This window comes from Papio anubis, chromosome 16, assembly GCF_008728515.1.
Source record: "Papio anubis isolate 15944 chromosome 16, Panubis1.0, whole genome shotgun sequence".
NCBI lineage: Eukaryota > Metazoa > Chordata > Mammalia > Primates > Cercopithecidae > Papio > Papio anubis.
The window spans coordinates 72660061-72728382 of record NC_044991.1 but is presented as its reverse complement, the minus strand read 5'-3'; the positions used below and the strand labels follow the sequence as shown (position 1 = coordinate 72728382).

Genomic DNA, 68322 nt, shown 5'->3' with positions numbered 1-68322 from the left:
ATAAATAAAGCTCTCAAGGTAATTCTTTTTTTTTTTTTTGAGACGGAGTCTTGCTCTGTTGCCCAGGCTGGAGTGCAGTGGCCAGATCTCAGCTCACTGCAAGCTCCGCCTCCCGGGTTCAGGCCATTCTCCTGCCTCAGCCTCCCGAGTAGCTGGGACTACAGGCGCCAGCCACCTCGCCCGGCTACTTTTTTTGTATTTTTTTTAGTAGAGACGGGGTTTCACCGTGTTAGCCAGGATGGTCTTGATCTCCCGACCTCGTGATCCGCCCGTCTCGGCCTCCCAAAGTGCTGGGATTACAGGCTTGAGCCACCGCGCCCGGCCTGGTAATTCTTTTTTGTAAATTCTATATAATGTTCCTTTTAAAAAAATTTTTTTACTGTGTATATTTAAAGTATACAACATGATTTTTTAAGATTCAAGGTAATTCTGATGCCCTGTAAGTTTGGGAACTACTAGTCTAATACTCCTGATTTAATATCACATTCCTGAAAAGTATTATTGAATGTAGGTCACATCACTTCTGATTCATCACACTTTTGTACATTCTTGCTTCCTTCTGCTATTAACTTTATTAAAGACCCATCCTTCTTAATTTGCTATTTCTGCTAAGTATTGTCCAGTAGAGAGTGCATCATTCATGATTCATCATTGCTGTCCTTTTGCTCAGTTTTCTTTCCCTGCTATTGATTTCCTCTTTACTGCCTACTTTAGCATATTAATTCATCAAGCAAAATGAGCACATCTTTGGTGGTGTTTCAACTCAGCAGTAAAGTAAAAGGAGGACATGGAGATGCCAAAGGTATATTTAGCTCCAATGTACTTTATTTTTTATGTCTAAGGAGTCTCCTCTTTTTCCCACAACTCCCTTCCCAAAGCTAATTCACTGAGAAACCTTGTCAAGTCAAGCTTCTCTCCCCCATCTACTGTGTCAGCTTTGCTGGTCTTATTTCAGTTTCTTAAATGCACTGAGCTCCTTACTGCCCCCAAAGCACTCACATGTGCTGGTCCTCATGTGTGGATTCCCTTCACCTCAAATCTTCATCACAGATCTTGTGCTTCTCTGTCATAGCTTTTATCATAATTTGTAGGTATATATTTAATTGTGACATTATTCAATGTTTTTCTCCCCTCTAGACTTTAGACTATAAGGAAAAAGCATTGTGCCTTTTCTTACTAGTGTCTGACACAGGAGAGATCTTCAATGGATATTTGTTGAATGAATGGAAATGCATCATATAATAAAACACACCTTAACGTGAAGGGCCAAGGGGGAAGGGCTGGTTACTGGAACAGAGATCTATATGGAAGGGGTATCCTGAAAAGAGCAAGTTGAGGCATCCATGCAGACTGTGGAGACACAACCAGAGGAAGCCGGGGAATAAATACCCAAACCTTAGTCCCAGTCTTTCCTCTAATCTCCTTCTGTGCCTCATGGGCTGGTTCCAAGCAGAAGCCAGAGAGCAAGATAACTGTTGATGCAACCCATACATTTGGTTTTCTGAGGTATAAAGCAGGGCACAGAAGAGGGGGTAAATGGGTCCAAAAGAGGAAAGAAAGAAATTCACATCCATCTCTCAACATTCACTCTTGGGTTCTGTCCACATGAAAAGTCCATGTCCCATCATGGGGTTGCATGAGTCTCCCTGGTCACCAAATCATTGTGGGAGGTATCAGATGGTCACATACCTAAAAGCTAAAATGCTAGCCATCACCAATATTCCTCATATTCAATTGTGGAAGAAGGGAGGAAAGAAACAACTAACATAAAACAGCGACTACAGACCCCACCTGTGTGTCTGGTCATGAAGTTCAAGATGATAACAATAACTGCCTTCTCCCAGCATCCTTTCTATGTTTCCATTACCTTCTGCCAGTTAGATGGAGTGCTTCACCTGATGAGGTGATCCAAACTTTCATTCCTGTGCAGTCTGAGCCCTTCATGATCTTTCCTTTATGGGGTCCCCACAGTTTTTCATTGATCAAGACTATTGTACAAAAGAGTTCTAAGAGGTGCCAATGAATATCTTGGGTTCTAGGTTGTGATGGTTAATCTTATGCATCAACTTGACTGGGCCACAAAATATCCAGATTAAACATTATGTCTGGGTTTGTCTGTGAGGGTGTTTCTGGATGAGATGAGCATTCGAATTGGTGGACTCAGTAAAGCAGACGGCCCTCCTGAATGTAGGTAGGCATCATCCAATCCATTGAGGCCTGAATAGAGCAAAAGATAGAAGAAAGAAAAATTTGTCCCATCTTTCTGCCTCATTTCTTGAACGGGGACATCTCATGTCATCTTCTCCTGCCCTTGAACAAAGATTCACACCATCGACTCCCCTGGTCTCAGATCTTTAGACTCAGACTAAATTATACCATCAACTTCCAACTTTCCTGGGGCTCCAGTTTGCAGATGACAGATCATGGGAGTTTTTGACCTCCAGCCTCTATAACTGCAAGAGCCAGTTACACGCACACACACACACACACACACACACACACAGAGTCTTATATTGGCTCTGTTGCTCAGGAGAACTAGTATACAGACAAGTTTCCTTACCTCCACTGTACAGCAGCAACCCAATTTCCCCTTGGTTATCAGGATTAACCACCCATCTGGTGCAGGGACACCCTCCCCTTTCTTTTGATTAAGTGGTATGAAAAGCCAAAAATATCCAAGGAGCAGTGTTTGCTCTTAATTCTGCAAAATCCCAACAGTGTTTTCCTGTGGAAGCATTCCTCCCTTGAGCACTAAGACCACCAATCCCACTAAGCCCAGGACCGGGAGGATGAGAGACAAAAGTTCCTCTAGTGGGTTATTATTAGATGTGAAAGTCAGAGAAGAATCCCTCTTAATCCTGGGCTAAAATTACAATCATTTCGGGAGCTTTTAGAAAATATTGATAGGCAGGGTGTGGGCATGGGAAAGGGGGTGGGGAGGGAGGGAAAGAGGAAGGTAAGACAACAGATAAGGACCACTTCCATCAGGGACGGGTCAGTGTTTTGTTCTTACTAGAGTAGATACTTACTCTGAACACTAATCTGCCCTCCCTGCATGGAACGCTTCTGCCAGAACTACCATCTGTAGACTTATGGAATACCTTATCCACTGTCATAGTATTTCACACAGTGTTGTTTCTTATCAAGGAACTCACGTCACAGTAAAAGAAATTACAGCAATAGGCCCGTGCTCGTGATATTCACTGATCTTATTGTATTTCCCAGCATCCTGAAGCAGCTGGTTTGATAGTACCTTGCAGGACGGGGGGCAAAGGTTCTGCAGGCTGTATATGCTCTGAATCAGCCTCCAATATATGGTACCCTTTCTCCCATAGTCAGGATTCATGTGCCCAGGAATAAAAGGGTGGAAATGGGAGTGGGCATTACTCACTATTATCCCTGGTGACCCAGTAGCAAAATTTTTGCTTCCTATTCCCATGATCATATAGTATGCTTCCCTAGAAGTCTTAGTTCCAAAAGGAGGCATGCTTTCACAAAGAAAACCAACAATGATTCCCTTGAACTGAAAGTTAAGACTGTCATCTGGCTACTTTGGGCTCCTCCTGCCTCTGAATCAATAGGCAAGGAAAGACATTACTATGTTGGCTGGGGTTATTGATCCAGACTACCAAGGGGGAAATTGAAGTACTGCACAATAGAGGTAAAGGAAGAGTGTGTCCGGAATACAGAAGATTCTTTGGGGGCAACTCTTAATATTACCATGCCCTTTGATTAAGGCCAATGGAAAACTACAACCGAACGCAGGCAGGACCATTAGCAAATGGCCCAAACCCTTCAGGAATGAAGGTTTCGGTTACTTCCCCAGGTAAAGAACAATGACCAGCTGAGGTGCTTGCTGAAGGCAAAGGCAATACAGAATGGGTAGCGGGGAAAAGTAGTTATAAATACCAGCTATGACCACATGACCATTACAGAAACAAAAACTGCAATTATCATGAGTATTCCTCTATATTTTGTTATGAATATGGGTGTGTATTAAGCAAATATCTTTGTTTTCTTCCCTCTCCTATTTCCTTATTATGCAACATAAGATGCATTGACTTTATTCCGTAGTACTTAAGTATTGTTCATTTTACATCATAGAATTTTAAGCTATGAAATATCTAGAGGAGTAAATGTCACTCAAAAACTATGTTCTCTTTGGGGAAGGGGTTGGTGTATTTCCATTGTCTGCAGGATAATTGTATCATGTTAGGTGGGATTATAACCTTGTAATAGTTTTTATTTTAAGATTAAGTATAGCCTAAGGAGATATGTATGGGTGCCAGGTTGGCAAGTAATGGACTTGTGATTGCTCATTTTATGTATCATCTTGACTGGGCCATGGGGTGCCCAGATATATGGTTAAACATTATCTCTGCATGTGTCTGTAAGGGTGTTTCCGGATGACATTGACATTTGAATTGGTAGACTGAGTAAAGCAGATTGCTCTCCCCAGTGTGGATGGGCCTTAACCAGTCTGTTGCAGGCCTGAATGAAATAAAAGTCGGAGTAAGAAATATATATTTTTTCTGCCTACCTGCCTTCAAGTTGAAACACCGGTTTTCTCCACACTCAGACTTGAACTGGAACGTATGCTATTGGCTCTCCTGGTTCTCAGGCCCTCAGACTCAGACTGGAGCTTGCATAATTGGCTCTCCCAGTTCTTAATTCCATGGACTTGTACTGGTGCTGTGCCATTGGTTTTCCTAGGTCTCCACCTTTCTGACTGCAGATCTTAGACTTATCATCCTCCATAATCATGTGAGCCAATTCCTTACAGTAAAAAGAATTTATATATATGTGTGTGTATATGTGTGTGTGTGTGTGTGTGTGTGTGTGTATCCCATTTTCAATATGTTACCATTAGGGAAACTAGGGAAACATTTAAAAATGTTAACATTAGGGGAAACCATATTATTTCTTGCACCTGTATGTGAATTTATAATTATCTCAATAAAAATTTGGATTAAAGAAAATATAGGCAAAATAAAGACTTTCCCATATAAACAAAAACTGAGAGGAGGTGATACTTCTCTCGAACTAAACTTTATCCTTAAGGCTGAAAGAATATGAGACCAGATGGTAATTTGGATCCACAGGAAGGAATGAAAAACACCAGAAATGGTAAGTATGTGGGTAAATATAAAGTGTGTATATGTGTGTATAAGGGTGTGTGTGTGTGTGTGTGTGTGTGTGTGTGGTCTTCTCTTGATTATAACACTGCTGTAATAGACATAAATGTAATATATATGACAACAAAAGCACAAAGAAGGGGCAGGAACTAGAGCTATACTGGTGCAAAGTTACTATATTTTCCCAGAATTAAATTAATTGCCTGACATATGGTGCTCATAAGATGTTAGTCCCCTTCTTCCGTCTAGAAAAGAGAAAGGTCATTTGGAGGTTAGAACCTGAAGGGTGAAACTTTATTCTTTCAAAATCCCACCCTTATTTACTTCCTCCTTCCTTAAACCAGTCAAATTAATGGGTCTCAATCAAAAGTAAGTTAATTGGGGCCAGGCCCAGTGGCACGTGCCTGTAATCCCAGCACTTTGGGAGGCCGAGCTGGGCGGATCACTTGAGATCAGCCTGGCCAACTTGGTGAAACCCCGTCTCTACTAAAATTACAAAAATTAGCCAGGTGTGGTGGCGCATGTCTGTAATCCCAGCTACTGAGGAGGCTGAGGCAGGAGAATCTCTTGAACCCAGGAGACGGAAGTTGCAGTGAGCCAAGATCACACCACTGAACTCCAGACTTCCAGACTGGACGACAGAGCAAGATTCCATCTCAAAAAAAAAAAAAAAAAAAAAAAAAAAAGGAAGTAAGTGAATCGGAAGCGGAGCAGAGTTGAAATATTACCTATGGTATACAGTGTTCACTCTTCGGGCCCACGCTTTGCCACTATGCAATATGTCCATGTAACAAACCTGCACATGTAGCTCCTGAATTTATTAATTTTTTAAAAAAATAGTGTAATGATTTTTCACATACATGCACACACATATGGTTGACATAGGGTTAGTAAGATTCCTGTAATGAATATAAGTGCTAGATAACTAGCTAGGGCTGCCTTCTAGCTGCTCTAACATGTTTTTAATAAACCTTACACTTGCCCTCCCCTTTCTGGAATTACAATAACACTGCCACCCAGATCTCCTGAGAAAGAGCCAATTCACTGAGTCATGACCAAAGATCCCCAGGGCAACCTGAGTACAGAATGAGCTTTTCAAGGGCCAGGTCTTGTTGTACCTACCCACAAGGCCTGTTTGGTCAAACGAGTACAGACGCACCTCATCAGGCACTGCCCCTCGCTGCACTGGATCCTTATCATGCTGTTAATGTTGGAAATATTATTATTATTTTTTCAAAAAGTGTTTCTATCTATTGCTCTTCTGCAGGGTTTCCTAACCTTGGCATGATTAACATTTGATGCCAAATGTGAGGGCTGTCCTAAGCAGTATAGGATGTTTAGCAATATCTCTGCCTTAACATACTAGAAGCCAGTAGGTGCCCCCAATCAAAAATGTCTCTAGACATTGCCAAGTGTCCTTGGGGGCAGTATCACTCCCTCCCCTGCTCTCCTGATTACTATGTTTAAAGGAAGCTTCTCACTTCCTGATCCATTGCCCCAGAGGAGGCAACACTGTAGGAAGCTCTCAGCCAAAGAGCATCAATAGGCACTCCCGCCTTTCCTCTGCCTGCACAAGTGACAGTCTATTCCTTTCTTCCTTCTATCATTGTTTTGTTTTCTGATGAACAGATTTGATCACCCAAGAGGGCTAAGAAAGGAGATATCAAGGATAATGCTGGTGGACCCCTCAAGATGCAAAAGAAGTTGGACCACAGAGATGTTGCAATGTAGGCTTCAGAGGTGCCTTCAAGGAAATAAATGTGGGGTAAACAGTAAAGATCAACAGATAATGAGAGGGTTGACCAACAATTGTATAAGCTATAGTTAGAGAAAGCAATGGCCAAGGAATGAGTATCATGGCCAGGGAATTTAAAGAAAAGGAAGAGCTATAACTAACATGCAAAGGTGGGGAAAACATTTCTGTAGGAACTAAGTATGCTGCTGATTCAGTTGGCACCCTCATTTTCAAAAAGGCACCATTGCCCCCCCCCACACACACACACCCCTTGCAAAAGACATGTACCTGTGTGTGCATTCACAATGTGTAAGGCATTTGAACATTTATTGAACACTTGCACCAATTCTGGGAACTATGCTAAAGCCACATAATTAACCCCAATTTATAGATGAGAAAACTGAGGCTGGAAGAGGTTAAATGACTTGCCCAGGTCAAGAGCAGCTGGACTTAAATCAACCCAAGTGTCCATTACTGGATGGATAAAGAAAATGTGGTACGTATACACAATGGAATACTACTCAGCCCTTAGAAAGAAGGAAATCCTGCCATTTGTGACAACGTGGATGAACCTGCAGGTTACGTGAAATAAACCAGGCACAGAAAGACAAATACCAGGTGATCTCACTTACATGTAGAATCTAAAAAGTTGAAGTCACAGAAGCAGAAAGTAGAATGGTGGATACCAGGGGCTGGGGGGTGGGAAGTATTGGGAAGATGCTGGTCAACAAAGGGTACAAAATTTCAGTTAGACAAAAGGAATAGGTTGTGAAGACCTATTGCACAGCATGGTGACTATAGTTAATAACATAATGTACACTTGAAAATTGCTAAGAGGGAAAATTGCTCTCTCTCTCTATATATATACACACACACATATTTCAAAACATCATATTGTACATCATAAATATATAATGTTCCTCAACTTATGATGAGATTATAGTCTAATAAACCTATCCTAAGTTGAAGATATCAGAAGTTGAAATGCATTTAATATACTTAACTTACCAAACATCATAGCTTAGTCTTACCTACCTTAAACTTGCTCAGAACACTTACACTAGCCTACAGTTGGGCAAAATCATCTAACACAAACCTCTTTTTATAACGAAGTGTTGAATATCTCATGTAATTTATTGAATACTGTACTAAAAGTGAACACAGAATGGTTGTATGGGTATTCAAAGTACTGTTTTTACTGACTGTGCATTGTGTTTGCACCATCATAAAGTCAAACATTGTAAGTCAAACCATTGTAAATTGGGGACTGCCATTATACAATTTTTATTTCTCAATTAAAAATAAATAACAATAAATATATGATAGAATGCTTCTTGAAAAAGAATAGCTGGACCCATCACAGCCTCAGAATTTAAATCTGAGGCTCACTAAATTTCAGTAAAGCATGCTGGCTTTGTCTTTCAAAAGAAATTGGATCTCTAGAGAATCAAGGAAAGGAGACAGGTGGAATGTTCTGGATTCTGGGGTGTGTCTCTAGGGAGCATGACCCTCTGAACCAAACAAAGCTGAGCCCTCCTTCTACATGGTGCTTTTGATATTTCTATTAAAATATACTGAGTCTGCTCCAAGTAGGTGACTGTTTCTGACTTCCAATGTGTTTGTGTGTGTTGTTCCCATAATTTCCTGGGAGCACCCAGATGGGATGGAGGCAGCATCTAATACTTTGCCTGGTGCCGTGTGGGTACTTGATGAATGTTTGCTGAATGAATGAGTGATACGAGAGCACTGAAGCAGACAGACCCGGGTCTCAGTCCTGTCTCTGAAACTTGCTGTAAATGTAACAGTGGTCAAAGTAGCATAACCTCCTCTTATCTACAAAATGGGAGTTTTAAGTGTTGTGGGATTCTTGTAGAGACTTAAGGGAAGCAATGTGTGAAAACTATTTTTGCATGGTGCCTAGAAAATAAAAGGTACTAAAAAATGGCTGCTGTCTTTTTAGTATTGTGAAAAGGGCTTCCACACTGAAGTGGTACTAAAGTAGCCTGGTTGGCCAGATCAGATAAGGCCAGGAGGAGATAGGCGAAGCTGTGCTTTGGATGAACACTCTGTTCCTGAGGCAGCCCAGCCCCATGAAAAGCCTGAGTTAAGGGTGAATGAGCTGGATGTGGGGCCAGGCTCCTCCCCTTGGTCCCTTTTCTCCCTAAAATGGCAACCCCAGGCTGAGCCACTGGCTGAGTGGCACCATGCAGCTTCAGGCCTCTCTCTCGTTTCTCCTGATTCTCACTCTCTGCCTAGAGCTTCGATCAGAACTATCACAAGGTTGGTATAAAATGTGGGATCTCAAAGAGTAGACTGGGAATCAGGCTGAGGGTGGGTAGTGGTGGGGGAGGTGGTGCAGCACCAACAGAACCCATTTCTTACCTTACTGGATTGAGAGTCAATTCAGTTCAAGTCACTTCATCAGATATATGTTGGGCACATAGTATGTGCCAGGCACTGTCCTAGGTGCTGGGGTTAAAGCAAGGAGCCTAAGACCCTGCCTTTGTGAAATTAAGATGCTAATGGGAGAGAGACATACAATACCTAATACACATGATAGATGATCAAAGTGCTATAGAAAATAAAATAAGTAAAGCAGGAAAAGGGGCCTTCAACATCTGGGGTGGGGCTGGTGGCAGGCAAGGAGAGGTTGGGAAAAGGAGATCAGAGCCAGAATTTGAGAGTGAGGAACTTAGCCAAGTTAGATGCACTTGTCAGAAACGGCTCCTTCCTGGACCACTTTCTCTGTGGAAGCTTGGAATCTGCAAATGGAAGTGGGGAGATGAAGTGCAGTTATAGCTAAGATAGTCTGCTGGAAATGGGGATGGTAGGCAGCAGTTTCCAAGATTTTTAAGCAGCCAGTAGGATTCCCTGTATAAAAATGCATATTAGAATACACAAAAGGGTAAGAAAGAAAGCAAAAAATTATCGAAATCTTACCTTCTGGAGATTATCACTGTCAATGTGCCAGTGAACATCCTTGCACATGCAAGCATAGTTCTCTGCATGTATGTACATGGAGCTATTAATGATAGATTCTTAGATATAAATGGAACCCTAAACCTCCCAATAACCCTATAGATGAGTGGTTCTCGAGTTTGTCCCCTAGTCCAACAGCAGTAGCAGCAGCAGCATCAACTAGAAACACACTAGTTCCCAGTCCCACCTGATCAGAAACTGTGGAGGTACGTCTCTCTAACGAGCCTTCCAGATGATTCTGAGGCATACTCGAGTTTGAAAACGTCTGCCTTAAGTAAGAAGAATATAGTGGTTTACAGGATGAGCATACCTGGAGTCAGACACACCTGGGTTCTGGTCCTGGCTCCTCTACTTACAAACTCTGTGCCTCAGGAACATCATTTATAGCCTTTCTGAGCATCAGTTTCTTCTTCTAAAAAAAAGGTTAACCACCTTTTCTGATGTATGTCAAATAGTCTGATGTATGTCAAGCTCTCAGTATAACTTAGCTCTTAATAGGTTCTTGGAAAGCACTTAGAACAGCTTCTGTCACACTCAAAACACACACACACGGTGTCATTATCTACTTTACACAAAAAAGAAACAAGTCAAGTGATTTTCCTTTGGTTTAATGGAATGGAAGAGCAGAGAAGCAAGACTGAGAAAATTAAGAGCAGATGGGACTCCAGCCCCTAGAGAGTCACCTGTAAGGGTCTAAAAGCCAATGCTGCTGCAACTAGGATGTCTTAAGAACATGCCCCTCCACCTCCCACCTTGATTGGATAAGCTATTCTGTCTCCTTCCCATTCTCCTTCACCCTTAGCGTTAGCCTTGCAGGTAGGAGGATGAGACAGAGCCTGAACCTTTCCAAGTCCTAGGTTGCTGCCTGAAGTTCCACCATAGGTGTGATCATTCATCCGTCCATTCACTCATTTTACAACAACCAAGATGGATGGAGAACCTGCAAGCCTTTGCAGTCGAACCATGCTGGGTTTGATTCTTGGTCCTACTGCTTCCTAGCCTGACATTAGGACAGGTACTTCATTTCTCTGGCCTTAGTTTCCTCACGTAATGTTGGAAGTTCTACTAGCTACCACGAAGAGTAAAACTGCCCACATGGTGACAGAAACATACAAGGCGGGCACAAAGAAACTTCTAATCCTGCCCCAGAGGAGCTCAGTGGTGGTGGTGGTGGTGGTGGTAGTGGTGGTGGTGGCGGTCATGGTGGTGGTGGTCTATTAACAAATATTTGTTAAGAACTGAGAACTAGGCCTGTGTTAGGCACTAAGGCTGCAGAAATGAGTACAATGAGGTCCCTTTTCCCAAGAGTCTTATTGGTTAAGCAATAGAATGATTAAGAGCAGCTACTATTTACTGATTTATTTTCTATTTATCAATGCTTTTCACTGGTAATCTCTAACCCTTCAATAAACCAAAAATGTGGATATTATACTAGCATTTTTGCAATGAAGGATATTGAATGTCAATGAGATAAGTCATTTGTCCAAGATCACATAGCTAGAAGATAATTGAGACAAGTTTGAACCCTCTGAGATTCAATCTTGCTGTCAGATTCAAAGTCTGTTTTCCTTCTGTCACGGGATATCGATTCTAGAATTGATTAGGAGACAGGAGGTAAGAACCTGAGGATCTTTATTATCAAATCCTATAAAATCAGATCTGGAAGGGCACTCAGAGATGATGGGGTTCGACTCCTTGATTTTACAAATGAAGAAATGGAGACATGAAGAAGTTAGGTTTATACAACATCACACAGCAGCAAGTGGTTTGACTACAATCTCAATCCACTTGAATTGGGTTCTCAAGCCTGTGATTCTCACCATATCAGGCTACTCTCAGAAGTGAAAATGTCAACTTCTGTGTAAACAGATCAGACCACGGCTGGGCAGAAAGAGGTACAGAGCACAGCCATTGTGGATGACCTCACAATTGTGCCCAGGGCTGTCACAGCCCCTGGCATATGAGGCAAACAAGGGGAAGGTGATGGGTTTGGTCTCCTTCAATCACTTTCTCTCTTCAGACACTATCACGGATCTCCTCCCAAATGTATGCTCTTTTCCTATGGAAAAGGGCCCTTGTCAAGCCTACATGATTCGATGGTTTTTCAACTCTGAAACTGGTGAATGTGAATTATTTGCTTACGGAGGCTGCAGAGGCAACAGCAACAACTTTTCGAGGAAAGAAGAATGTGAGAAAATGTGCAAGTTCACCTGATTTTCTAACAAGAACACAGCCCTCCATGGATTTGGGATTGATCTGAGGGCCATAGAAGGTATTTTTTTTTTTTTTTTTGTGAACAAGAGATTCATTCCTCTACCCCTACATTTATTCTCCCTGATGTGCTCCTAAAAATGCTTCATCTCTGTGCCCGAAATTCTATAAATGTTGCAATCAAGTTGAAAATCTCAAGACCTCCTTTTTAAAACATACACGTACTTACAAATACACTGGGGAAATTTAGAGCAGTCATTCACACCTTAGTATGAAGTACTGCTTAACCCACTGGGAGATAAAGGTTTTGAAGGAGAAAGGGGTGGATTTGGAAATTTGGGTAAGATATTGGAAGGGCCTATATTGGACAAGGAGGGGATTTCTAGTCTTGTGAAATAAGACACAAGGAAACAACAGAAACCAGGGAAGAAAGGGGAATTGGGGAGAAACTGAGGATGTTAAGGACATTTTAATTAAAAAAAAAAAAAGTAGTGGGCCGGGCATGGTGGCTCACACCTGTAATCCTAGCACTTTGAGAAGCTGAGTGAGGCGGGTGGATCATGAGGTCAAGAGATCAAGACCATCCTGGCCAACATGGTAAAACCCCATCTCTACTAAAAGTACAAAAATTAGCTGGGTGTGGTGGCTCACGCTACTACACTACATAGTCCCAGCTACTCGGGAGGCTGAGGCAGGAGAATGCTTGAACCCAGGAGGCAGAGATTGCAGTGAGCCGAGATCATGCCATTGCACTCCAGCTTGGTGACAGAGTGAGACTTGGTTTAAAAAAAAATGAATTTTTATGAAAGTTATTATCTACTAAGGCTAAACTACATCTTTCTGCCAAGGATTACACGGGGAGAGGAGTGAAGAGCCCTGGTTCTAGAGTTTTTTGGTTTGCCTTAAGCAACACCAATTACAACAACTTGGAGGGAGAGGAGAAAAACACAGGAATCATCTCATTCATTTATTTCAAGAGGGCCCACAGATGGGGAGGGACTTCTTTAAGATCACAGGGTGGGAATGAAACAGAGGCATCCTTGGTCTCGCCAAAAGGTCTCTTCCATTGCATTGTAATCCCCCCAATCCATAATTTTTCCAGACTTCCTCCGGGATGGAGGGCAGAATTGAAGAGGGAGCATTCATGTGGGCACTGTCCCTTATTTACCACTCTGATTCAGGGTCCTCCCCCAAAGTCCAAGTCAGCTCCTTCCCATTGCCCAAGGAACAATAACTCGAAGCCATTATGCCAGGCCCCATGCTAAGCTCTTCATAAATAATACACATAAACCTCAGGGTAACCCTAAAAATCAGTTTACTACTCAAAGCATGCTCCAGGAACAGGTAGCTTCCAGGTCACCTGAGAACTTGTTAGAAATGCGGAATCTCATGACCAGCCTCGTAACAAGATTCCTGGGTGATTTGTGGGCACACTCAAGTTTAGGAAGCAGTGGTAGATGAGGAAACAAGGATAAAACAGAGCAGTAATGTTTCCAGGGCCACACAGCTGGAAAGTGGCAGAGCTGGTCATTGAACTCTTGTCAGTACATTTGCAAAGTCCCTGGTATAATGGCTATGCTTCACTCTGTCATGGATCTCAGAATTTCCCCCATGGGGCTGATTTCCAGTTAAAGGTTTTATCAGAAAAATTTTAAAACACCAAGTTATGCTGCCAAGGCAACAAACACATCTCCCTTTTGTGGAGGACACCAGGAAGCAGGATTCCTGGATCATCTCTGGGAAGAGTCTGAGACAAAATCCTAAATGTCTCCCATGGCCGCTGTCTTCTTTTTCCAGGTTGGAGAGCAGCAGTCACACAACCTACTGAGGACTTCCACAAAAGAGAGATTGCCTCATTCCTAGCCCCTGGGCTCCATTCCACCCATCCCCACTCCCTCTTCCCTTCTCAACATTTCACAAGAGGGAGCATTCTCGATGGCTAACACCAATCAGATATTTTGTCTTACCAAAATGTTCTAGAAATTCCTGAATTGCTCAACACCTAAATCACTGGCTTTAAGCTCTGTTTCCTACTCATGAAACACCAGAACTATCTGGCCTTGAGATTCAGAAAATGTGATCATTGTCTCTATAATTCAATTGTGTCTGCATTAACCACCCCATCTTGTCATAGAACCTTAACTTCAGGCTCGTGTACCCAATGTACAGCTGATGCCAACACTGACACACAGGTGCTTGGAAATAGAGAAACATTTATCTAATTTGGTCAAAGCAAGAAGGCAGGAGGGCAAGATCTCTCCGATTTACCTTAAGAAAAAGAAGCAGAGAGTTATGTGGCTACAGAGTAGGAGACGGGGAGTTTCAGGGAACCAAGGGGGAAAAGTCTGTGTTTCTTCACTCTCAGATAACACCTGAAACAACCAGACTTCTAGGAGTCAGCAGCTTGTTGCAACATCCTTGAAGACATTTATTTCTTCTTAGATACTTTCTTTGTGACCCTGAAGTTAACTCCCCCTACTTGACAGAGAAACAGTACATCAGCAGTTTATAATTATGTTGTGGGAACAAGGAATATTGGGCAAAAAGCAAGTGCAAGCAAACACAAGGGCCTGATCAGAATTTTCATTATTTCAGTCACTAAAAATGCTGGGATGCTGAGAGCTCAAGGGGCCCTGTTACAAATCCCCACTGCCTTTTTCCAGTCCTCATTTACGTAGGAAAAGTGGTGTCATTCTTTTCTGGCTACTTCCTGCTGAAAAGGTGCAAAGGTGTGGAAACTGAAGAGCGGCACCTATCCACCTGAAGTTGAAAGTATTTCCAGGGGCCGGGCCCATATCCTGCATACTGCAATTCCATTATCTGGGTGCCGTTACCTATTATAGTCTTGAAACAGCATCTTAATCTATATTTGATGATGACATTAGTGAAAACATGAGTTACAATAACGATAAGATAGATGGATGAGCCAAAAGTAATGATACCAGAAAATATAGATCGGATTCCTTGTGAGATCCAAGAAAACAATCCAGAATACCAATCACCTAATCCTAGTTAATCTTCTTTTATCTGTTGCCACCATGAAGTTTGCTCTCGTCTTGTATTTACATGCATTTCAACTTCAGCTGAGGTGTTAATATAAGTGAAACAGGAGGAGTTGGCCTTGTTCAGCCAGCAGGTAATCTAATGCGATCCCATTATCTAAACAACTTACAACTTTAGCTAGAGAATCCAAAGACTTGCTGTGCTGTGATAGCAGCACATTTCATTAGCTCTAACCCTTAAAGTAACGGACACATTTCTAAGCACGTGGTGCTGAGCAGCCACTCCTCACCATGAAAGCAAAGTATATCTGAAGAAGTACCCTGTGTCATCAGGAATCCTGGCAAATCTGCTTCAGAGACCACCCTGTCCCCAACAGACAGACTCTCCTTCCAGAATTCCTTGGGAGACCCTGGGCAACAGTTTTAGGGAATTTGTCCAGTATTTGGTAACACTTTCATTGTGTATCAAGAAAGATGTCACTGAGTATCCTAACAAACATTGTCCATGATCTCCTCTCCTAAAGCACCTACAGGCCCAGGGTTGGTTTTCCTGACTGCAGATAGAAACATATCCCTCAGGAGCAGGCCGGGTATGGTGGCTCACATCTGTAATTCCAGCACTTTGGGAGGCCAAGGTGAGTGGGTCACTTGAGGTCAGGAGTTCAAGACCAGCCTGGCCAACACAGCAAAACCATGGCTCTACTAAAAATACAAAAATTAGCTGGCTATGGTGGTGAATGCCTGTAATCCCAGCTACTCAGGAGGCTGAGGCATGAGAGTTGCTTGAACCAAGGAGGGGGAGGTTGCAGTGAACTGAGATAGTGCCACTGCACTCCAGCCTGGTTAAGAGGGAAACTCTGTCTCAAAAAGAAAGGAAAGGAAAGGAAAGGAGAGGAGAGGAGAGAAGAGGAGAGGAGAGGAGAGGGGAGGAGAGGGGAGGAGAGGGGAGGAGAGGGGAGGGGAGGGGAAGGGAGGGGAGGGGAAGGGAAGGGAAGGGAAGGGAAGGGAAGGGAAGGGAAGGGAAGGGAAAAGAAACATATTCCTCAGGAACACAAGGCACAGTGTCAGTAGTTGAGGCAGTCATTAAAGCCACATTCCCTGCCCCTGGATCTGTTAGACAGTTGCCATACTCAGGTAAGGCTGGGCCTATCTGTTGTCCTTCCTGTGCAATGAAACTAGGGTCAAGTGGGGTGCTATCCAGATCACTATCCAGTGAGAATTGTCACAAAGGTCATGGTGACTCACCCAGGAAATGCAAATCCAAAAGTACACCAAAGTCAGGTACATGTCTTCACTCCAAGTGATCATTGTACCAAAAGTGGTCACTACTGGCAGGAAAGGAACCAGTGAGGGGTGTACCCCAGGCAAGGCGCCTGGGCAGCTTTGGGGACTCCCTGTGCATGCAGATCCTGGCTGGGACTGCCCGGCCATGGGCACAAGGTTCTTCCATGGTCGCCAGAATTGTCATAGAACCCCAGATTCAGGCTTGTGTACCCAATGGGCAGCTGATGCCAACATTGATGCACGGGTGTTTGGAGATGGAGAAAGGTTTATTCAGTGTAACCAAAGCAAGAAGGCAGAACGTAGGAACTCTCAACTCCACCTTAACAACAACAACAACAAAGTGGGCTTTTAATGTGGCTGGGGAGTAGAGGAGGGGAAGTTTCAGGGAACCAAGGGGGAAGGCCTGTGTTTCTTCCGTCTCAGGTAACACCTGGAACAACTAGACCTCTGGGAGTCAACAGCTAGTAACAATATCCTTAAAGGCCTTCATTTCTTCTTGCAAACCTTTTCGTGACCCTGAAGTTATCTCCCCGTTTAACAAAGAAACAGGACATCAGCAACTGTTTGTTTGCAACAAATAATTTTGTTGTGGGAACAAGGAATATTGGGCAAAAAGCAAGTGCAAAACATTTTCATTATTTTAGTCACTAAAAATGCTGGGGTGCTGAAATCTCAAGGGACCACAGTCTCATGACTAAAATTGCATCATTCTATCAATACTCAACAACTCCAGACAAGACACACTTTCAGCACAGGCAGAGATAGACAAGTTAGTCCATACGCTCATACAACACTTATCTGCTGTTCACCCACCCTTTAGTGGTCCATCTATCATCCATTTTTTAAAACGGAAATAGCCTCCCAACTGGTCTCAGGGCTTCAGTCCTTGCTGTCTACAGTTTATTCTTGAAAGAACAGCCAGAAAGATTCTTTATGTCCTGATACTCCGCTACTAACAATCCTTCATTGACTTTTCATCTAACTCAGAGCAAAAGCCAAAATCCCTATGAGTACAGTAGTTCCCCCATATTTGTAGTTTCACTGTCTGTGGTTTCAGTTACCCTAGGCCCAAAAATATTAAATGGAAAATTCCAGGAATAAACAATTCATAAGTTTTAAATTGCACATTGTTATTGGGGTGAAATCTTGTGCCATCCTGCTCACAATGTGAATCATCCCTTTGTCCAGTGTATCCACCCTGCACACATTACCTGCCCATTAGTCATTTAGAAACCAACTCAGTTGTCACATCGGCTGTCACAGTATTGTAGTGTTTGTATTCAAGTAACCCTTATTTTACTTAACGCCCACAAAATGCAAGATAAGTGATGCTAGAGTATTGTTATAATTGTTCTGTTTTGTTATTATTGTTGTTAATCTCTTACTATGCCTAATTTATAAATTAAACTTTATTATAACTATATATGTATAGGAGAACAACATAGTGTATATAGGGTTCAATACTATTCGTGGTTTCAGGCATCCATTGAGGGTCTCAGAACACATGCCCCATGGATAAGGGCAGACTACTGAACTTGCCTCAGGTTCCTTCCCAAAGATTTCTGGCAGGTGCTGTGGACAGCACCCCTATTTCCCTTCAGGAATGAAGTGCCTATTACCCCACCTGGGAGTTTGGTAGCTGATGGTTCTCAGCTGAGTTCCTCTCCTCTATGGAAACCAAAAAGTCCAGATACTACTTCTCTCTTTTGACTAGCTGCTTGAGTGTGACTGTGTGACATGAACTTAGCCAGTCAGTTGCTCCTACCCTGGACTTTGGATCTGGAGGGAGTGATGCAAAAACCCAACAACTGTTGAGAAAATTTTAATAATTGTGATGGAGGTGGTGAAAGTCTGGAGGTCAAAGAGCATTGAGTACCTGGCAGTGAAGTGCAATTTGTAGCAAGAATGAAACTCTACTACAAACTCAGATATGCTCAAAACGTCTTTTAAAAAATTGTAATTGGTCCCTGTTTGCAGATGACATAGAGGACATGATTGTATATTTAGAAAACCCCATCATCTCAGCCCAAAATCTCCTTAAGTTGATAAGCAACTTTAGCAAAGTCTCAGGATACAAAGTCAACGTGCAAAAATCACAAGCATTCTTATACACCAATAACAGATAAACACAGAGCCAAATCATGAGTGAACTCCCATTCACAATTGCTTCAAAGAGAATAAAATACCTAGGAATCCAACTAACAAGGGATGTGAAGGACCTCTTCAAGGAGAACTACAAACCACTGCTCAACAAAATAAAAGAGGACACAAACAAATGGAAGAACATTCCATGCTGGATATGAAGAATCAATATCGTGAAAATGGCCATACCACCCAAGGTAATTTATATATTCAATGCCATCCCCATCAAGCTACCAATGACTTTCTTCACAGAATTGGAAAAAATACTTTAAAGTTCATATGGAACAAAAGAGCCCACATTGCCAAGACAATCCTAATCCAAAAGAAGAAAGCTGGAGGCATCATGCTGACTTCAAACTATACTACAAGGCTACAGTAACCAAAACAGCATGGTACTGGTACCAAAACAGAGATATAGACCAATGGAACAGAACAGAGCCCTCAGAAATAATACCACACATCTACAAACATCTGATCTTTGACAAAGCTGACAAAAACAAGAAATGGGGAAAGGATTTCCTATTTAATAAATGGTGCTGGGAAAACTGGCTAGCCATATGTAGAAAGTTGAAACTGGATCCCTTCCTTATACCTTATACAAAAATTAATTCAAGATGGATTAGAGACTTAAATGTTAGACCTAAAATCATACAAACCCTAGAAGAAAACCTAGGCAATACCATTCAGGACATAGGCATAGGCAAGGACTTCATGTCTAAAATACCAAAAGCAATGGCAACAAAAGCCAAAATTGACAAATGGGATCTAATTAAACTAAAGAGCTTCTGCACGCAAAAGAAACTACCATCAGAGTGAACAGGCAACCTACAGAATGGGAAAAAATTTTTGCAATCTACTCATCTGACAAAAGGCTAATATCCAGAATCTACAAAGAACTCAAACAAATTTACAAGAAAAAAGCAAACAACCCCATCAAAAAGTGGGCAAAGGGTATGAACAGACACTTCTCAAAAGAAGACATTTATGCAGCCAACAGACACATGAAAAAATGCTCATCATCACTGGCCATCAGAGAAATGCAAATCAAAACCACAATGAGATACCATCTCATGCCACTTAGAATGGCGAGCATTAAGAAGTCGGGAAACAGGTGCTGGAGAGGATGTAGAGAAATAGGAACACTTTTACACTGTTGGTGGGACTGTAAACTAGTTCAAGCATTGTGGAAGACAGTGTGGTGATTCCTCAAGGATCTAGAGCTAGAAATACCACTGGATCCAGTGATCCCGTTACTGGGTATATACCCAAAGGATTATAAATCACGCTGCTATAAAGACACATGCACATGTATGTTTACTGTGGCACTATTCACAATAGCAAAGACTTGGAACCAACCCAAATGTCCATCAATGATAGACTGGGTTAAGAAAATGTGGCACATATACACCATGGAATACTATGCAGCCATAAAAAAGGATGAATTAATGTCCTTTGTAGGGACATGGATGAAGCTGGAAACCATCATTCTCAGCAAACTATCACAAGGACAAAAAAATCAAACACCGCATTTCTCACTCATAGGTGGGAATTGAACAATGAGAACACTTGGACACAGAAAGGGGAACATCACACGCTCGGGCCTGTCATGGGGTTGGGGGAGGGGGGATGGATAGCATAGGAGATATACTTAATGTAAACGACGAGTTAATGGGTGCAGCACACCAACATGGCACACGTACACGTAACAAACCTGCATGTTGAGCACATGTACCCTAGAGCGAAAGGAAAATTAAAAAATAAAAAATTGTAATTGGCGGCCAGGCACCATGGCTCATGCCTGTGATCCCAGCACCTTGGGAGGCCGAGGTGGGCGCATCACCTGAGGTAGGGAGTTCGAGACCAGCCTGACCAACATGGAGAAACCCCGTCTCTACTAAAAATACAAAATTAGCAGGGCATGGTGGCACATGCCAGTAATTCCAGCTACTCGGGAGGCTGAGGCAGGAGAATCACTTGAACCTGGGAGGTGGAGGTTGAGTGGAGATCACGCTGTTGCACTCCAGCCTGGGAAACAAGAGCGAAACTCTGTCTCAAAAAAAAAAAAAAAAAAAAAAAAAAATTGTAATTGGCCTGAATTTTCATTTTGATCTTCCATTTAACCAGATAATGGAAATTAATTTTTGTGATTTCATTAGTTTGACCGCCACATACCCCTAAGGGTTGCTTCTACATTCCAGTGCACTGGCTTAATTCCAAGGCATCCAATGGGAAGTGTGCTTGATTCTTGGTCACTATCATATATACACACTGTTTTATTCCTGCCGGATACTTTTCTGGCAGGTAACTGTTGCATCCTCCTCATTTGATGAGAGCTCACTCAGTGACTTATATGCCCCATAGAGCTCAAAAAATACCTCACTGCTCTATACCATCTAGGGCTATCGGAAACTCAAAGGGACTCTCTAAAAACCCTATACATAGACCTCCCATGTTCCAGTTTCTGATCTACCCTGCAAGGTTCTCAGTTCTAACTAGTAGTTTTCCTCAATTCATACTTCCTAGTTGTGGAAGTATACCCTGGCTGTGGTCATTTCTCTTGATTCCCAAATATACCTGGTACCCTATCAGCCTAAGGGACTTGGCCTAAGAACCCCCTTCTCAGGATCCCAAACCACCATCCATTTCCTTAAGTTAAGTTCCCTTCTAACTCTCTTCCTTAAACCTCCAATGGGGAGAATTTTATACATCTACTGGGGCGGGGACGGGGGCGGGGAACAGAAAGAAAGCAGGGGTTGTTAAAACCTGATTCTGGTTTTTCATACATTCTTTCATCTCGTGATCTGCATTCACTCTGATGTAATTAAAACACTTTCTTCCCAAAATTAAGGTTCTAGCTCCGATGGTCTAATGATCTCTAAGATCCCTGATACCCTTAATTGCTCAGTTGTCTCCAAACAAGCCCTTTGTCTTATATCTGAACCTTCTGTTTTGAACTCTACAAGCCAAGAATTTAAATATTCTGTCAGCTGTGTAATGCTGTCCTGTCTCCTCCCCAGGCATGAAGTAGAATGCCCAAGTGCCAGGAGTGAGGGAAAGACCAAAGAGAAGTAGATCTACAGGAATAAAGCTCCAATTAGCATCTCAAAGTAATATTCCTCTCCATATGCCTTTAATTACTTTATATATGTATATAAAGTACATATACTTTATATATAGTAAATAATACTATATATTTTTGTGTAAATTTATGTTATTTATAAATTTATATATATGAAAATAGTGAAAATAGTACTCATATACAATAGAGTATATACTCTATATATAGTGTGTATATATGTGTGTGTGTGTATATATATAAATGTAGAGAGAGAGAGAGAAGGAGGGAGAGAGAGTGTGTACTATTTTCACTATTTTCTACCAGGGTTTTTTTTTCTACCAAGAGTTTTACTTAGCATTACATTATAAACATTTTCCCAGGTAGGTGAATATCCTCTGGTATCATTTTTAATGGCTACATAATATCCTGATCTACCAAGCATTGTAATTTACTTAGTTTACTTGGTTTCCAGTGGTTCATTATTACAAAATAGCACAAGGTTAAACACAAGCACAGACACCCTTTGAAAATAACATCCTGTGATTCTGTGAAGAGACAAACTCCCAAAGAGAAAGCAGTTCTGTTCCAGTGGGGGCAGACTGGACACACCATTCTGTACCACCAGGGCAGGAATTCAGGGGAACTCTCACGGTGGGTGAGGGAAGAGGCAGGACACAAGGACTACAGAGCTAGTCCTGTGGATCAGGGTCTTCTACAAGGATGAAGTCTAATTGTTGGCTGGCTGGGGCTCAACTAGGGAAGGATGCACTTCCAAGCCCACTTACATGGTTGCTGGCAGGATTCAGTTGCTTGCAGGTCACTTCCAGTTCATTGGTCAGTGGGTCCTTTCAGAGAGCAGCTTATAACCTATAGATTGCTTTATCAGAGTGAGCAAGCAAGAAGCTCCAGAGAGAGTGAATAGAAGGTAGAAGTCATAGTCTTTTGTTTTTAGATGGAGTCTCACTCACTCTGTCACCCAGGCTAAAGTGCAGTGGTGTAATCTCAGTTCCCTGCAACCTCCACCTTCCAGATTCAAGCAATTCTCCTGCCTCAGCCTCCCAAGTACCTGGGATTACAGGCGTGTGCCACCAAGCCTGGCTAATTTTTGTATTTTTAGTAGAGGTGGGGTTTCACCATGCTAATCAGGCTCATCTCGAACTCCTGACCTCAGGTGATCCGCCCACCTCAGTGTCCCAAAGTGCTGGGATTACAGGTGTAAGCCACCAAGCCCAGCCAGCCTTTTTTATTGATACATAACTGTTATACATATTTATGGGGGGCATGTAATATTTTGATACATGCACACGATGTATAATAATCAAATCAGAATAATTGGTATATCCATCACCCAAGGCAGTTATCATTTCTTTGTGTTGGGAACATTCCAAAGTTTCTCTTCTAGCTATTTTCAAATATACAATAAGTTATTGTAGTCATAGTCTTTTGTAACCTAATCTCACAAGGGACATCACAACACTTTCCATGACATCACTGCTCATTAGAATCAAATCACTAGGTTCAGTCCACACTCAAGGAGGAGAACACACAAAGGTATGAAAACCAGGAAGTGGAGGTCATTGAAGTCATCTTAGAAGTCTGACTACCATCAGGAGCAACTTGCCCAGAGTCAAATGCAGTGAGAGCTTAAAGTCTCAATTCTTGGCTGAGAGTGGTGGCTCACACCTGTAATCTCAGCACTTTGGGAGGCAAAGGTGGGCCGTTCACTTGAGGCCAAGAGTTCAAGGCCAGCCTGGCCAACATAGTGAAACCTACTAAAAATACAAAAAAGTTAGCCAGGTGTGGTGGTGCACACCTGTAATGCTAGCTACTTGGGTGGTTGAGGCATGAGAGTCACTTGAAGCCAGAAGCAGAGGTTGCAGTGAGCCAAATTCGCGCCACTGCACTCTAGCCTGAGAGACAAAGTGAGACTCTGTCTCCCAAAAAAAAAAAAAAAAAAAAAAAGTCTCAGTTTGTTTAGAGAAACAGGGTGGACAGCTTTACCATCATCTGGTTATGATGGATTGTAAGCTTGGACAGAGGTAGTGGCATTGAGAATTCAAAGCAAAAAAATAAGAACTAATAAAAACACACTGCTTTGTTTCAAAAAAGTTTTACAGTTTCATATCTCTTCTCTTTAAATCAATAAGAAGGCCACACTGTGGGGAGAAAATCTCAATTCTTGGGTCTCTTCCCTCTCCTCTCTTTCTTCCCTGAGATTTATTCACAGGTGAAGCTCAAGGCTCATAGTGCCTGGTCCCTATCAGTACAAATACCCAGTAGTTCTACATCACCATGTCTGGATTCTGAGAGCTGTTGTGATGTAAAAGTTGCTGGCATGCAAAGACAAACAGATAAACCTAACTCTCTCAAAGTGTACCAGAGGCTAGTGTGTGCCAGATATGCTATGTGGGCACTGGGAATAACCCTCCTGACACAATATTGAGGTCCCATTAAATTTTTAAAATCACACTTGCTAGAGAAGAATCTTCCAAATGCCCCTTGGGGCAGTGGCAAGCTTCTAAAGTCCTTTAAAAATGTTTCTGGGAAGAATGAAAGAAATATATGGGATAGAGAACAGTTTAAGACCATATATTAATGCAGATTTATAGCCTCTTTTTACCAGTTGACAATATTAGGTAAAGATTTTCTTCTATCATTAAATATTCTGTAACATAATTGCTAATGTGCGTAGAGGTTTACTTGCACGAAGAGATCATCATTTATTTAAACAAGCTTCAATGGTTACATGTTAATGTTAAATGTTAAAGGTTGTTGAATTTTTCTCGATATAGTAAGTAATCACTATGGGCATTTCTGGTTGTTTACTCATGATAGATTCTAAGTGGAATTTCTGGGTCAACAGTGGACATGCATTCGAAAAGCTTTTGATACAAAATACTTAAAATACTTTAAGATTTTAATACCTACTGTTTATGAAACACTTAGGATATGTCAGGAACCAACTTAAGTGTTCTGCATACATTATCTCATTTAATATTCCCAACAGCCCTGAGAGGAAGATTCTATTAATAACTGTATCTTACAAATGAAAAAGTTGAGGGTCAGAAAGATAAATTACTTGCCCAGAATAACGAATTAGGAAGGAATGAGGATGGTGTTTGAATCAAAGTCTAATTCTAGAGCCAATACTTTTAATCAGTTTGCTATCATTAAAGTTCAGCTCTGCCATGACCTATTTACCTCCCCATCCCATAAAATCCCCTGGACCTCTCTCCATGTAGACTACACAGAGATATTCCAGGCCTGCCTGCTTCTACTCTTCATGTTTACAGCTTGTGGGTTCTTGAAAGCAGTGACTTTGCCGTACACATTTCTTCTCTACAGTAAGCCAAGCAAACTGGCCTGCACAGAATAAGTACTCAACAAGTACTTGTAGATTAGTTTTGTAGACATGATACCATGGAGGAAAAGAGGGACCTGGGATTTCTTTTTTAGAGTTAAAGTGTTAAGCTATGAGTCACAGCCATGATTCTCATAATCTCTGAATTATGGAAGGAGGGAAGGAGAGAAAGAAGGATGGTGGGAAAGTGAAGCTTAACGCCCTCTCGGGTGTAAGACACTCCACTAACTAATGGAGTAAACCCTGGCTTAAGACATTTGACGCAAACCTCAGAGAGATCAGAGCCCCAAACCTCCCCTACCCGCATCGTGTCCACAGGCTCAGAAGAGTAGATGGAACACAACACCAAAATGTCACATTGTAGGCAAGGATAGGAAGCCAAAAAGGGCTCAATAAAGGTAGACAAGGGGTCAAGGATAGAATTAGAAAATTATCATTTAACAGCTGGGCATGATGGTTCACATGTGTAATCCTAGCACTTTGGGATGCCGAGGTGGGAGGAACTCTTGAGGCCGGGAGTTCAAGACAAGCCTGAGCAATATAATAAGACCGTCTCTACAAAAGATATAAATAAATAAAAGAAAATAATAAAAGGAAAACATCATCTAGCAACCATTAAATAATCATTCTTCCCACAAATACTTATTCATTGCAAATGGGAAAATAGGCAGCCACTGTCTCACTCAAGTAATCGAAGTTAACACCCTTAGTAACAAAACAAATCAACAGCATGTGCCTCGTGGTATGATGCTCCACAAAGAACACAGTATCTTTTCTATAATATTCCTGCCAGAAATGTATAACATGAATCTAATTGTGAAGAAATATCAGATAAGCTCAATTGAGAGACAGTCTATAAAATAGATGGCTTTTAATCGTACAAAATGTTAACGTCATGAAAGACAAAAAAAGATTGAGAAACTTTTCCAGATGAAAGAAGATTAATCTGCTCCTGAACTAAGTAATTTAAAGAAAGAAAAAGAAAGAAGATTAAAGAGGCGTGACAACTAAATGCAACGTAGGATCCAGGATTTTCTTTTGTTGTAAAGGACATTATTGAGACAATTGGTAGAATCCGAATAAGGTCTATAGATGGGCTTTGTAGACATGCACTCAAGTCACACAAGGCCCTGGATGCAGAAGGACCCTGCACCCAGGATGTAATTCCTTGTGGTCATTGTCTTAAAATTCTCAGTTATTTAAACTTGTGTTTGTAAGCGAAGGTCAGTTAGACAACGGTGCATGCTTCGGGAGCTAGGCGTCCGGACTCAAGAGCAGTCCCACCTCTGGCTGCCTTCCCGGGATGGGTTCTCAGCAGCTCGCCCTCCACGCACTGGCACCATGGCTCTGCTCAGCCCTCCCTTTTCCACCTTTGTCCCCTGACTGCTGCTATGCACATGGCAGTCGAATCACATTGGCAAGGGGAGGCCCATGTTCTACCGTTGCCAACCACTCCCAGTGGGGCCTTGGGAAAGGGTGCAGGAAGGGTCAGAGTTAGGTGTGCACATCCTGTGGCATTTCAGGGAATGCCAATTACTGTCCCAGTCCTGGGCTGGCAGCAGCACAGTACATTCAACCAGTGACTTGGCAGGAGCGAGCCTCTCACCTATCCCGATCCTGTACTGAGCATGTCTCAGCACAGAGGTTGCAATTGCTTGGGGACTGCCCATCCATGGGTTGGTGCAATGGACCTGTGGACAGGGAAGATTGATTTCCCACCCCCAGCTGAGTCACAGAGCTTCAGTCTGGCAGCTGGCATGAGGAGGAATCCGGCAGCAAGAAGAATCCTCCAGGACACACCACCAAGTAGCAGTCAGGGACCCTAGGTAGTTCTGAGGGTCTGCACTGCTCCACAACTATCCCCATGCCTGAGGGATAGTGACAGAAACAATAAATCAAAAGCTCCATGACAGGTCTAGAGAGAGACTCTGCAAGAAAGAAGAAAGTTTTTTGAGTACCTTTAGTGATATGTTTTCCCCTGTTTTTTTGAACAAGGAGCTCCACCTTTTTACTTTGCACTGGGCACCCCCACTGTTATGTAGCCAGTTTTGCCGTAGATATTAGTATAGGTACTAGTACTGTATTAATGCTCATTTCCTGAATTTGACTATTGTACTGAGGCTATTTTAAAGAATACCTTTATTTTAGAAAATTCATTGAAGTATTTAAGATGTCTGCGACTTATTCCCATATATTATGAACAAACATAATGTGTGGGGTATATGTGTGTGTCAGAGAAAGACAGAGAGAGGATTAAGAAAAATGTGGTAAAAATGTCAGTATTTCGGGAATGTGGGTGAAGGGTATACAGGAAATCTTGGTACTATTTTTGCAACTTTTCTTTCTTTTTGTTGTTATGAGACAGGATCTCGCTCTGCTGGCTAGGCTGGAGTGCAGTGGCGTGATCACAGTTCACTGCAGCCTGAAACTTCTAGGCTCAAGAGATCCTCCTGCCTCATCCCCCTGAAGAGCTGGGATCACAAGTGTGCACCACCATGCTGGGCAAATTTTTAAATTTTTTTGTACTCACGGGGGTCTCTCTGCGTTGCCCAAGCTGGGTCTCAAACTCCTGAGCTCAAGTGATCCTCTTGCCCCAGCCTTCCGAAGTGCTGGGATTATAGGTGTGAGCCACTGTGCCCACCCATGCAACTTTAAGTCTGAAATTATGTCAAAATTAAACACTGAAAGAAAAAAATAAAACATAAAGAAAACGGTGAAGGATAAGTCACCACAGTGGTATATAGTGGTATCCTATGAAACGATAGAGAAAAGTAAAAGAAATGACCGTGACTCTGCTAATCTACCACAACTGAATGGGAATCCCCCAGAATGGATGGAGAACTGTCCTTCTGATAAGCATACGCTCACCTAAGTCATATATTAAGAAGTTGAGAGATTTCTATTATTTCAAACCAGAGTCTCTGGCCCTACAACATAGATCACGAATGAACCAATCTAGGGTTTTCTGCGCTCCAACCACTCAACCATCCCAGGCACCTACCATGAGGCTGCAGAGCTCACCGGGCTTTTTGTTTTGCTTTTTTGAGACAAGGTCTTGCTCTGTCGCCAAGGCTGGAGTGCAGTAGCACAATCATGGCTGACTGCAGCCTTGACTTCCTGGGCTCAAGTGGTCCTCCCACCTCAGCCTCCAGAGTAGCTGGGACTACAAGCATGTGCCACCATGCCTGACTGATTTTTGTATTTTTTGTAGAAACCAGCTTGGGCTGGTCTTTAACTCCTTGGATCAAGCAATCCTCCTGCCTCCGTCTCCCAAAGTGCTGGGATAATAGACATGAACTACCACACCCGGCCAACCACTGGGGTCTTGTTTGAAGTAGGTCCTGTGGTGCCACCTAGCTTCACAGAGCTCTACTTGCTGAGGAAACCACCGACCTTTCCATTTGTACTTACTTTGAGATTGATGGAAGAGGGCAGTTGTCTTCATTGTCTATCCCCCAGGTGGTGTAAAAGTCCTAACCCTAACCCGTAATAAACCACAGGCTATGGATTGTTCATCCAGGGAGAAATCCTCTGAGGGGTGTTCAAGATGTGAAGGCCATAAACACTATGGCAGAGCAGCCCCAGGGGGCCCATCTCTTGCAAGTTCACCAAGTTTTTATGTAATGAGCTCATCCCAATGGGTCTGGTGTGGCTGGGCCCTGGACATTTGGGGGTTAATGTCTCAGCTGGGGAGGGAAATATACAGAAACTTGTGTGTCTAAGACCTGTATGCTCTGCAGGCAGAATTTACTAATGCTATGCTGTTCTGTGGAAAAAGTCAGCGTGCTGCCGGGCTCGGTGGCTCACTCCTGTAATCCCAGCACTTTGAGAGGCAGGTGGATCACTTGAGGTCAGGAGTTTGAAACCAGCCTGGCCAACATGGTGAAACCCCATCTCTACTAAAATACAAAAGTTTGCCAGGCTTGGTGGCAGGTGCCTGTAATCCCAGCTACTCAGGAGGGTGAGGCAGAAGAATTGCCAGAACCCAAAGGCGGAGGTTGCAGTGAGCCGAGATCGTGCCATTGCACTCCAGCCTGGGTAACAGAGCCAGACTCCGTCTCAAAAAAGAAAGAAAGAAAGAAAAAAAGTCAGGGTGGGGGGTGGTGTGGTGCATGCTGAGCTCCTCCAAGCACCACCTTTACTAGCTAAGCAAAGCAGACCCCTATCTGCTGGCCAATAGGCTGCAGCAATGACTAGAGGGCTCGTTTTGTTTGCTTGTGTTTGTTTTGTCTGCCATCGCTCCATTTGCACTTTTTCTACACTCTCTCTCTTTGCCGTGACCTTAAGGTAGAATTATGAACTTGGTAAACACAGTGATGAGGTGGGAAAGGAGGAGGATATTTTTTTTGTTTGCCATTTGCTTATTTTTCAAGTTGGGGTCTCCAAAGTCTGCATCAATGGACAGGACAAGCGGAACCACGCAGCAGTCCAGCAGTCACAGCACCAGCAGGTGCAAAAGTGAAGAGGGGAAAGCTGGAGCCATTACAACTGGTATGGGGCTATGGGACTCGGTGCTGCAGAAGCACTGAGGTTGGTAGAGTGGGGCTGATGGATGATGGTAGCATTAGGGTGAAGGGTGAGGGCCAGGCTGGGGGCAAGAATTCCAAGACTGGCAGTAGGCAGGAAAGGGTAGCATTACTAGATCCTAGCTCTACCACAATTTCTGTCTTAATAGCATGGATTGTGTTTAATAGCGTAACCGAGCAGTTTGGCTTCAAATTGCATTTTAACACTTTGTTTTCTTGCCTCCTTTCTCCCCAATCTCAAGATATCACTTCGAGACAAACTGCATATGTGTTTCCTTTCATCTTGAGACACAGCCTTGGAATATGCTGTAAACCTCCACTCTCTTTCTTTTCCCATTCTGTGCCCCCACACCTTATGCACATTTATCCAGATGCTTGTTAAGCACACATCATATTCACTTACCTGGTCAATACTTTCCTTAGAAGCTTCAGGGGCTGGATCCTGATATGGACCAGACACTCCCAGCCACCATGGTGCTGGCCCTTTCGCCAGACAGAACAATAATTCAAGACAGGCCATTGGAGTGGGTCACCCCACCTGATACCTCCTAGCCCCCTGCCTCTTCTGCATTCCGACCCTCTCTTTAAAAAACCCTGTGTTCCCTCTACAAATTATAGAGTGGAAATCTTTGGAAAGAATTACATCCACTTCTCCTCTATCTAGCATGGATAATAAAATCTTGCTCTCTTTTTATCACACCTCATTCTTATTATACTGGCTTCTTTTTACAAGAGGCAAGCAGCCAAACCCTTTTGCCAGTTACAATAGCGGGCAGCCTCTCCAAGAAGCAGTGTATTTTGGGCTCCAAGATCCCAAATCACTGGGCTATGATTGAATCCAATAATTAGCTCCTCTGACACTTCTGGACACCATGTTCTGCTGGGATGGCCCCTGTAAGGACTTAAGCTCATTTGCAAATAATGGGTGTTAGGACACCTCAAAATCTGAAAGAGATCTTGTCTCCACTCTTGACCTCTCCTCACTTAAACCAAGCCCTAGGTTGGACACTACATAAATGGAATTGGACTGGGTTTGAGGCTTAGAGAAATGAACATTTAAATCGTATAGCAGTTGCATTTACTGCAATATGATCAGATGATGCATTTTCAGAAAAGCAATACAGAAGACACAAGATTGGGGGGATTTTCAATGAGTGTTGCTTCTCTAACCTTCCAGCTTCCTCAAAAGGAATATTTGGGGTTGTGCAATCCTACTAGATAGAGGAAATCCCACATGGGGGTTACCAAGTTTCTTACATTCGCAACATACCACCCTGATATGTTGGGTCAAGCAATCTTCACCATCTTGATCTAATATCCGGGTTATAAACACAGTTTCTTACTGCACAATTAGTACCATCTTCGTACAGAAGCTATATGAAACTGAGACAGCACACTTGCACAGTCCCATTGTGACAATGTAATAATGGCCAGTACCCAGTATGACAACATGTAGAATTAGCTATTTCTTGGGCCTCAAAGCCAAAGAGGAATTGAGCCCAGGAGGTGGGCCAAGACCTCTCTCAATGTCCTGCAGGCACTTCACAAAAGCTACAAGAGAAGCTCTTGTAATCACTTAGAGAGGATGGCACCCCTGTAGATGTCAGTCAGCCTGTCTCCCTGGCCACCCTAGTGCTTGCTCAGGGGACTCATAAACAAAGCACCATGTGACAGTGGTGGGGACTAAGCCTGGGACCAATAACATGGACTTCCCACTTAGCAAGGCTGATCTGCCTATTGACATTTACGGTATACCAGCAGTGTACTCCAGCAGTGAGCCTGCTACCGTGGTGGCCAATCTAAGCCCTGATATAGTGCCATTAACCAGAGAAGATGAACCAGCTATCTGGTCCCCTTCAAAAGCATGGAGGCAGGGGTGATTGGCCCTCACGGGAATAGATATTCTGAATTTGAATTTTATGTCAAATTTTATTTCTGAATTTGAATTTTATTTCCTTGCCTTCCGTGCCTGTGCCAGTACTGGAATCCATGGATTTGTGGAATTTCTTAATCACAGTGACTGTATCCCATATGATATTGCTTCTAGCAAATAACTCCTCAATCATTCATTCATTCAGTCATTCAATTAACATATATTTATTGAGTGCCTACTATATGCCAAACACAAAATGGACAAAACAATAATCTTTTCCTTCCCACTTCTTGATCACAAACACTCTGAGAGCTTACATTCAGAGTGGGGCAAAGATAATAAATATTATATTCAGGGTGGGGCCCAGAAAATAAACAATAAGCATAATGCATAATTTAATTATATAGACTAATAGTACAAGGTGCTATGGGGAAAAAGTGAGTAGAATAGGGGAACTGGGGATACAGAGATTGCAATTTTAATGAGGATGGTCATAGTGGACCTTTTTGAGAAGGTTACACTTGAGCAAAGACTTGAATGAGGTGAGTGAAGGTTAACCATACAGATATCCAGGGAGAGCGCTACAGTAAAATAAAGAAAGAAAGGGCCTGTTATTTCATGGGATTCACCAGTTTTATCATGTTCTCCATCACCTGGGTAAAGGATGGGATTGGGTTAGAAGCCTAACTTAGGAGAGTTAGAGTCCCTCTTAAGACAAAGAGGCTTAAAGGCCCCTATTAATAAAAAGCAAGGACGCTTGACCAAACTTGGGTTAAAGGCTTAACTTAGAAAAATTAGAGTCCCTTCTAAGACATAGGGGGTGGCTGGGTGCAGTGGCTCAAGCCTGTAATCCCAGCACTTTGGGAAGCCAAGGTGGGTGGATCACCCGAGGTCAGGAGTTCCAGACCAGCCTGGCCAACATGGTAATCCTGCCTCCACTAAAAATACAAAAATTAGCCGGGTGTGGTGGTATGTGCCTGTAATCCCAGCTACTCGGGAGGCTGAGGCAGGAGAATTGCTTGAACCTGGGAGGCAGAGGTTGCAGGGAGCCGAGATCATGCCACTGCACTCCAGCCTGGGCGACAGAGCGAGACTCCATTTAACAACAACAAAAAAAATTCTTTACCTTATATACAGGTAATAAATGCATGTATAGACACATACACAAATAATCTGAGGCCCGCAGGTCACTGCCACCTCTATCGGCACCATGGGACTATGAATTCCAGTGGGGCCCAGCCATTCTCCCTCAGCCATGCCTGGATCTGCAGGTCCCAACACAAGCCTCTCATCCAGCAGCCGCTCAACAAACACTCAATCCATCAGGCCCAGTTTTTGGAGAAGGCTGGGACTCACCTTGAGGGAAAGGATGTCCTCTGTCCGGATGACGAACTCGTCCCGCTCACGAAAGATGCCCCCTCCGCCACTCTCGCCGGCCTCCTAGTCCGTCTCCCCACACACGGCCACCGCCTCCTGCTTCTTGGCCAGGTACAGAGGCCAGGTGTCCGGCAGCTCGGGGTCCTCGGGGGATGGGGGGCGGTCTCCTCGGGAGGGGCAGCCAGTGGGGCAGCGGCTGGTGGGGGTGGGGGTGGAGGCGAGGGCACAGCTGGTGGAGGTGCCAGAGGCGGTGGTGAGCTGAGTGTGGGGGCCAGCAGCGGGGGTGGCGAGCGCAGGGCTGGCTGTGTCTGCGGAGCCGGCGGCAGAGGCTGAGGAGTCGGGGCAGGAGGTGGAGTGGGTGGAGGTTTCTCCTCCAGCAGCAGGGGCTCTTTTTGTATTCTGTAAATTTTCTTTCTGTATTTTTCTGTCATAAAGAGGGGTACCTTAGGATGAAACACAACTCCAGCTTGGGCGACAGAGCAAAAACTCCGTCTCAAAAGGAAGGAGAGCGAGAGCAAGAGCGAGAGCGAGAGCAAGAGCGAGAGCGAGAGCAAAGAAAAGAGACAGTGGGTTAGAGGTTCCCCTCAGTAACATCCCCCTTGGCTAGAAATGGATTTGGCACTGTGAAATGTTAACCGCTATTCTCTTTGGATTAATCTGCCTTGCACTCTTTGCTGATGGCTACAGGTGACAGGATTAGGCATGTACAGGATCATGGAACATGGGGAACTTTTTTTCCTCCCCAAAGGGGGAAACTTGAGAGCTGAAGGGACTGCTGGAAAAGATCCCTTTGTGACTGACAAGTATCCGCCTGAACTTTCGATTCAGTGTTGCTGCAGTGGGTGGGTATTTCTCTGGCCTCCCTGAGCTCCCTGCTTCCCCACCCTGCCTCAGACAAGGCTTCTCTCTCTCACTCTCTCTTTCTCTCCTTTTCCTTTCCTGTCTTTTCTGTTACTTAAGGAGACTATCTGCTCTTCCATCTTACCCAGAAACCACATGTTGAAATTCCTGGTGGGAGCTCATTCCACCCCACTTTGAATGGATTAAAGATGACAAGGCCCAACGAGGGGCAAGTTTGAGCCTTGCCAGTTAGATATTGGGTGCCAAGCAGAGCGGCTAATGTCTGTGTTTTGTCCCACGTAGTTTGCTCTGGCTGGAATGGAAAATGTTAATTTGATTACCCCATGCAACCCACTGGGCAGCATCTTACAAAATTGAGATTTTTTTTTAAAAAAAATTTTTACTTTGTGTTGCAGGTTGGCCCCCAGGGCTATGATGCAGCGAGTAGATTCTCTAGGGCCACTCAGGGAAAGGGAACCCAGAAACCTGGCATGCCAGCAAAAGGGTAAGAATTTCTTACCAGTCAGACTTCTGGCCTCTCTCTGTGCGCACCGATTGTAGCAATGGTAAAAATCACTGTCTCCTCTGCAAAGTTTCGATTAATGAAACAAAAGGCTTCATGAGGCTAGTCTTCAGCTGTAGCAAATCTGGTGTACTTTGTGCTATGAATTCATCTTTCTGTTTCTGTCATAAAGAGAGGTACCTTAGGATAGAACATGGGCTTAGGACCCCATAAGCTTGCCGTTCAAGCCAGTCCGGCACACTGGTCAGTTACAAACTTTGCTGCAGGTCCATGAAACAAACAAAAAACTGGATGAAGTTTCCCCTTGTCCTGTTTTATGTCCTTGGGATCTTGACCTTGTAACCATATGGTGGTACACCCTCTTAGTCTCCACCGTCCAGAGGACAGGAATTTTGAGGTTCACGTCATAGCCCGAAAAAATTGTCTTGAGCAGTTAAAAGCCTTTGCAAGCTCAAAATTGGCTATCTCTAGGGTCCTTCTAAGAAAAGAAATGGAAACTGCCCAATGCTGAAGCTTGGTAGCTAAGGATTTGTCTTTTCACAATGGCAGTCCAGATTCAGGATTCGATTCCCAGCTCAGGGAGTTAGTCTTTTCTGGTTTGATATCTGTGTGACCTTTGCCATTTGTTGATTCTCTGCCCTTCCTTCAACAACATCTGGCTTCCCTTTTTGAATTTTCCCTTCTCTAAGCTACCTTTGTAGATTCTAAATCTTGTAAAAACTGCTTACCACCTGTTTGAAAATACTTCATACACCTGTGGTTAAGTCATAACCTTACTTAAGGCTTATTGGTTTCACCTGGGAGATTGCCTTTGGTAAAGTTTAAAGACCATAAATATTGGCTGTTTGTCCCAGCTAGAGTCTGGTAACAGGAGATTTTGTTAAAAGTTAGCTTAATTAAAAGCAGATATCCAAGCTATATGTATATTTAAAAGGCCTTTATGCTTTTTTCTCTTCTTGGGTCTTATTTTTCTGAAGAAAAAAGTATTTTTTTTTTTTACAAAGGGAAAACAAGACAAGGGGAAAAAAAGGTATTTTTTTTTCTCAGTCGACTGAATTGTTTTTTTCTCTGTTTTGTCTTCTTGCTGTTGTGGGAAGTCAGGGACCCCGAACGGAGGCACTGGCTGAAGCCATGGCGGAAGAACATAAATTGTGAAGATTTCATGGACGTTTATTAGTTCCCCAAATTAATACTTTTATAATTTCTTATGCCTCTCTTTACTGCAATCTCTGAACATAAATTAAGATTTCATGGACACTTATCACTTCCCCAATCAATACCCTTGTGATTTCCTATGCCTGTCTTTACTTTAATCTCTTAATCCCGTCATCTTCGTAAGCTGAGGAGGATGTATGTCACCTCAGGACCCTGTGATGATTGTGTTAACTGCACAAATTGTTTGTAGAGCATGTGTGCTTGAACAATATGAAATCTGGGCACCTTGAAAAAAGAACAGGATAACAGCAATGTTCAGGGAACAAGGGAGATAACTTTAAAGTCTGACTGCTAGTGAGCCGGGTGGAACAGAGCCATATTTCTCTTCTTTCAAAAGCAAATAGGAGAAATATTGCTGAATTCTTTTTCTCAGTAAGGAACATCCCTGAGGAAGAATGGCCCCTGAGGGTAGGCCTCTGAAATGACTGCTTTGGGGGCAGCTGTCTTTTACGGTCGAAGGCGAAGGGATGAAATAAGCCCTGGTCTCCTGTAGTGCTCCCAGGTTTATTAGGATGAGGAAATTCCCGCCTAATAAATTTTGGTCAGACTGGTTGTCTGCTCTCAAACCCTGTCTCCTGATAAGATGTTATCAATGACAATGCATGCCTGAAACTTCATTAGCAATTTTAATCTCGCCCTGCCTCCATTTGCTTTGTGATATTTTATTACCTTGTGAAGCATGTGATCTCTGTGACCCCACACCCTATTCATACACTCCCTCCCCTTTTGAAAATCGCTAATAAAAACTTGCTGGTTTTACGGCTCAGGGAGCATCATGGAATCTGCCAACATGTGATGTCTCCCCTGGACATCCAGCTTTAAAATTTCTCTCTTTTGTACTCTTTCCCTTTATTTCTCAGACCAGCTGGTGCTTAGGGAAATAGAAAAGAACCCACGTTGAATATCGGGGGTGGGGTTTTCACCCGATACTTGCCACTCTTGATGCATACATGAGAGGACCTAAGATAATTTCTAACAGCCTTGGACTCCTTGAGAAAAACAGAGGAGGCGCCACAGACCCCGTTTTAGGGAAAACTGTTTTCCTCATTAAACCCCAGGAATTGAAAGCAGATCTCTCTCAAAAGCTAAGGCTCTGTTCTGTTTTGCATTGCATTATCTGACTTTTTTACTTTTTAGAGTATCAGAAATTACTTCGCATTATGAGTGAGATTTTGTGTGTAATAACTAGGTAGCAAATACACTTTTGGGCATGACCAGTGGCAGTTTTGGGGGGATACTTGGCTCTCTGCACGTTTGGATCAGAGAGGCATGCTCTCAGCCACCTGGAAGGTATGGAAATGTCCCCACCCCCCACCCCACCACTGAGATAAGGCTTCCATGGGGGATAGGCTGATCACAGAATGGGCCGATTGACTCTGGGTTGTCTTGCAATGAAACTCACAGTAAGATCATTCATTGTCTTGTTCTGTAGTGTTTCTTTTTTGGAAATCCAGGATCTGGCATAAAAATATGACCTTGAATTTTTGGGGATCTGTTTTGCTTTCCATCTGTATCTGCTTATTAGGCCCTAGAAATGGCATGTTTTCTTAGCCCTCTTCCTCAAAGGACCCCACCCTGAAGCCAGTAATCCAATTAAGAAACTTAAAAACTGCCCAATGAAAAATCTTACAACTACTGGATCTTCTTCTGTCTGTATATTTATATGTGTTTTGTGTGTGACATTTATATATGAAGGAGCTCTGATTAATTGGCTTAAAAATAAGTGCTTAAATCAAATATTTTGCCAGGAAAATAAAAACTAATGCCTTTTAGTTCACGTGACTTTAATAAGCTTTGGAAGATAAGGACAGTTTAAAAAATTGTTGGTAAAATAAAGACATTTAGTCTAAATTAGGTCAGATATTAGGTTTGCTAATGCTTTAAGATCTTGACGTGCTTCTTTGACTTTTAAAAAGTCAAAGAAGAGCTATTCTTTGAGCTATTAGACTCTAGGTAAGGCCTGTGGACATGTGGAGTTGGGGATGCCCCCTCACTATGCTGGAAAGAGACCTTACCTGCATCTTTGTCTCATATCTTAGGCTCCACACCTGCTACATAATTAAAAATCACTCACTTATTGGGGTTTTCAGCAAAAATAAAAGTTGCTAAGAGTTAACAGTGTAACATGTAATTGAGACTACTAAAGAAATGTTTTACATGCAAGGTGTGTTAGGAAAATGAAATGTGTTTTCAGTAAAAAAATTATAAGAAGGCATGGAGATGTGGGAGTTTTTTAGTTTAGAGAGTTAAAGGTTTTAAGTAAGACAGGATAAAGCTGAAGGTTTGAGCAAGTTGTGATAGGTTTGTGAAAGATTAATCTTATAAAAGAAATTCTGTGTGTGAACATATTGGCTAAAGTGATAGTATTCAGTTTTTTTGTAAATTGAACATTGGAATAAAAGCCCAAAGGGTTTTCTTGGAGCACTGATCTGCTCTTTAACAAAAATGTATAAAGGGTCATAAGATTTATGAGAATCTTACCTTAGGGTCAAACATTAAAATTGAAGAGATTTGTCTAAGATTCTACTAAGAATTGGGTTTGATATTAATAGTATACTAATGCAAAGGTGAAATTTGGCTTTCTCTTTTGAACAAGATTTTCCGTGAATAAAGTTTTTTGCCTTTTTAAAATTTTTGAGTTATTTTGGCTAGATGACTTAGGATGGCCTACCATTCTTTTATAATACCAAGTGTTTTAAACCTTTGATAGTAACAAACTTTCCAAAACCAAATTATAAATTATGTCTTTTTCTGACCTAATTAATCTTATAGCTATTAGGTCCCCTAAAGTCCAAAAATGACATATTTGGCTTATTTGGTATAAAAATCATACAGGAAGCATTGTCAAATATGAAATGGTGTTTAGCTTTCTTTGGGCTGTATTTGTATAAATATGTTATTAGTATGTGTTCCAAAATTATTGGAAAGCCCTATAATTCTGATATGGCTTAGTGTATATAATTAATAATTATAACTTGTGTAAAATTGTTGTATGCCACAGAATTAACCAAAATTCTTAGTCAGTTGTGGCCTTAGTAGTGGCTGTTCTAAGACTTTTTGTCACCCACAGACAATTATTGTCTTGTTTTGATTCTCTTCAAAAGGTGGCTTATAATCAGCTATAGGACTTTGACAGGTGCTCTTGAACGCAGGTTTCTGATAACTTTGGAGACTGTGACATGAGAATCAAGGGAAAACTTTCAGGACTCTCATGGAGAGCTGAAATGTTCATGAGTATCAAGCAGAACAGGTGTTAACTGTATAGACTGAACTAATAGAAGACTAAAATAACCCTTTTTATTACTTTTTACTTAAAATGTTGCTGATCTTTGTTTTTCAGAGCCAAGAAAACTTTTATTTGTAATTTTTTTTATTTTAAAGAAAAAAGATGGAGTCTCTGTCTGTCATCCAGGCTGGAGTGCAGTGGTGTGATCTGAGCTCACTCCACCTCCCGGGTTCAAGCAGTTCTCTTGCCTCAGCCTCCAGAATAGCTGGGATTACAGGTGCCCGCCACCATGCCTGGCTAATTTTTGTATTTTTAGTAGAGATGGGGTTTGGCCATGTTGGCCAGGCTGGTCTCAAACTCCTGATCTCAGGTGATCCACCCGCCTCGGGCTCCCAAAGTGCTGGGATTACAGGCATGAGCCACTGCGCCCAGCCCAATGATCATGTTAGAGAGACAGTTTAACCACTACCCGACCATCACCTGATAGTCACCCGACATTCCTGGGTGTGTGAGGGGGAGCCCTCTCTTGTCCTGCTCATGTCTACCTACTCTAGCAGATGGAAAGAGATGATAGAGATAGGGAGTGAGGAGAGAAGGGGATAGAGAGAGGAATGTACATAGACAGAGGGGCATTAAGAGAGGGGGCAAGGAGAGAGAGGATGGAGAGGAAGGAATAGAGGAGAGAGAAAGAATAGAGTGAGGCATAGAGGGGGAATAGAAAGGAAAAGAGGAAGAAACAGAGAAGGGAGAGAGAAAGGATTGAGAGCTGGGGATACACATCTGAAAAGAAACACAAGAAACTGAGAACAATTGTTGTCTCCATAGAAAACAACTTGGTGGCTGGGGTGGAAGGTGGAGGCAGGGGGTAAAGGGTGAAAGACACTTTTCATTGTATATCTTTTCTTAATCTTTTGAGTTTTGATGCATATGACTATATTACTTATATAAAATAAAACTTTGATTTAAAGTATCAACAAGAGAGGATCCTGGCTTTGCCATCTTTCTGTGTGGCCACTGGCAAGTAACCTCATGGAGTCCAGGTCTATGACAGGGGTATGTTGTTTACCACTCTGGGGACTGTTTTGAGGAGCCAGAGGATCTCATAAGCAAACCTCCCAGCACCGTGTCTGGCACCTGGTACATGCTGCTGCTATTATCAGCACCCCCAGCAATGAATCTGAGTGACTTTGGAAGCATCCCACCACCCGTCTGAGCCTCTGTTTTCTCATCCATCCCCCTGGAGGAATAATGACCAGATTCACAGGGTTGGTGCAAGGATCCGCCAGGAGAGTGCTAACACCTACCAGTCTCTTTCATGCCTGGATGATCTGGTCACACCCTTAACACTTGCCCACCCACCTCAGCCCAACTCAGGGGAGACAGAGACAGAACGTGCTGAAAGTGGTTACTTTATTGGTTGGAAAAGGGAGAAGCTGTGGTCAGCCCAGGAGGGAATACAGAGGTCAGAAAAAGGGGAGGGCAGGTGGGCTGGAACCAGATGCAGGGCCAGGCAGAAACTTTCTCTCCCCACTGCTCAGCCTGGTGGTGGCTGGAGCTGGAGGAAGAAAATCACAACAACACCATCGACAACAATATCCATTAGATTAGGCAAGAGTACCTGCAGCTTAAATCCTACACCAGCTCCTTGACCCCACCCCATCCCACACACCCATGCAGCAAAGCCTCACCTTCTGGGGGGGCCTGCTTGCATTTTCTACAGACTCTAGACATACTCTTCTCCTTCAGACCATCTCTAGCAGGCACCTGGGTATACTGTGGTCCCGGGTGTCCACTGTGGCCTTCTGAGGGACCATGGCCATTTCTGTCCCTAAGAATCCCTCTACTATTAGGAATTTCTGCCATGCCTTCATTCCTTAGGTTTAAATGGGATTATCTGATCCATTAGATCTTATTTAGCTGCATTTTATAACCAAGATAACTGTGACTCAGGGAGGTGAAAGGCTAGGTAAGTGTCAGAGCTAACATTTGAACCTGGGTCTTCTTGACTGCAAAGCCTATCCATGCAGTTGGCATCTGAGAGCTCTGGCTTCAGGGAGACCATAGCTTAGTTTAGAGAAACCATAGTTCCCTCTCGGGCACCAAGAGCACACCCCCTCTCTGGGCTTCAGTTGCTCACCTGTGCACTATTGAATTCTATCAGTTATCTTCAGATTCCTTTGCTGAGAAATTGTTAAAAGTAGCACATGACAACCACAAGATTTCAGCCCAAGGGTACAACCAAGCTCTTGCTTTTTTTTTTTTTTTTTTTTTTTTTTTTTAATTTGAGACGGAGTTTCGCTCTTGTTGCCCAGGCTGGAGTGCAATGGTGACATCTCGGCTCACCACAACCTCTGTCTCCCAGGTTCAAGCAATTCTCCTGCCTCAGCCCCCTGAGTAGCTGGGATTACAGGCACCCACCACCAAGCCCATAAAGGTTTTATGGTTTGTTTTTTTGGTTTTTTGGTTTTTTGGGGGGGTATTTTTAGTAGAGATGGGGTTTATCCATGTTGGTCAGGCTGGTCTTGAACTCCCGACCTCAGGTGATCCGCCCACCTCAGCCTCCCAAAGTGCTGGGATTACAGGCGTGAGCCACCATACCTGGCCAAGCTCTTGCTTATTCTGTTCCCTCCACCTGAGACAGCCTCCCCATGCAGCTCATCAGACTGCCCACCTTTCACTCTTCTTTTAGAACAGGCTGAGGGTCACCCCTCTGGTATACCTTTCCCAACTCTCTCTGCAACTAACCTCCCTTCACCTCTGCCTGGGTGACGTTTTCTCCTGTTTCCCACAACACCTGGCCATCAATGTGCTTTCTGTCTCCCATTCACCTACCTCAGAAATTGGGAGTGACACAGGACACTTTCCCACAGCCATTGTGGCAGCATTTCATCCGGCCAGGACACTGGCTGTCCACCTGGCACTGGTCCCGACAGAGGCCGAGCTGGGGGAAGTTCCTGTTCACCTGGGGGCAGGAACCCTCCTTATCTGGGTAGAAAAAGGAGTAAGGGTAAGTGGGCAGAGGGGATACAGGGAGGTTAAGTTGTACTTGCAGCATGCTCCCCCTACTGCCCCTCACTTGGCTTCACATACAGCAGAGCTGCCTGCCTGAGTCCATCTTGGGCACCTAAGGAGGCCCAGAAAGATCACCTGCAAATCCCTCCTCCTGCTCCCCAATGGAATCACAGGACTTCAGCTTGAGTCCCAACTCTGTCTTTGTGGGACTTTATGGCCTAGAGCCAGAAATCTCCCAGAGCCTCTGTGTCTTTGGGTGTCAGCGGAACCAGTGCTAATTACAACACAGGGTTGTGAAAGCAGTGGAAACAAACATATTATTTCTCCCTGAAATATCAAACTACTCTGTAGTTATAATGAGAAATTATAACAGTGAACGCTTAATTAGCTCTTACTACATGCCAGGTATTATGTTAAGCCCCTAACATATATTAACTCTTCTAATTCTCACAATAATCCTAAAAGAGGGGGAGGGATCTGTTAATATTTCCTCGTGTTACAAGTGAGGAAACTGAGGCACTGAGAAGTTAAATAATTTGCCTAAGGTCACACAGAATTGAGGCAGAATTTGAACCCCAAGAAATCTAGCTCCAGAGTCTATGTGTTAACCGCTGCTGCCATGGTTAAGCACTATGCTGCCACTTAAAGTATAAAGTACAGTACACATGTGAGGGGTTACACACTTATAATCTTCACTCATACCCATAAACCTAATCCCAGTTACAGTCTCTCAGCACTGTGACCCTCCAAATACACTCATTCATCCATGCAGAGAGAAACCACACATCCTTCCACTAACACACACACACACACACACACAAAATCACACTCCACTTCCTGGTTAGATAGAGGGGAGCCAGGCCCAGGCAAATCCATTCGTCAACTGAGGGACATCTTGGTTGCTTCCAACTTTCGGCAATTATAAATAAAGCTGCTATAAACGTGCAGGTTTTTGTTGTAAAACACAGGCACAGAGTTGGATGATTAGCTATAGAGGACAATGAAAGTGGCCGACAGATCACCGGATGTGGTGGCTCACGCCTGTAATCCCACACTTTGGGAAGCTGAGGCGGGTGGATCATTGGAAGTCAGGACTTCGAGACCCCCCCGTGTACTAAAAATACAAAAAAATTAGCTGGGCATGGTGGCATGCACCTGTAATCCCAGCTACTTGGAAGGCTGAGGCAGAAGAATCTCTTGCACCCAGGAGGATGGAGGTTGTAGTGAGCCAAGATCATGCCACTGCACTCCAGTCTGGGTGACAGAGCGAGACTCCATCTTAAAAAAAAAAAAAAAAAGATTTAGGTTCAGCTTTCAAGATGGCTGGATATCCAGTCTGCAGCTCCCAGTGAGATCAACGCAGAAGGCAGGTGATTTCTGCATTTTCAACTGAGGTACATGGCTCATCTCATTGGGACTGGTTAGACAGTGGGTGCAGCCCATAGAGGGCAAGCAGAGGCAGGGTAGGGTGTCACCTCACCTGGGAAGCCCAAGGGGTCAGGGAACTCCCTCCCCTAGCCAAGGGAAGCTGTGAGGGACTGTGCCATGAGGAATGGTGCACTCTGGAGCAGATACTATGCTTTTCCCACAGTCTTCGCAACCCACAGACCAAGAGATTCCCTCGGGTGCCTACACCACCAGGGCCCTGGGTTTCAAGCACAAAACTGGGTGGCCATTTGGGCAGACACTGAGCTAGCTGCAGGATTTATTTTTTTTTCCTTCATACTCCAGTGGCGCCTGGAATGCCAGTGAGACAGAACCATTCACTCCCCCGGAAAGGGGGCTGAAGCCAGGGAGCCAAGTGGTCTAGTTCAGTGGATCCCACCCCGACAGAGCACAGCAAGCTAAGATCCACTGGCTTAAAATTCTCGCTGCCAGCACAGCAATCTGAAGTCAACCTGGGACTCTTGAGCTTGGTTGGGGGTGGGGCGTCCACCATTACTGAGGCTTGAGTAGGCAGTTTTCCCCTCACAGAGTAAACAAAGCCACCCAGAAATTCAAACTGGGCAGGGCCCAGTGCAGCTTGGCAAAGCCGCTGTAGCCAGACTGCCTCTCTAGATTCCTCCTCTCTGGGCAGGGCATCTCTGAAAAAAAGGCAGCAGCCTTAGTCAGGGGCTTATAGATAAAACTCCTATCTCCCTGGGACAGAGCACCTGGGGGAAGGGGCAGCTGTGGGCATGACTTCAGCCTGCCTGCCGGTTCTGAAGAGAGCAGATGATCTCCCAGCACAGTATTCGAGCTCTGCTAAGGGTCAGACTGCCTCCTCAAGTGAGTCCCTGACTTCTGTGTCTCCTGACTGAGAGATACCTTCCAGCAGGGGCTGACTGACACCTCATACAGGAGAGCTCCAGCTGGCATCTGGCAGGTGTCCCTCTGGGACAAAGCTTCCAGAGGAAGGAACAGGCAGCAATCTTTGCTGTTCTGCAGCCTCCGCTGGTGATAGCCAGGCAAACAGGGTCTGGAGTGGACCTCCAGCAAACTCCAACAGACCTGCAGCTGAGGGGCCTGTTAGAAGGAAAACTAACAAACAGAAAGGAATAGCATCAACATCAACAAAAACAACGTCCACTCAGAAATCCCATCCAAAGGTCATCACCATCAAAGACCAAAGGTAGATAAATCCATGAAGATGGGGAGAAACCACACAAAAAGGCTGAAAATTCCAAACACCAGAACACCTCCTCTCCTCCAAAGCATCACAACTCCTCGCCAGTAAGGGAACAAAACTGGATGGAGAATGAGTTCGACGAATTGACAGAAGCAGGCTTCAGAAGGTGGGTAATAACAAATTCCTCCAAGCTAAAGAAGCATGTTCTAACCCCAATGCAAGAAAGCTAAGAACCTTGGAAAAAGGTTAGAGGAATTGCTAACTACAGTAAACAGTTTAGAGAAGAACATAAATGACCTGATGGAGCTGAAAAACACAGCACAAGAACTTCATGAAGCCTACACAAGTATCAATAGCCGAATTGATCAAGCGGAAGAAGAATATCAGAGATTGAAGATCAACTTAATGAAATAAAGCATGAAGACAAGATTAGAGAAAAAATAATGAAAAAGAATGAACAAAGCCTCCAAGAAATATGGGACTATGTGAAAAGACCAAACCTATGTTTGATTGGTGTACCTGAAAGTGACGGGGAGAATGGAACCGAGTTGGAAAACACTCTTCAGAATGTTATCCAGGAGAACTTCCCCAACCTAGCAAGACAGGTCAACATTCAAATTCAGGAAATACAGAGAACACCACAATGATACTCCTTGAGAAGAACAACCCCAAGACACATAATCATCAGATTCCCCAAGGCTGAAATGAAGAAAAAAATGTTAAGGGCACCCAGAGAGAAAGGTCGGATTACCCACTATGGGAAGCCCATCAGACTAACAGCAGATCTCTCTACAGAAACCCTACAAGCCAGAAGAGAGTGGGGGTCAATATTCAATATTCTTAAAGGAAAGAATTTTCAACCCAGAATTTCATATCCAGCCAAAGTAAGCTTCATAAGTGAAGGAGAAATAAAATCCTATATAGACAAACAAATGCTGAGAGATTTTGTTACCAAAAGGCCTGCCTTACAAGGCCTCCTGAAGGGAGCACTAAACATGGAAAGAAACAACTGGTATCAGCAACTGCAAAAATATACCCAATTGTAAAGACCATCAACGCTATGAAGAAACTGCATCAACTAATGGACAAAATAACCAGTTAGCATCATAATGACAGGATCAAATTCACATATAATAATATTAACCTTAAATGTAAACAGGCTAAATGCCCCAATTAAAAGACAAAGACTGGCAAATTGGATAAAGAGTCAAGACCCATCGGTGTGCTGTATTCAGGAGACCATCTCACGTGCAAAGACACATCGGCTAAAAATAAAGGGATGCAGTAACATTAACCAAGCAAATGGACAGCAAAAAAAAAAAAAAAAAAAAAAAAAAAGCAGCAGTTGCAATCCTATTCTCTGATAAAACAGAGTTTAAACCAACAAAGATCAAAGGAGACAAAGAAGGGCATTACACAATGGTAAAGGGATCAATGCAACAAGAAGAGCTAACTATCCTAAATATATATGCACCCAATACAGGAGCATCCTGATTCATAAAGCAAGTTCTTAGAGACCTGCAAAGAGACTTAGACTCCCACACAATAATAGTGGAAAACTTTAACCCCCACTGTCAATATTAGACAGATTAATGAGACAGAAAATTAACAAAGATATCTAGGACTTGAACTCAGCTCTGGACCAAGTGGACCTAATAGACATCTACAGAACTCTCCACACCAAATCAACAGAATATACATTCTCCTCAGCACCACATCGCACTTATTCTACAACTGACCACATAATTGGAAGTAAAACACTACTTAGCAAATACAAAAGAACGGAAATCATAACAAACAGTCTCTCAGACCACAGTGCCATCAAATTAGAACTCAGGATTAAGAAACTCACTCAAAACTGCACAACTACATGGAAACTGAACAACCTGCTCCTGAATGACTACTAGGTAAATAACAAAATTAAGGCAGAAATAAAGAAGTTCTTTGAAACCAATGAGAACAAAGACACAACATACCAGAATCTCTGAGACACAGCTAAAGCAGTGCTTAGAAGGAAATTTATAGCACTAAATGCCCACAAGGGAAAGCAGGAAAGATCCAAAATCGACACCCTGACATCACAATTAAAAGAACTAGAGAAGCAAGAACAAACAAATTCAAAAGCTAGCAGAAGACAAGAAATAACTAAGATCAGAGCAGAACTGAAGGAGATAGAGACATGAAAAATCCTTCAAAAAAAAAATCAATGAATCCACAAGCTGGTTTTTTGAAAAACATCAACAAAATAGACTGCTAGCCAGATTAATAAAGAAGAAAAAAGAAAAGAATCAAAGAGACACAATAAAAAATGACAAAGGGGATATCACCACTGATCCCACAGAAATACAATCTACCATCAAAGAATATTATGAACATCTCTGCACAAATAAACTAGAAAACCTAGAAGAAATGGATAAATTCCTGGACACATACACCCTCCCAAGTCTAAACCAGGAAGAAGTCGAATCCCTGAATCGACCAATAACAAGTTCCAAAATTGAGGCAGTAATTAATAGCCTACCAACCAAAAAAAGTCTGGGACCAGATGGATTCACAGCCGAATTCTACCAGAGGTACAAAGAGGAGTTGCTGGTACCATTCCTTCTGAAACTATTCCAAACAACAGAAAAAGTGGGACTCCTCCCCAACTCATTTTATGAGGCCAGCATCATCCTGATACCAAAACCTGGCAAAGACACAACAAAAACAAAAACAAAAATTCAAGTCAATATCCCTGATGAACATCAATGCGAAAATCCTCAATAAAATACTAGCAAACCGAATCCAGCAGCATATCGAAAAGCTTATCCACCACGATCAAGTTGGCTTCATCCCTGGGATGCAAGACTTCAAGCTAAAACACTCAATAAACTAGGTGTTGATGGAATGTATCTCAAAATAATAAGAGTTATTTATGACAAACCCACAGCCAGCATCATACCAAATGGGCAAAAGCTGGAAGCATTCCCTTTGAAAACTGATGCAAGACAGGGATGCTCTCTCTCACCACTCCTATTCAACATAGTATTGGAAATTCTGGCCAGGGCAATCAGTCAAGAGAAAGAAATAAAGGGTATTCAATTAAGAAAAAAGGAAGTCAAATTGTCCCTGTTTGCAGATGAAATGATTGTATATTTAGAAAACCCTATTGTCTCAGCCCAAAATCTCCTTAAGCTGATAAGCAACTTCAGTAAAGTCTCAGGATACAAAATCAATGTGCAAAAATCACAAGCATTCCTATACACCAATAATAGACAAACAGAGCCAAATCATGAGTGAATTCCCATTCGCAATTGCTACAAAGAGAATAAAATACCAGGAATATAACTTACAAGGGAGGTGAAGGACCTCTTCAAGGAGCACTACAAACCACTGCTCAATGAAATAAGAGAGGATACAAACAAATGGAAAAACAATCCACACTCATGGATAAGAAGAATCAATATCATGAAAATGGCTATACTGCCCAAAGTAATTTATAGATTAAATGCTATCCCCATCAAGCTACCACTGACTTTCTTCACAGAATTAGAAAAAAACGACTTTAAATTTCATATGGAATAAAAGCCCACATAGCCAAGACAATCCTAAACAAAAAGAACAAAGCTGGAGGCATCACGCTAACTGACTTCAAACTATACTACGAGGCTACAGTAACTGAAACAGCATGATACTGGTACCAAAACAGATATATAGACCAATGGAACAGAACAGAGGCCTCAGAAATAACACTACACATCTACAACCATCTGATCTTTGACAAACCTGACAAAAACAAGCAATGGAGAAAGGATTCCCTATTTAATAAATGGTGTTGGGAAAACTGGCTAGCCATACGCAGAAAAGTTAAACTGGACCCCTTCCTTACACCTTATACAAAAATTAACTCAAGATGGATTAAAGACTTAAATGTAAGACCTAAAACCATTAAAACCCTAGAGGAAAACCTAGGCAATACCATTCAGGACATAGGCATGGGCAAAGGCTTCATGACTAAAACACCAAAAGCAATGGCAACAAAAGCCAAAATTGACAAATGGGATCTAATTAAACTAAAGAGCTTCTGCACAGCAAAAAAAAACTAGCATCAGATCGAACAGGCAGCCTACAGATTGGGAGAAAATTTTTGCAATCTATCCATCTGACAAAGGGTTAATATACAGAATCTACAAGAAACTCAAACAAATTTACAAGAAAAAACCCCATCAAAATGTGGGCGAAGGATATGAACAGACACTTCTCAAAAGAAGACATTTATGCAGCCAACAAACGAAAAAAGCTCATCATCACTGGTCATTAGAGAAATGCAAATCAAAACAACAATGAGATACTATCTCACACCAGTTAGAATGGAGATCCTTAAAAAGTCAGGAAACAACAGATGCTGGAGAGGATGTGGAGAAATAGGAACGCTTTTACACTGTTGGTGGGAGTGTAAATTAGTTCAACCATTGTGGAAGAGAGTGTGATGATTCTTAAGGATCTAGGACAAGAAATAACATTTGACCCAGCAATCCCATTACTGGCTATATACCCAAAGGATTATAAATCATTTGACAATAAAGACACGTGCACATGTATGTTTATTGCAGCACTGTTCACAATAGCAAAGACTTGGAACCAACCCAAATGCCCATCAATGATAGACTGGATAAAGAAAATGTGGCACGTATACACCATGGAATACTATGCAGCCATAACAAATGATGAGTTCACATCCTTTGCAGAGACATGGATGAAGCTGGAAATCATCATTCTCAGCAAACTAACACAAGAACAGAAAACCAAACACTGCATGTTCTCATAAGTGGGAGTTGAACAATGAGAACACATGGACACAGGGAGGGGAACATCACACACCAGGGCCTGTCAGGGAGGTTGGGGGTTAGGGGAGGGATAGCATTAGAAGAAATACCTAATGTAGATGACGGGTTGATGGATGCAGCAAACCACCATGGCACATGTATACCTATGTAACAAACCTGCACGTTCTGCACATGTACCCCAGAACTTAAAGTATAATAAAAAAAAAAAAAAAAATTAAAAAGTTGCCGACAGTCTTGACTTCCTAATACAAAGAAATTCATTCTCTTGAAAGGAGTAGGAGCCTTCAATATTGGGCTGTCCTGGGAATAAATAGGGAACCATTTATGATCAAAACAAGTCACTGTGTATGGAGTATCTTCCCACTAATAGACACTTTACATGCATTATTTCATTTAGTCATCATGACAATCCTATAGAATTTGGAATTATTCCCATTTTAGAGCAGAGGCTCAGAGAGGTAAAACAACATGGTCAGGATCACACAACTAGAAAATGGCAGAACTAGGATTCAAACCTCCAAGCTTCCCCCCTGGCACAGGAGGCCATCTGACCTTGTCCCTCTTCCTGCCTCAGTCTGTCCATCTGAGATAAGGGAACAAATTCTTCATCCATCAAACAGCAAAGACTCCCTCCTTTGCTCCTCCACCTCTCTCATCTACCTGCTGCCTGCTTTCTCTCCAAATCTTCCTCTCCTTCTGGTCCTCCTCTCCCTGGCCCAGAGGAGGGGACTCCTGACCTTGAAGCTGCCCTTGGTGGGCTGCCAGTCCCCCTCCACTTACCACTTCCCTGCTGGTCGGTGTCTGGGGGTCACCGTATTACAAACTTTCCCAGCCTGTGCTGACATCTTCAGGGAAATAACAAAGAGGAAAAGTCACAGGGACTGTATTCCGGGAAAGAACATCATTACAGTACCTTGGTTCTCTCCAGGTCCTATCCCTGCCTCTAAAACTCAGCAGTTCCCTCTGGAGAACGAGAAGCTGAGGTTCCATGCTGCCTAAGCCACCCCCTGCTCTGATCAGCCTGGTGGAGACACTGCAGCTCCAGCAAGCACCTTTGAAGGAGTCCCCAGCTCGCGCTCACTCAATCCTTAGAGTGGAAGCGATTGACTGAAAGACAACAAAGGGTGATACAGTGTCCGGGGAGGATTCCTCGCTTTCTTCAAATCACTCAGCCAGCTGACCCGAAAGGCAAAAGCTGAACCCTCACTATGACTCCTGCAGCCATGGGATGGCCTTGTGACCTTGGGCAAGAACAATTTTTTTCTCGCCGATGCTCCTTTCCACATCTTTAAGATGAGCGGGACACTTTCCTAAATCTGTAAAGTTCCTTTCCACCTGGACAGAGGAATTGGGGAAAATCTTGCCAGGCCAGGCCCTCCCGGTCTTTCCCCCAGGGCTGGGGGAGGCCCCCAGGGAGGGACTCCAAGAGGAGATGTGAGAGCCCCAGGCTCCGGGCTTTCCCGCAGGGCAGGCTCCGGCCAGTCCGAGAAGGAAACTGCCGCCCCGGGTCCACAGGCCGCGGGGAACAATGTCCCGGCTGTGCGTGCCCGGAAGCCCGTCATGCACCAGAGACTCGAATCCAGCTAGGGGTGGGGACCCCCCCTTGGCTGCGCTTCAACGAGGCCTTTGTCTCCCCCGGGACCATGCGAGGGAGAGCACTGGCGGATCTGGTTTCATCCGTCTTGACTTTCCCGGGGGTCCCTGGGTCCTGGGGCGCCCCTGTTCCCGGAACCCAGGCCCTCCCGCCTCCTCCCAGCCCAGCGCAGCCCCGCCCCATCCCCGCTCGGCCGTGGTGGAGTTACCATTGGGCAGAGAGCAGAAGGTGGCGCAGCCCGCGCTGCAGCACTTGAGGTTGTCCGCGCATTCGCTGTCCGAGACGCACTCCTGCGTGCAGTTCTGGTCCGCCTGGAGCTTGGGGCACACGCCCGTCTTCTCTGCTCCTGTGCCTGGAAGGGCAGGCCCGTGACAGTGGAGGGTGGGGCGTAGCGCCAGCCCCAGAGGATGGCCACCTCCTGCTCCAAAGCTTAACTCCAAGGAATTCTCAGTCTCTGGCCCTAGGAGTCCCCTTACTGCCCCCAGAGACTCCCACTTCCAGACCAGGAGGAGTCCCTAGCCCCTGGGAATACCAGAGCTTCCTAACCCTTGGCGTCGGGGCCCTCGGATCTCAGCCCTAGGGGACCCGGCACAGCTGAGTGTCTAGGAGCTTCCGCGGTCGAGGCAGAGCAGCCCCCACCCCCAGCCCACTGCAGCCACGGAGTGTCTTCGTTCAGCACAGAACCCTCCCAAATTTCAGCCATCAGTGGTCTCTCCACCTCCAGCACATTGGACCCCACACCCTAGGCTCCAAGGGTCTCCGCCACTTCCGACCCAGGAATTCCCACTTCCCCGGCCTCCAGAGGCTACGCCTCCGCCTGGCTCCATCCTGGAGCTCGTGGCTCGGCCCCTCTGGGCGCTGGGCGTCTCCCCGCCCCACTCACCTGGGACTAGGGTAAAGCCGAACAGCAGCAGGCCAAGGAGGGCCGCGGCTAGCGAGCCTAGGCGACAGGCAGGCATGGTGCTATGCCGGGGCGGGGTGCAGGTGTGAGCCGCTGCTCAGGTGCGGGGATTTAACCGCGCGCGCGGGAGGGGGCGTGGGGTAGGGGTGGAGCTGAGCGGGGAAGGGGAGGGTGGAGGGCTTCGCAGGCCCCGGGGGCGGGCTGCCACCTGAGGTCATTTCACAATCCCCCAGGATCAGGTATCACTCTTGGCCCCGGTGGGAACCAGGAACTTAAAGCAGCTTCCAGGACATGACCGGCTGCGGCCGGACCCTTGTCCACTCCTCCCTCCTGACCTCCCTCCTGGGGCCTGAGGGCCAAGGCTCAGGGCTCCTGGGTTTCTATTCCAAGACTCCGAGGTTTCTCCAGAGTGTCCCCAGTCGGGGGTTGAGGCGGATGGGGCAGGGCCCGCAGGGAGGCAGTAGAGCATTCGAGTTAAAGGGTTCTATTTGGGGTTAGCCAGATGAGAGGGCAGATCCCCCTTGATGGAGGGCTAGGGTAGTGATACAGAGCACATAGTAGGGTCTACAGAAGTAGCACTTATTATTGATAAACAAACCCTCTTCACCAGAAACAGGCCCAGGAAGGTGAAGCACCTACCAGTCTCAAGCCATTTGGGTGTGTGTTTCTGCCGCCCTTTCTTTGTCCTACCGGCCCCTGATCAGGGCTGACTGTGCCAGGCTCTGTGCTCCTTGTCTCAAGGAATCATCCCAGCAAACCTCTGACCGGAGAGTTACTGTTATCAGCTGTATATGACAAAGGAACTGGGTGTTCAGGGATTTAGGACCGCACCTCCACCACAAGGTCCCCTGCAAAGCTGTACAAATAAGGTTTTGAACCCAGGTGTCTCCCTCCAGGCACTCGTTTTTTCCATTCCATTGTAAATATTCACTGGCTGCCTACTGTGTAACATATGCAGGTCAAGACGCTTGGTGAAGAGAAAGTCGTCAAAAGGGGCCCTCCAGCACTGGTCTTGAAGGGGTGACAGAGTCTGGGGTCTGACTCCCACCCCCACCACTTCCCACCTGAGGGCTCTAGAATGAATCCTCTCCCGGATCTGAGCTGCCACATCATCAGTGAAAATGACACCTATGTGGGACTTCAGTGAGAACACAAATGCAATGTTCCTGCCATGGAACAACCATGTACTCACTGGGAGCATTGAGTAGATCCACACGATTGACACAGGGACTCCAGGCCTGACCCGTGAGAGGTACTGGATCAATGGCCGTGAGTGCTCCGGAAATAAGTCTGCATTCTCTTACAGGAATGCAGACTGAGGGAGGGTGGCAGGGCCAGGCAGAAGGATGGGGAAGGAATTTTCATCAGTCAATGGCATCAGATGTTTAGCTTCTGTGGTGCCAAGTTCTGTGCTAGGTATAGTTACATATATTCTCTTTACATCATTTAAAAGGGCAGAGGCTTTAGAACCAAATGCATCCATGCCCAATCAGGGACAATGCATCCATGGCCACTTTCTGGCTATGTGACTTAGAGAAACACTTCACTTTTCTGACCGGCATCTTCTTCCTGCATAAACTGTATATCATCCTAACAGTCTTGGAGGATTATAAGGGTTTTATAAGATTATTATAAGGTTTAAAGGAAAAAGCATAAATCAGAGGTTGCAAATCTGGCTAGAGCACATACATTATTAACTACACAGTATGTTTTGAAATTTTAAATTAGTTGCCAAGATTTAAAAGTAGGGAATTTCATATAAAAATAAACCTCTAGCTTCTCTTGGAAAAAGTAAAAGATCTGGCAACACAGTCTTACAATCTTACATATAACAACCATCAGCTAGAGCAGCGTGTCTCAAAACTGAGCATGCATCAGATCATTATTTGGTTGTTTTTTGTTTTTTTGAGACTGAGTTTTGCTCTGTCCCCCAGGCTTCCCTTCCCTCCCCTCTCCTCCCCTCCCCTCTCCTCCCCTCCCCTCCCCTCTCCTCCCCTTCCCTTACCCCACCTCCTAGGTTCAAGCGATTCTCCTGCCTCAGTCTTCTTGGTAGCTGCAATTACAGGTGCCACTACATCCGGCTAATTTTTGTATTTTTAGTAGGGACAGGGTTTCACCATATTGGCCAGGTTGGTCTTGAACTCCTGACCTCAGGTGATCCACCCGTCATGGTCTCTCCAAATGCTGGGATTACAGGTGTGAGCCACTGCACCCGGCCTAAGCATGCATCAGAATCACTTGGAAAGCTTGTTAAAATACAGATTGCAGGATCCCTGTTCCCAGAATTTTGATTAGTAGGTCTGTGGTGGGACCTGAGAATTTGCATTTCTAACAGGTTTCCAGGTGATGCCAGTGCTGCAGGGCTGGGGACCATACTTTGAAAACCAGAACCTAAATAGAGCTACTCTTTTTCTATGAGAGAAGCATTCCCCCCAGTTTCCCATAATCCCTACCACCACCATCCCCCCTCTCTGCAACTACTTCCATTCACAGTGCTCACCTGACCCCAGGAGGGCACATAGTAAGTGTTTGGTGAAAGGTAGTTTACATTTATTTAACAGTCTTATGGATTAAGTATTATTACTCCCATTTTACAGGTTAAGAAACAGAGATTCAGCTAAGCAAAGTGACTTACTGGAGGAAACACAGCCGGTAAATCAGAGGGAAGACTCTTGCCAAATTACTTGTGTTGTCCTGGTTATTTCAATATTATACACATTTACACAGCTGTATCTGAAGTTAACATAGATGATGCATCCAAAGTTTTGTACATGACTTCATGAGTGTAAAAAATATATATATCAGGGAAGAGGAGGAAGAAAAGAAGCAGAAAGGAAAGAAGGAAAAGTTTATAGTGGTAGGTGATGTCAGGTAGCTGTAGACATGCCCACTCTAAAATGACTGTAAACAAATTAACGGTGAATATTTAAGAAATTTCCAGGAACAAAAAAGGTGTCTTTAATCATGCAATGGGCCTCTCCTGCTAGACTTTTGGACCCAGTCAAACTTCCTTTCATTCCATGGAAACCTCTCTTTGGATATACTGACTGTTTTGTTTTGTCACCTCACATCCGTTTGTCCTTTTTCTGATAAACCACCCTGAGTTTGCTTTGGAGGAAATAACTCTTCCTCCAAATCAAGACAGGTGGGACCAGGCAGACTGTCAATTAAAGTGTCTGCCCTACCCCCAGGCAGAGTCACCAATCAGATACTGTTCCTAGAACTGTAATCTTGAGCAATGAATCATAAAAGACCTGAAAATGTATGGAGCTAACTCAGAGGTGTCCTGGGAAGAACTCAGTTCTGACTTTATCATTCTTTCCAAGCTGTGTTCTTTTAGCTTTCCCTTCAGTTCTGAGAGCTAAACTAAATCAATTAGTGCGATTGGGTGCAAGCAGTAGAATTCAACTCTGGCTAACTTAAAGATATTATTAGGAAAGGAGAATGGATGCCCACTACATCCCCCACACCATTTTTATAAATTTCTTCTTGGTTTACAATAGCCAGAGTTGGTTTCTGTTGAGAGTAACCAAAGAGATTTTACTCCCTATACCAATGTAACCACCAAGTTCCTCATTTCCAAATCCAGTGGCCTTCTCTTAGCTCTCATTCTCTTCTAACTCCCAATTAAGGTCCTCGTGGCATACATGCAATACTGTTCAAACCAAATCCTCATTAAAAAAAGAATACACATGGTCTCAGCACAAAAACCCATGAAAAGCAAAGCTTCTCTATTTGAAGTGGCTCAGGTCCAGCCCCAAACCAAATACTCTTCCTAGAACAGTGCACTTTTTGAGTTATTTCCTTGAGTGTAAATTCTACTGGCTCTTCACTGCCTTCAGGATAAAGGCTGAACTCCTTAGCCTGCCTTTTTGACTGATTCCAACTTTTATTTCCAGCTACATTCCTTACTTCATGCTGCACAAACCTTCCCTGGGCTCATTGTCTTATCCAACGTTCCTTGATCAAGCTCACCCCAGAGTCTTCTTTCTCAACAGCCCCTAGTGGCCAGTACATAGATGCTGACAGTCAGGTTTCCCCCAGAATGCATAGGAAAAGTCTGTTTTGGTGCAGAATCTGCAAGATGTAAGTTATGTACTTTTTTTTTTTTTTTTTTTTTTTTGAGACGGAGTCTTGCTCTGTCGCCCAGGCTGGAGTGCAGTGGCTGGATCTCAGCTCACTGCAAGCTCCGCCTCCCGGGTTCACACCATTCTCCTGCCTCAGCCTCCCGAGTAGCTGGGACTACAGGTGCCCGCCACCTCATCCGGCTAGTTTTTTGTAATTTTTTTTAGTAGAGACGGGGTTTCACCATGTTAGGCAGGATGGTCTCGATCTCCTGACCTCGTGATCCGCCCGTCTCGGCCTCCCAAAGTGCTGGGATTACAGGCTTGAGCCACCGCGCCCGGCCCATTTTTTATTATCCAACGCTGAGGGCTAGGGTTAAAAAAGATTAAATGGCTTCAACCTGTGTACTGGAAATTTTCTTCTGCAGAAAGTTTTTTCCCTCCTCCCTCAAGGAGTAATTTACTACTTCAACACATATTTATTGTGTCCTACAACACATTTGACACTGTCGAGGATGTTGGAGAGACTGTGTGGCAGACTGTATTTCCTAAAGATGGTCATGCCAATATCTCTGAACCCACAACTTTTCTGTAATATGACCTAGCAACCCCCGTCAAGAGGCAGAGCTTACTTCTCTACTCACTTGAATCTGGGCAAGTCTTCTGACTGCTTTGATAAATAGAATATGACAGAAGTAACATGGTGCCAGTTGCAGGGGGCAGCCTTAACTGACCTGGCAGCTTCCATTTCCTGCCTCTTGGAGCATTCCCTCTTAGAATTCAGCCAGTAGGCTGTGAGATGCCCAAGCCATATGTGTGCTCCTATTGATATCCCCAGCTGAGCTTTCAGCCAACAGCCAGCCTCAGGATGCTAATCTTGGAGGGAGCCATCTTGGACATCCATCTCAATCAAGCCTTCAGATGACAGCAGTCCCAGACAACAGCTGACTGCAATCTCATGAGACAACCCAAGCAAGAACCACCAGCTAATCCAAGTCAACCCATAAGACCATGAAAGATAATAACTTTTTGTTTTACGCCGCTAAGTTTTGGGGCGCTGCATTACACATGCAATAGATAACCAGAACAGTGATCAATCAGATGAAGAAGACTATTTACTCTCATGGACCATACTCTTGAGTAAAGAAAATAAGCAAATAAGTTAGTAAATAGAAAATATAATTGCAGATATGGATAAATGCAAAAAAGAAAATAAAGCAAGGTCATAAAATTATAAGTCAGGAGTTGGAGAGCACAGGAAAGGGCTTTCTGAGGAGGTGACATTTGAGCTGAGACTTGAATGATGTGTAACATCAATCTACAACATCATCTGGGGCTGAGTGTTACAGAAAAAGGTTAAAGCAAGTCCAAAGATCCTAAGGCGGGAACAAGCCTGATGAATGCCAAGAAAAGTAAGAGAACCAGTATAGCTGGAGCAGAGTTAAAATCAAGGGAGATGAAATCAAAGAGGTAGGCAAGAACAAGATCATGAAGGGCCCTGAAGGCTATGAAAAGCCATATATCTTTTATGTGCAATGGGAAGTCATAGGCTAGTAAAAGCTGGGAGATTGGGGGATGAAATCATCTGATTTATAATTTTTGAAAACCCCTCTGGCAGCTCTGAAGAATGCATTGTAAGAGCCCAGCTATGGAAACTGGACCAGTAGTAAGAGGATTTTTGCAGTTGTCTTAGCAAAGGATTGATAGTAGTGGTTCCTTTTATTAGGCAAAAGATCATGAATTACTGGGTACTGATCAGTCCATCACATCGGGACACAGGTCTGATTTATTAGACTTACCACTCTAAGATAAAGTCACAGGGAGAAGCTGTGAGGTTGTAGCAGTGAAAAAGGAGGCTTAGCAAAAACTAGGTCCATTTTGCTGCAAACTCCTACCCCACTCCTGTGGTGATACATTTTAGGTTAAATGCTTTTGCTCATTTCTACACCTAGGCTGAGCTAACTGTGGGAGAAATTTAGTTTATAGTTTAAAGCAAGGTTGCTAATAGTCCCTTCCCCAAATTAACCCCTGAGGAGATAAGGAGGGTGTATACATAAGTAACAATATTATGTTAAAGATGATTTATAGGAGCATTGTGACTTGACCAAAGACAAAGAAGTTTCACCACACCCCCTTGGACCCTCACTGCCACCCAGATGTGTGTGATCATTGATCACCTCTTGATCTCATCCCCTTTTCTCTTCCCCTTCCCAACATAAAAAGAGCCTACAATTCTATTAACTTGGGATGTTTCTTTAGGATATTAGTTTACCATCTTCTCAGTATGTTGGCTTTCTGAAATAAAGTCGCCTTCTATACCGCAATACCTTGTCTCTCAACTTACTGGATGTCATGCAGTGAGTAGTATGAGCTTGGACTCATTTCCGTGGTTACTAATTCATCTGCTAGCAGGATGACAACCCCATTTTTCTGGTCCTTCCTAGGATGGAAAGGATGGGTACCCACAAAGCTGCCATGAAAGCCATATTCATCCCAAAGGGAAGCATGAGACTCATGAGATTTTCCTACCCTGAGGCCAAGAGTGTTGTGGCAGTTTTTAAACATGACAACAATTGTTTTACACCCCTCTATATTCGTCAGTTCTCATTGCTATAAATACCTGAGACTGCGTACTTTATGGAGACAGAGGTTTAATTGACTCATGGTTCTGCATGGCTGGGGAGGAAACTTACAGTCATAGCAGAAACTTACAATCACGGAAACTTACAATCATGGCAGAAGGGGAATCAGACACCTTCTTCACAAGGCAGCAGGAAAGAGAAGAGTGAATGAAGGAGGAACTTCCTAATACTTATAAAAACATCAGATCTCGTAAGAACTCACTCACTATCATGAGAACAGCATGGGGGAAACCACCCCCATGATTTAATCACTTCCCACCAGGTTCCTCCCTTAACACCTGGGGATTACAATTCAAGATGAGATTTGGATAGAGGCACAAAGCTAAACCATATCACCTTCCTATAGAGAAGTGGGGTTTATATCTCATTCCTTGAATCTGAGTAGGTCTGTGATTGCTTTAATCAAGAGAGTCTAGTAGATGTAATGCTATATGGCTTCCAAGGCTAGATCATAAATGATAGTGCAGTTTCTACCCTTTTAACTGGAACACTAGCTCTTGGAGCCCTGGGCTGCCATGGAAGAAGCCTGCCTATTCTGAGACTGCCTTGTTGTAAAGAAGCCCAAGGCACATAGAGAAGCCACATGTAGGCACTACGGTCAGCAATCCCAGCTGAGCCCAGGCTTTCAGTCATTCCAGCCCAGGTGCCAGCCATGTGAATGAAGAAGGCACCAGCTGATTCCAGCTCCCAGGCATTGAGTCACCCCCAGCTGTTTGAGTCTTCCTAGCTGAGGCCTAAGGCATCATGGAACAGAAACGAACCATTCTCATGTTTGTGTCCTGTTTAAAATTCTGACCCATAGAATCCAAGAGTCTAATAAAATGATTGCTATTTTACACCAGCTTTAGGATGGTTTGCTGCCATGCAGCAATACATAACTGAAGCAGGCAAAGATTGTTGGTGAGCGTCTTTATAACCCTGTTGGACCCGTGGGGGGACTATACAGAACTAGAGTAGGCTGTAAATTACTGAGATTAACCCACAGAAATCAATCTGTAACAGAAGTGAAGAAGAAACAAGCAAGTAGTTTCATTATTTGTCAAATTGCCCCTATTCCCCATCCCATAAGAACTGGTAAGAGCCTAAGATTTGGAGTCAAGAAGACATCATTTGAGTCCCAATTCTATCACTTCCTAGTTCTGAGACCCTGGGCAAGTTATTTAACCTCTCCGGGCCTCAGTTTTTTATTTACAACCCGAAGATATTTCTTGCCTCATAAGCTCATCATAGATTAAGAGAGAATATTTTGCAAAGCTATCCTAGGATTTCTGCAACAAAATACCACCAACTGGGTGGCTTAAACAACAGAAATTTATTCTCTCACAGTTTGGGGGGTCAGAAGTTCAAGATTAGAGTGTCAGCAGGGTGGGTGCCTCCTGAGGGCTGTGATGAAGAATCTGTTCCATGCCCCTCCCTTAGCTTCTGGAAGTTTCTCTGGCGGATCACCTGAGTTCAGGAGTTCGAGACCAGCCTGGCCAACCTGGTGAAACCTCATCTCTACTAAAAATACAAAAATTAGCCAGGCATGGTGGTGCAAGCTTGTAATCCCAGCTACTCTCAAGGCTGAGGCAGGAGAATCACTTGAACTTAAGGGGTGGAGGCTGCAGTGAGCCAAGATCACGCCACTACACTCCAGCCTGGGGGACAAAGCAAGACTCCGTCTCCATCTCAAAAAAAAAAAAAAGTAAAATCTATTTCTTAGGCCAGTCACCAAACGGCAAAGAAAAACCTTCTGCAGTGTGATTGCTTTTCCTTATGGGAAACCCATTTAGATAACCTGGAAGTCAAACCTAATGCAAAGGGTATTTGAATTAATCAGACACAGGAAGAACATGGCCAGGGTTATGAACATATATTATATTATAAAGGAAACTAGAAACTAGAAGTTTCCTGGTTACATGGAACAATTCAGACATCTCAAGAAAAGCCAAGAGTTACAGAATCAAACTATCCTGGAGAAAAACATTGCTTTTCTAGGCCTTCAAAATAAAATATTTTAGCACCAGGCCATAATAGCATTTAGACCTGGAGTAAAAAAAAAATTACAAGAGCTTATGAAAAAGTTGAGGAAAAAAGTTATCAACTCAGGCTGAAAGGGAAGAAAAGGTTGAAAGCAGCAAGATACAGCAAAAGTTGAACTTCTGAGGTATAAATCTGAGAAGTTTTCAAAAAGAACCAGGTAATGGAATTAAAAGTCAAAACCTCTTTTAATTTTATTAAGAGCAAATTAATATTTTAAGAAAACCTTCTTTTAACCAATACTTTTTAGTTTTGCAGTATTGTACTTTTAATATAAAAGCTCAATTATTAGAGAGACTATCATAAATAATTTCCCTTTAATTATAGCCAACATAATCATGTACAAAATTCCTTTCATAAACTCCCTTTCATGAACATTATCATGACTTACACAGACCATTTGCAACTTGGACTTTCTGATTTGCCCAATACTGCCTCTTTCTTAACCAGTCATTTTACTTTAGGACAAAAATTTGCCATACAAAATCCTTTCTCATACAAAATTATTCTCCTTTCTTTATAACTTTTTTTTTTTTTTACCAAAAATTCATCTTCATATTCATAACTTTCTTCACATCTGTCTCTCCTACTTACTGGTTCCTATCTTATTTTATAAATAACCTTTAAATAACCTCTGAATTAGACTTTATTTTTCAATAAAGAACATATTTTATGTCTTTCTTATAATTCTTCTTTTTTTAAAAAAAGACACATCTGGTTGGGCGCGGTGGCTCACACCTGTAATCCCAGCACTTTGGGAAGCCGAGGCAGGTGGATCACAAGGTAAGGAATTTGAGACCAGTCTGGCCAACATGGTGAAACCCCATCTTTACTAAAAATACAAAAATTAGCCAGGCATGGTGGTGGACACCTGTAATTCCAGCTACTCAGGGGGCTGAGACCAGAGAATCTCTTGAACCTGGGAGGCAGAGGTTAGAGTGAGCCGAGATCGTGCCACTGCACTCCAGCCTGCATGACAGAGCAAGACTCCAGCTTGGGGGAAAAAAAGGCACATCATCTTTGGCACATTTTTTATATACAAAATTATAGGCACTTGACCTTGGTGCCCACTCGGGGCTCTTCCAAGTGTATTTTCCTTTCTTTACTGTTCTAAAGCCTTTAAAAATAAACTTCCACACCTGCTCTGAAAAAAAAAAGGATTATATATTAACTAGAATTTTTCTTCTTAGTAACCTTAAATTTTAGCAAAAAATTGGGATGCAAGCAATGCTGAACTGAGTCTGAGTACAGAATCAAGTTATCCTGGAGAAAATCATTGATTTTCTAGACCTTTGAAATAAAATGTTTTAGCAACCGGCCACAGCAGTGGTTAGAACTCGAGGGAAAAAATAATTACAGGAGCTGACATTAAAGTTGAAGGAAAGAGTTATCAACTAGGGCTTTGTACTCAGTTAGCAGGATTTCATAGATGAGAACGACTCCACAATTCTTAGCAATGTTTCCCCATATCATAACCCTTTCTTAATTGGACATCACCCAGATGTCCAATGAGCATTTTAAAGAATTGTCAGATTTTTAAACTAAACAAAAAGTTTACCTTCAAGCATTTATCTCATTTACATTTACTCTATTTTTAGGAGTTTAGATGACTAGGAGAACTGAGATATTAGACAAAACTAGTCATCATTTCAAGTTATTTCCTTGTTAATTGTTTTAATAGCCTGTTCACCTAGATAAGAACCTTCAGTTAAACACATGGGTACGTGCACAAAGGCCCTATCTTTTTTACCTCGGAACTCTAGCCATGAGACAGCAACACAAACTTACCAGTTTACAAAAGATGGTTGAATCCAAATTATATTTTTGACAAATTGGAACCTATTTACATGGCTAAACTTTGTTTTCCCCAATAGGTAATCCAATGAAGGCTGTGGACCAAAATTGTGGGTAAACCAGTTTCAATGGTAGTTTAATTTTTAAAAACCTCTTTTACTTGCTTTTCCCCTCTTTAGTTTCAAATGAGTTTTCAGTGTTTACATTTTAGCTATTAATAGAACTAGCAGAACTCTATTAGAAAAACAAAATCTGGGGCTGGGTGCACTGGCTTATGACTGTAATCCCAGCAGTTTGGGAGGCTGAGGCAGGAAGATCGCTTGAGCCCAGGAGTTCAAGACCAGCCTGGGCAACATAGCAAGACCTCGTCTCTACAAAAAATAAAAAAAAAACTATCCAGGCATAGTGGCATGCGCCTGTGGTCCCAGCTACTCAGAAGGCTGAGGTGGGAAGATCCCTTGAACCTAGAAGTTTGAAGCTGCAGTGAGCCATGATCACTCCAGGGCACTCCAGCCTGGGTGACAAAGTGAAACCTTGTTTCTAAAACAAACAAAAAATAAGAAGAAGAAGAAAAAAAAATCTCCAAATAGCTCTGAATTAGTAGTACCTTAAACAGTGATTTTTATTTCAATACCAGTAGCTAAGTAACAGGCGATTCAAAGCAGGTGAAAAAGAGAGCTTTAGAAGACTCTGCATTTAATTCTGTAATTGCAGGTTGCCCATTTGAGCTCTGAATTTTCCATGCTGTAATTTGTCTATAGGTTTAAAAATGTGCACAAGAGTGGGCCATAGTATGTAACGAGCTGAATTCCCAGAAAACCTGGCATGCTACTGAACTTTTCCATAGTTTTCCACTGGAGTTCCTGCCTTAAGTGGGTAAGTTCCCCATTGCACCAACCTTATGAAGACGTCTCTTCCAGTGCCCTTCGCATGTTCCCACAAACCTATGGACCACCTGAGGCTGACCTGAATCCATGCCTCCCTTTAAGTCCAGGGCCCACAAAGACATGCCTTCTGGGGTCCTTGGATGGAGGGAACTGGGAAGGCCCCCTGTAAATGTGGGGCTAACAGATTCCTTGCAAGAACAATGATAATGATGTTCTTGCACTTCACATAGGGAAAGGGACGGAATGTACAACGTTAACTGGAAAAAAATCCTCACGATTTATACATTTGAAAAAGGAAAGGATACTTTCTTTCTTGTATAAAGTGGTGTGTCTGACCTCCCATCCCATCATGGCTGGGAAGTAAGATTTTAAAGTTTTCTGGGGTCCCCTTGGCCAAGTGGGGGTTCTGTTTAGTCAGTGGGGGACTTAGGACTTTATTTTCAGTTTACAACAGAATTGGGGGTACTCAGCCAGGGAAAGTTATGCAGGGCTTTCCAGAGCTGCTGAGCCCAGGCTGAGTCCCAAAGAAGAGTAAGGACTCTTCTTGTCAGTTGAGAAGGGGAGCGGGTACTAACTGGGAGAAGAGCATAAGGCAAGACTCGGAGGGGATTTTAAGGATGTGTAAATGGGTTTGCACGGCTGATAAAAGTGCCATGGAAACACGGAAGAGGTCAGAGGGATGGGGTAGGGAAGGGGTGCAGGATGTAGGACCTTGCTGTGGATGGGTTCCTGGGGCTGGTGGTGTAGAGAGGAACAGCAAGGAGGCTGCTGCAGGGCAGCTGAGAGCTGGTGAGGAGGCCTGGGCTGAGGCTGTGGCCGTGTGATAGAGAAGACGACTGAATTTGAGGGATGTTGAAGAGCACGGGAAACTGTCCTGCCCATCTGCCCTTTTTTCTGTTGGTTCTCAAGAGACCCTTCCCAGAATGTGCCATACCTCAGGTAATGCTGTTGCTGTTGGAAAGGTGATAATAATAATAATAAAGACCTGGGTGTATTTTTTTGTTGTTATTTAGAGATAAGGTCTTGCTCGGTTGCCCATGCTGGAGTGCAGTGGTTCAATCACAGCTCACTGCAGCCTTGAACTTCTGGACTCAAGCGATTCTTCCACTTTAGCCTCTAAAGTAGCTGGGACTACAAGCATGCGCCACCATGCCCAGCTAATTAAAAAAAATTTTTTTTTTGTAGAAATGGAGTCTTGCTATGTTGCCCAGGCTGTTCTCCAACTCCTGGGCTCAAGAAATCCTCCCACCTCAGCCTCCCAAAGTGCTGGGATTACAGATGTGAGCCACTGCTCCTGGCCCCTCAGTGTATTCTGAGGCCTGGACTCTAACTGCAGAAAGAAACTAATGCATTTTAGTTAAATGGTTCAGGAGGGTTGGCAGTGAGTTTGGGTCCCATGTAGCAAATACATATTGATTCTTACAAGAGGGCCAGGCGCTGGGGACACAGTGATGACTAACACATAGCCCTAGCCATTGAGGCCCAATGACCCAGTAGGGGAGACAGACAAGGAAACAGGCAGTTCTGATAAGAGATTGGTTTTTAAACAAGTGTTCTAGGCAGCCAGCAGGGGAATTTATTCCCTCTGCCTAAGGAAACTATGGGCAGAGAAAGCAACATCTGAATTTACTGGAAACACGTGGGGAAGACATTCTCCACCCAGCTTAGAAAAAGGACGAAAAAATTGTGCAACCGTGTATTTACCCAACGTAAGAAGTCTGGTGGTTAGGGAGAAGGTGGACTCACTCATGCAAGCAATCAGAATGAACCAGCCCCAAGCTATATTTTTATTGTGTTTATGAAACCATAGACAGCAAAATAATATTTATAAGACATGTTGAAAATACAAAGAATAACAACACAGCAAACACTTGTGAAATTAACGTGGGTGGTGGATGTATGAGCGCTTGCTGTCAGGATATTAATATGATCTGTGAATCTTTCTGTGTTTCTATGATGTCATTTCCCTTTCCTTCCCCCTCAGAGCCAACAACTTAAAATTTATTCTTGTCAGTTCTTTGCATTGCGTTACTGTTTAGCCACATATGTGTTCATCCCTGAACAATATATTTAACATACTTATTTGACATTCTTGTTTTTCTGTCCTTGGAAATCTTAGGCTGTGTGGGTTTTGTTGCATTCTCTGTCATTTCAGTTGACTCTCACTTATCAGGCCTTGCTTCCCTTTTATTTTGTAATTTTTGACTGTGAGCTCAGGTGCCTTAAAACTTTATCCTGTGGGAATTCTTTGAGACCTCAAAGGTAGATTCCTCCAGAAAGACTTCATTTCTGCCAAGTTTCTGGAGACACAACTCACACAGGACCTCTTTAAACCAGATTTGCAGCTTGAGGCTTTCCAGATCGTGTATGTATTGTGCACTGAAGCTGAAAACTCACTGGAAAGCTAGCTCAAGGTAAGATGAGTAGGGAGTAACACCCTACTTTCCAGATGCTGAGTCTCCTCCACGTGTGCCCTGTGAGGTCCAGCCAGCTAGGACACGCCAGTCCCCAGCCCAGTCCAAGAAAGACTTTCTGGGCCATATGTCAGGGGCCTTGAGCTCCACTTCTTTGTTCCAGAAGTCAGATGAGCAGATCCTCAATGGGAATCCTGCCCCTACTCTTTCTTTTCCTTTGTGAGACAGGATCTTGCTCTGTCACCCAGGCTGGAGTGCAGTGGCGCAATCTCAGCTCACTGCAATCTCTGCCTTCCCGGCTCAAGGGATCTTCCCATCTCAGCTTCCTAAGTAGCTGGGATTACAGGGGCACACCACTGCTCCCCTACTTTTATTGCTGTGTGTCCTCAGCAGGTCGCTGAGCCACTCTGAATGCCTTGTTTTCCTCTGTAGCATGGGAAAATGTAGTGAGTGTGGTGGAAGAAGAAATAAGGCAGTATTATGTGCTGACTGAGTAATCTCTCAATAAAAGTTGTTTTCTTTGCAGGATAGGGGCAGAATATAAGAGCTCATTTTAATTGATCATTTACTATGTTTCAGGCCTAAGACGCTTCCATGCAACGTCACACCTCTTTTTTTCTTTCTTTCTTTTTTTTTTTTTTTTTTTGAGACAGAGTCTCGTTCTGTCACCCAGGCTGGGGTATAGTGGTACGATCTTGGCTCGCTGCAACCTCCGCCTCCCGGGTTCAAGCAATTCTCCTGAGTCAGCCTCCCGAACAGCTGGGACTACAGACGCACGCCACCATGCCTGGCTAATTTTTGTATTTTTTTAGTAGAGATGGGGTTTCACCATATTGATCAGGCTGGTCTTGAACTCCTGACTTCAGGTGATCTGCCTGGCTTGACCTCCCAAAGTTCTGGGATGACAGACGTGAGCCACCGTGCCCAGCCACAACCTCACACCTCTTTATAGGTGAAGAAACCAAAGTTGGCAGAGAGAGCAATTGGCTTGAGTCTTGCAGCCAGGACCAGCAAAGCCAGGAATTACACTCTAGTCCTTCTGACACCAAAGCTTGTGCTATTAACTCTCTGTTATCCATACCACCACCTCCCTAAGAAGGAGAAGCAATGCTGGAATTCTCCATTTCCCAGACGCTTCTAGTTTTTGAAGGAAGCCATATGTAGTGTCGTCTCAACAGGTATGGGGAAAAGTCCAGGAATGGAAACCTGGATTTAAACATGAATATCGACTATTGATCTGATATTATAGTATAACTTCACTGGGAGGATGAGTCATAGAAAGGGTTTGTAAAAGGCATGGAGGCAGGTGGAAAAGAAAACCAAGTCCTCATTTTCCATAGTGGTAAGTCTTAAACCTGAAAAATCAAATAGTAACAATTTAGGTAACACACCTAAATTTACACACAAGGAAGAAAGTTCCAAAAGAATCAGCCAAGGGGCTGAGGTGGAGGATCACTTGAGCCCAGGAGTTTGGGAACAGCCTGGGGAACATAATTTGTCTCTCCAAATAGTTTTTTAAAGTTAACCAGGCATGGTGGCATGTGCCTATAGTTCCAGCTACTCGGGAGGCGGAGGTGGGAGGATGCTTGAGCCCAGGAGGTCGAGGCTCAGTGATCTATGATCATGAGCTATCATTGATCTATGATCAATGAACTATGATCACACTACTGCACTCCAGCCTGAGTGATGGAGTGACTCAAAAAATAGTGACTCTTGACTCAAAAAAAAAAAAAAAAAAAAAAGCTGTGATGTAAAGTAACTTAAAAAAAAAGAAAGAAAGAAAGAAACCCTTTCTCCATTGCCACCCTCTCAAAAAAAAAAAAAAAAAAAAAACAAAACCTCTTCACCAGGGGTTTCTCTAATGTCATACTTCATGCACTCCTGAGAAGTAAGCAGAGCAGATTTTATCATCCCTACCTTACAGAGGAGAAAACAGAGGCTGAATTGGCATCCCAAGTTCAGGCAGCATAGCACAGGCCCTGCAGGCAGCATAGCACAGGCCCTGCAGGCAGCATAGCACAGGCCCCGCAGGGGCAGGCTGTACTAGAATCCACAGCAAGTACTAGAAGAATTCATGTGAAATGCTTCATAAATGCTTCTAAGGCACATAACTGTAAAACAGATCCTTGCGGCAGTGTTTATTGGCAGCATTACATGATTACATGAGTGTTAAAAGGGATGCTTGAATTATCACACCTGGCGCCACCTTCTGTTGTAAACGAGAACTGAGGGACAGGTGACACTCTCCAGGGTCACGTGGTAAGGCAAAAGCAGAACTGCCCTTTTCCTATCATTGTGATTCTACATACACCCCCTGGGCAATGTCAGCCACTGCTGCTGTACCATTTTCCATCTGGGTGAAAAATCTCAGATCTTTATCCATTCCAGACCTGTCTGCATTCTTGGTGTGTTACGTTCTCTTCACGGCAGCTGGTAACCCTTTAAAAATTCAATCAGATCACGTTACTTTCGTGCTCCAAGCCCTTCTGTGGTTTCCACTGTACCTGGAATTACAATCTAAATACCTTGTCATGGCTGTGATCACGTCCCTGTCTGTCTTTTTCTGCGATGCAGGAAGTTTGTTCCTTCCTTAGGACTTTGGCATTCATTCTTCTGCATCCACCAGAGGCCTACACGGCTCCTTCCTTCACTCCACTCAGAGCCATCCTGCCTAAACTTCACCCTGTACTCTGAGTTATTTTCTTTCTTTTTAAAATTATACTTTAAGTTCTAGGGTACATGTGCACAACATGCAGGCTCATTACATAGGTGTACATGTGCCCTGCTGGCCCACCGCACCCATCAACCCGTCATTTACATTAGGTATTTTTCCCAATGCTATTCCTCCCTCCATGAATTCTTTTCTTCATAGCAGTTATCACCACCTGAAACTTACCTCACTCAATTATTATTCTCTCCAGCTGAAATGTCAGCTCCAGGAGGGTGGGGAGCTTGTGTGCTGCCTTCACTCCTGTCACACAGTACCTAGAATAGTGCCCAGCACATACAGTCGGCACTCAATCACAGCATGGCTGTTGAGTCCTTCCTGAGTGCAGGCACTATTCCAAAGTCTA

At 43.6% G+C, this 68322-nt stretch overlaps 2 protein-coding genes across 6 annotated transcripts; one reads left to right on the top strand and one right to left on the bottom strand.

The window, feature by feature from the left end:
• Window positions 1-8040: 8040 nt before the first annotated feature.
• Window positions 8041-27312, top strand: SPINT3 (serine peptidase inhibitor, Kunitz type 3). Of its 5 annotated transcripts, none has more exons than XM_031656791.1 (4): window positions 8041-9150; window positions 11870-12121; window positions 21506-21595; window positions 27273-27312. In XM_031656791.1, exons 1-2 carry the CDS (start codon window positions 9075-9077, stop codon window positions 12061-12063), a joined length of 270 nt encoding a protein of 89 aa, XP_031512651.1. In that variant the 5' UTR covers window positions 8041-9074; the 3' UTR covers window positions 12064-12121; window positions 21506-21595; window positions 27273-27312. The 5 variants fall into 5 exon arrangements, with proteins under 5 accessions (XP_031512651.1, XP_021776703.1, XP_031512650.1 ...); XM_031656790.1 differs by lacking the exon at window positions 8041-9150 and adding an exon at window positions 15587-15697 and having other exon boundaries at window positions 11054-12121; XM_021921009.2 differs by lacking the exon at window positions 8041-9150 and having other exon boundaries at window positions 11055-12121.
• A 12568-nt stretch (window positions 27313-39880) lies between these two features.
• On the bottom strand, window positions 39881-51557 carry WFDC2 (WAP four-disulfide core domain 2). Its single transcript, XM_003904703.4, has 4 exons — window positions 51411-51557; window positions 50736-50879; window positions 41320-41472; window positions 39881-40042 (listed from the first exon to the last, which is right to left on the bottom strand). Exons 1-3 carry the CDS (start codon window positions 51484-51486, stop codon window positions 41321-41323), a joined length of 372 nt encoding a protein of 123 aa, XP_003904752.4. The 5' UTR covers window positions 51487-51557; the 3' UTR covers window positions 39881-40042; window position 41320.
• Window positions 51558-68322: the final 16765 nt, after the last annotated feature.

Bases quoted from the DNA above. Each gene is read 5' to 3' on its own strand.
- WFDC2 (XM_003904703.4), bottom strand. From the start codon at position 51,486: ATGCCTGCCTGTCGCCTAGGCTCGCTAGCCGCGGCCCTCCTTGGCCTG. The intron at 50,880-51,410 runs GTGAGTGGGGCG...CTGCCCTTCCAG, and splicing joins CGGCTTTACCCTAGTCCCAG to GCACAGGAGCAGAGAAGACG. The intron at 41,473-50,735 runs GTAACTCCACCA...TTTTCTACCCAG, and splicing joins CTTCTGCTCTCTGCCCAATG to ATAAGGAGGGTTCCTGCCCC.
- SPINT3 (XM_031656790.1), top strand. From the start codon at position 11,767: ATGACCTCACAATTGTGCCCAGGGCTGTCACAGCCCCTGGCATATGAG.